Raw genomic sequence first — 61,238 nt, 5'->3', positions numbered from 1 at the left:
CTCCTCGACTCCTCGGTCCTCCGGTAGTGACCCGGAAATGAATTTCAGCGCGCCATTTTGAAGGACGTCTCATTTCTCTAAATGCACACCGAGGACCGAGGATCGAGCGTCGAGGAGGCTCTCTGGAGGAGCTATAACCGAGGATACACTGATGGTTCCTCCACGGCTCCTCCGCGGATGCATTTCCGGGAACGGTGGAGGCGTGACGCACGGCCGGACTTATCTCAGCCAATGACAGCTCTGCATGCATCCCCTGGATATTATTTTAGAAACTGCTCTCATCACAACGCGATGTTTACAGTGAGACCAGCTGTGAGGTCCGTGCAGAAAGCAGAGCAGTGTGTAAAATATATATCACTCAGTATAACAGACCTACTCTCTTTATTTGCTTTAGTTTAGTAGATATCTACAAACAAAGAGTCGATATTTTTCTAAAACCATTTAGTGCTTCACATAATAAAATACACAACGGCTGAAGCCTGATTATGCTTTAGGAGCTGTAGGTGTGTGTGGTACAGTGTGTAGGTGTGTGTGTGGTAGCAGTGTGTGAACTATACCACGGTCTCCGGGGGAGCCGGGATTTTTTTGTGTGGGGGGGGGGGGTAAATGCTGATCCGTGCATTAATAGCAACAGCCTATTATAAAGAGAAAATCTGTTGTGGTGCCACAGGTCTACATTTACATGAAACGTCCCGATGGATCATGTTCATGTCAACAGATTTCCCGAGCATGTATGGGCTACGCAAACTTCGATCAACTTGATTATAGATAATCCACGGACCACCAATGTAACGTTTGACTGTTTAATTAAATCAACTTAAAATGACTCAAAAACAGGCTACATTGTTTCACATGGGCTATAGCCTATTATGGCTGTAGCGTACACAGAGCCGAACACACGTGATAAGAGCAGCCAGCGGCACCAACCATGAACAATATTAATATTAATAATACAGCTATAGCACAACACAACCCTCTCACTGCCTGGAGAGACGCGACGCCACACACACAACACAACGATGCACATAGCTCTTCAGCCCCCAAGTTAACGTTAGCTGTCAAGTTAGCACTAGCACTGACCTTAGCTCCCTCCTCTCTCGGTTCTGTTGTAGCAGCAGTCACAACGTGCGATGTGCTTCCACCAGCTACATTCGGTTGGTCTTCTTGATCAGGTTGTTTGGCCGTCTTTTTAAAGAAACTGCCCAAAGTAAGTTGTTTTTTTCAGCAGCAGCAACAATGCCTGGTAAACATGCAGCGCTAACTAAACGAGCTTGTGAGTGGGTGGAGCTGCGGGCAGCGTGCAAGCAGGCGACACTTTTTTCATGAATCATAAACTCTAAATATAATTTTTTTATAATTTCACTTATTTTACACCTTTGAAAAGAAAAAACATGCCCAAAATGGAATTTATTTGGTCATCATATCAGTATTTTAGAGAGCTCCCCCCAAATTTCACAAACCATGTTCCCAGGGGAGCTCATGTCACCACTAGGGGAGCTATAGCTCCCCCTGCTCCCCTCCAGTTCGCACCCTGTGTGGTAGGCTATAGTGTGTCGGTGTGTGTTGTACAGTGCGCAGATGCGGCGGATAGACAGGTCTCAGTTGGTTTGGTGTCCTCTGCTTACTTTTAATACTTGCAAATACAACTTTTGGCTTGTAATTTCAATTCCCCATTTCAGCGACCAGAGAGAGGGGGGGATATATCCAGTCTCTGATTGTGTTACGTTATTATGATTGCTCTCATACTTTAAATTGCATATATCTATATAAATATATTTGTGTGTGTGTGTCCGCATCTGTAGCCTGTTATTGTCTGATTATACCGCACTCTCAATGAATTCAAATAAAATATGTGGGGGAACAATGTTCAGCTGATCTAACAGAGATTATAAAATATGACAAAACACTAGACAGCTGATGCAGCTGTTGCCACGTAATAATGAACGGACGTCGCTTTAATATGACCGCTCAGAGGAGAGGAGTTCTCATTTCTTTAAACGTCTGCTGCTTCCCCTCCTCTCTCCTCGGTTCCCCTCCTCGGTCCTCCGCTCGCATCTCCTGTGGGCGGGACTAAGTCTCGAGGAGGGGGATCGAGGAGGGGACATTTAAAGGGGAAAGGAAACACCAATTACAGTTATAATATTCCGGTAGTTTATTCATTTTACAATGGATATTGATCGTAATATTTATTGTATATGATATTACTCGCCAAAAGAAAATTAATTATCCTCCGGCCGGGTGGGGAATTCCGGGACCAGGCCGCCGCCATTAGGGGAGTCCCAAATGGTGACGTCACTGGCTGTGTTTTCGCTCCACCAAAAGTCACTGGATCGGTTCGCAACCGAGTGTGAAGCGGCTGGGATGAGGATCAGCACCTCCAAATCTGAGGCCATGGTTCTCAGCAGGAAACCGATGGACTTTCCACTCCAAGTAGAGAACGAGTCCTTACCCCAAGTGAAGGAGTTCAAGTATCTCGGGGTCTTGTTCTCGAGTGAGGGAACAATGGAGCGTGAGATGGGCCGGAGAATCGGAGCAGCGGGAGCGGTACTGCAGTCGCTTTACCGCACCGTTGTGACGAAAAGGGAGCTGAGCCAGAAGGCAAAGCTCTCTGTCTACCGGGCCATTTTCGTTCCTACCCTCACCTATGGTCATGAAGGATGGGTCATGACCGAAAGAACGAGATCGCGGATATAAGCGGCCGAGATGGGTTTCCTCCGCCGGGTGGCTGGTGTCTCCCTTAGAGATAAGGTGAGAAGTTCGGTCATCAGGGAGGGACTCGGAGTTGAGCCGCTCCTCCTTCGCGTCGAAAGAAGCCAGTTGAGGTGGTTCGGGCACCTAGTTAGGATGCCACCTGGGCGTCTCCCTAGGGAGGTGTTTCAGGCACGTCCAGCTGGGAAGAGACCAAGGGGTAGACCTAGGACCAGGTGGAGGGATTATATCTCTTCGCTGGCCTGGGAGCGCCTTGGGATCCCCCAGTCAGAGCTGGTTGATGTCGCCAGGGAAAAGAAAGTTTGGGGCTCTCTGCTGGAACTGCTACCCCCGCGACCCGACCACGGATAAGCGGGAGAAGATGGATGGATGGATGGATGGATTATCTCATTTAGCTGTAGCTTTTATAAACAACAAAAAAGACGTATTGTTCAGTCGTTGAACCAGGGACCCTGCACGGTCATGAGTAGTGCTGCGTACCGGTACGCCGAACCGGTACTGGACTTGTAAAAAGTTTCGGTTCAAGTCCGGTTAAAACCGGAACGTCGGGAACCGGTACTTGGACTCGCAAACAAACTAGCACTTACGTATATTCTGGTGCCTGTGGTTATTTAAACATTCCCTGATAAACGTTATTCAGTGTGAATAAATGAGTGCTAATCCCAGTGTGCTCAGTGTACAACATCACATGTCATTTCACCTTCGATTCACGGTTTGAAAACCTAGCATTTCGCCACATGCTAATGCTAACCGGAAGGGAAGAATTTTCAGAATAAAAGCATTAAGTTAATAGTGTGAACTTCCGTTTTTTTCAGAATAAAACTGATTTAAATTAAATAGTGTATTTAATTCAAAATTACGCCATATCAACATTGATTTTAATTTCTAACAGTATGTATGTACATCACTATGTATGTAGTATGTACTGTATAATGTACACATGTAGAGTTGTAGAAAATTGGCAAAAAGTGTTTTTTTTACATTTGTACTTTGTAGAGAAATGTAGACACAAGTTGGAAGGGAGCACAATAAACCTGACGAGTTTGAATTTGAGTTGATTATGAGTTAATTTTCAATTGATAATTAGCTCACAATAGGTTCACTTTAGTCACACAACTTGACACAAGCCATGGGTTCAGGTCCGGACTTATAAGTCCGGACCTGAACCTGAACCTCTGGACTTGAGTCCGGACCTGAACCTGAATGTGAGTCCAGTTACGCAGCACTAGTCATGAGTCAACTGCTTTCCAGCTGAGCCACAGCACACACGCTGAATCTCACTGAAAACACTGCAACATATTTATTCATGTTTTTATTCCTACATTTATTTATGCTTGCATCCATTTATAGATGACATGTTCCGACCTCTATATAAGTGAGGGTCTGAGCTCTCTTAATTCCATCGTGTCACCGGGCCCGGGTACAGGAGGGGTAATATGGTTCTTATAAATACATTCATGGCATGGGTAATATCAGCACTGTGGTTCAACCATCCATGGGTTCAACGGTTCAACCGATCTGAATCGCTTCGTGAAGCAGTCACGTGGTATCGACAGGCAGCGAGGCTTCGTTTGTCATCGATGACGTCACTGGCCCAAAACTATACATGCTTCACAAAAAGCTTCGGGGATTACTCGACACACGCTCCGAAGCCTCGGCACAATACGTAACATCACTAAGATAGGAGCGGTCAGGGTTCAGCAGCGAGAGGCTGCTATGGCTGAGGCACACCAGATGGCTATGGAGAAGCCAGGGGTAGTGAAGTTCTTACCTGGCTGGATTTTGGACTTCCTCTCGGTGCGTGATTCCCGGCCTGCTAGCCCCGGGCATGCGAGCACCCTGCCTCCCAACTCCCAACCTGGCGCCGTACGCCTCGCTGTGTTCCGTCTGGAGTCGGCCTCTGCCTCTTCCCCAGTTCCTGCTCCTGTCCTGGAGCCATTCTCTGGAACTCGTCTGGCTTTTGGAGGTCCACGGAGCCTCCAAAAGGTTCTTAAGAGAAGGAGTCGCAGGTCCAGGCTAGCAGCCTTAGCCCCGGAGGCCATGCTTTGGGCTCCAGTACAGCTCCCAGCAGCCATTGTTCCACCACCAGTTCTGGCCCCAGCAGCCATGGTTCCAGCCCCAGTTCTGGCCCCAGCAGCCATGGTTCCAGACCCAGTTCTGGCCCCAGCAGCCTTGGTTCCAGACCCAGTTCTGGCCCCAGCAGCCATGGTCCCGGCCCCAGTTCTGGCCCCAGCAGCCATGGTTCCGGCCCCAGTGCTGGACCCAGCAGCCATGGTTTCGGCCCCAGTTCTGGCCCCAGCAGCTATGGTTCCGGCCCCAGTTCCGGCTCCAGCAGCTATGGTTCCGGCCCAGTTCTGGCCTCAGCAGCCATGGTTCCGGGTTCAATTCCGGCTCCAAAACCGGCCCACACAGCCATGATCCAGGCTTCAGCTCCGGACCTTACAGCCATGTTTCCGGCTCCAGGACTGGATCTTACAGCCATGTTTCCGGCTCCCGAACCGGCCCATGCAGCCATGATTCCGGCTTAAGTACCGGGTCCAGCAGCCATGGTTCCGGCCCCAGTTCCAGCCATGTTTCCGGCTCAAGTACTGGCCCCAGCAGTCATGGTCCCGACTCAGGCTCCTCGTTACCTGTTGACTCATAGGCCGACACCAGATCCCCGAGTCCTGTCGGCGTACCGGCCGACTCCAGCACCTTGTCTCCTGCTGGCTCTCCAGCCGACGCCAGCTCCCCGTGTCCTGTCGGCGTACCGGCCAACTCCAGCACCTCGTCTCATGTTGGCTCTCCAGCCGACGCCAGCTCCCCAAGTCCTGTCGGTGTACCGGCCGACTCCAGCACCTCGTCTCTTGTTGGCTCTCCAGCCAACGCCAGCTCCCCGTGTCCTGTCGGCGTACCGACCGACACAAGTCACCTCTCAAGTCCCCTCTCGATTCTCCTCTCAAGTTCCTACCCGAGTCCCCTCTCAAGTTCCTACCCGAGTCCCCTCTCAAGTTCCTACCCGAGTCTCTTCTCGAGTTCCCTCTCAAGCCCTCTCTCTCGAGTTCCCTCTCGAAATTCCTCTCAAGTCACCTCTCAAGTCTCCTCTCGGGTCACCTCTCAAGTCACCTCTCGAGTCTCCGTTCAAGTTCCCTCTCGAGATCCCTTTCAAGTCACCTCTCAAGTCAACTCTCAAGTTTCCTCTCGAGTTCCCTCTCTCGAGTTTCCACTCAAGTCCCTACCCCTGTACCGTTGGAGGTTCCGCTGGGGGTCCTGCCAACCCTTTGTCCTGTCCCGTTGGGGGTCCCGCCGACTACTCTCCTGCCGGGGGTCCTGCCAACCCTATGTCCTGTCCCGTTGGGGGTACCGCCGACTACTCTCCTGCCGGGGGTCCTGCCAACCCTATGTCCTGTGCCGTTGGAGGCCCCGCCGACTACTCTTCTGCCGGGGGTCCTGCCAACCCTATGTCCTGTACCGTTGGAGGTTCCACTGGGGGTCTTGCCAACCCTTTGTCCTGTCCTGTTGGGGGTCCCGCCGACTACTCTTCTGCCGGGGGTCCTGCCAACCGTATGTCCTGTGCCGTTGGAGGCCCCACCGACTACTCTTCTGCTGGGGGTCCTGCCAACCCTAAGTCCTGTGCCGTTGGGGGCCCCACCGTCTACTCTCCTGCCGGGGGTCCAGCCAATCCTGTGTCCTGTCCCGTTGGAGGCCCCGCCGACTACTCTTCTGCCGGGGGTCCTGCCAACTCTATGTCCCGTGCCTTTGGAGGTTCCGCTGGGGATCCTGCCAGCTCTATGTCCAGTCCAGTTGGATCTCCTGTCCTGCCAGGGGTACTGCCAACCCCTTGTCCAGTTCCGTTGGTCCCGCCGACTACTCTTCTACGGTGGGTCCTGCCAACTCTATGTCCCGTGCTTTTGGAGGTTCCGCTGGGGATCCTGCCAGCTCTATGTCCAGTCCAGTTGGATCTCCTGTCCTGCCAGGGGTACTGCCAACCCCTTGTCCAGTTCCGTTGGAGGCTCCGCCATCATCTGTCCTGCCGAAGCCTGTCCCACAGGCTCCGGTTCCTGTTCGGCCGACACTGGGTCCTGCCCGGCCTCCGGAGCTGTTTGGCCTTCGCCCCACCCTGAACTCTGCCTTGCCCCCGGGCCGTCCACCCGAGTTCCCCTTTTTGAACTCTGCCTTGCCCCCGGGCCGTCCGCCCGAGTCCCCCTTTTTGAACTCTGCCTTGCCCCCGGGCCGTCCCCCGAGACCCCTTCCTTGAACTCTGCCTTGCCCCCGGGCCGTCCGCCCGAGTTCCCCTTTTTGAACTCTGCCTTGCCCCCGGGCCGTCCGCTGTCAGCCCAAGCCCGTCCTCCAGACCCCCTCCACCCACCCTGTTGGGCTTAGTTTTGTGTCCCTCCTCCGGTCCCCCTCCATCCACCCTGCTGGATTTTTTTTTTTGGGACGTCTGGGATCCGTCCCTTGAGGGGGGGGGGGTACTGTCAAGATCTGTCTGTGTTGTGTTTTGTCTTGTCTTTTTCTGTCTTTGGTTTCCTGTTTTGTTTTGAAAAGTGTTCACCTCCTGTTTTGCCTGTTGCCTTCTGTCTGTTTTCCCTCCCTGATTACCCGATTGTGTTCACCTGGTGTCCCTGTGTTTTCTCCTTCCTCCTCACCTGTGTCTTGTTTGCATGATTAGTCTTGTGTGTATTTAAGTTCTGGTCTGTCTGTCTTTGTCGGTTCATCTTGTCTTGTGAGTGTTCTGTTCTGTCTTTGTTTATAGTATAGCCTTGAAATAAAGGAGTTATTTATTTTTGACACTTTAATCTGCATTTGGGCCCTGCTTCCTGCACACACCGTAACACCGAGCCTATATTTATTATGGTAAGTATGATGTTAAAAAAGTTTAATAAGTAATTCAATAGTATGTCATTATGTTATAAATAACCTATAATAATGGATACAAAGTATGTCAAAAAAGTATATCTCATAGAAATGCATAAAACTTCACAGTAAAGTAATCGGTGAAAAAGGGTTTGTGTAAAAAAAGTCCTAAGTCATATTCGAGGTCAAAGTATATTATGTCGTAAAAAAAATTAATGTTTTCTTTCAGTTTAACTAAAGACATTCATTATTAAGGATTCTGTTATTATACAGTATCGTAGTTTCTATTGTTTTCTTTTTTATATATTTTCTAATTTGGTACATTTTGTGCATGACTGTATTTGTCTAATCTGGATATATGGAGTATCATGTGAGCCCTCATGTGAGCCACATCTTTATTTATTCACTTATTGTAACATCTGCAAAAAACGAAACCAGTAACGTCATAGCTCCCTATGCATATATCTCAAGCAAACACTGCTGATTAAACTGTTTGTCAGTAAATGTTTACTCAATGAACATCCTTAATCATGCTTTTGACTATCACCTGATGAATACATCCTCTATTGCCGTAAGCTAAGTGAGGAACAAATACAGGCAGGTTTTACTGAGTGATGGATCAAACTGTAGAGAAGTTAACCACAGCGACAAACACGTGGAGAGGAGGACATCTACACAGTCTAAGATCATCAGTAAAACTACATTTATATTTATATTTATATGTGCAAATTGATATGCACATATGTAGGTTGACTCTCCAACCAGCTTTTACATTCGCTGACGGTGTGCTCATGTGATGTTTGTTAATGTTATAATATGTAATGTATCATTCAAAGCCTAATGAGCCTGTGGACGGGGTTAATTAGTCACGCTATTAAAAACTAAAAAACATTTAAAACTCTTTCCTACTCCACCTGGTAATGACTTGCGGTATAAGAAGAGCCGTTTCCTTGTTTAATCATTAGCTTATAGTGTCTCTTTGAACAGGGAAAATCTCAAGGGTATTTGTTTCAGTCCATTGAGATTAAATTATATTACTGTGTTTCTTGCGTGCTAGGGTTTATCTCTGTTAACTGCTTTCATGTTTGTGCTAAGCTTGAGAAATATCCTAATTAGGATGTATTACATTGATAGTGAGTTTCACTATGTGCACCTTATCACGTATCCAACTGCCAGGAAACAATTCTTATGGGAACCTGAGCAAAAAGGTGCTCTGTGTGTGAGTGACCTTAAAACATCTAGTGCCATCAGGCTCCTCCCTTTCAGTGTTGAAATATGCAACGCAGTCTCTCCTTTTTGTATTTCACTCTGCAGACAGTGATACTCTCTGTATGACTGCAAGCATTAAAGAGGCCCTTTCCTGTAGTGTGCATGTAACCATGGTAAAAAAGGTCTATTTTTTAGCAACACCTGTGATCACATGCTTTAGATTGTCTATGTATAACCTTTGAGAAAACTTGCTAAATGCTCAATGTTCAACATGACATAAAGCTATTGAAAAACACTACTTAGAAATATATTTATATAACATCCAAAAAAACACAAAGATTCAAATATAAGAGGTATACACTCATCCAGTGTAGAATAATAATGCTGCATCAATGTAGAGTCACTTGGTCACATGACTTGGAAGCTACCGAAAATAAAGTTCTTCAAATACAATAAAGTATTCATATACTAAAAAAGGTTTGTTCTTAAGACTTGTTCATACATTATTTTCAATATGTTCACTTTTTGAAAGTGTATTAAAACAAAAATGGTTTCACTCATCAATGGTCTCCTATGGTTGTACTAACTACACCAATAGTTTGTTTGTTTTATTCTGCTGTAAAGCAAACTTGGGTCCCCTGAAAGGCGCTATATAAATCCAAGTTATTATTATTATAATTATCAATTTCCAAAACCTTCAAAGCTCTCTTGCATGTGGCAGCTCCATTGACGAGAGCTTCCTTTGAGCAAGAAAATCCGTAAGCATGTCCACGAAATTGAAGTGAATATAAGTCGCTGATGGATTGTGGTAGCAATACATTGTATACAATAGTAATCTAACATTTTCCACAATAAATATTCAAAAGGAGTTGTTCCTAACTTGTTGGTGTATTATAACCAAAAGGCGACCATTAATGTGTGAAGGGCTTTTTAGAAGCAATTCACTGTGGAGGTATTGAATATTTTCAAAAAGAACCTTTCACAAAACATTTTCTAAACACATTTTTTAAATTAAATGTTGTTGTATAACCTGTAGGAGATTATCAATTTGTTAATTGATTTTGCACTAAACTATATTACAAATCGAGTTACCAACTGTGAATACATGTCTTTGCCTGTTGGAACAATGCAGCAATAGATACTGATTTTTCAAGTTTTTGCAAATGTCTTTAAAATATTTTAATATATATTGAATTGAATGCATCAGTTAAAGTCCAAAACATGACTTTATTAAAAATTAAAGCACATCATATGTAAGCTACTGATCCCCATGTCCTTCATGCCTATGCTAAACAACATGTGTTAAGAAATGAATCAATTGAAAGTTATATTATAGTGATGTCATTGTTTTTATTATTATTTACACAAACAATACACAACTTCAGTCACGATCATTGTTTCCACCGTTAGCTTAGATACATACAGTAACCGGTAATTTTTTTATTCAACAAAACTTATGTGAAGATAATGGATAATTTAAATGTATAAATACATATTACATAATTACCAAAAAAGTACAATGGTAGGTCCATAAATATATTTTGTATTGTGTTATATAGTAAATAAAAAGTTCAGCAGATACAGCAAAGAAACGGTATCTTTCCCAAGGTCTTTGCTGAGAATGTCAAGTATCTATCAAGAGCATTGTGAAAAGGTTATTTTATTCTAACATTTGCACACACACAACATACGCTGTTACTTAGAAAGTCGCCCTGAGATTGTAGAAGGGAAATAGGGGAGCTAAACAAGCCAATCTTATGGGGTATCAGTCATGAAGAGGAGAAATTGAGTGCAAGAGAATCACACCATAGTGCTTTTCACTCGTTCGAAGATCTGATGGACTTTGACTGCAGGGACACAACCTTCCCTCACAATAGTGATGGTTCCTGTGTAAAAGTGTAAAATAAAAAGTAAAACACAGGCTTGGGTTAGATAGTGCCAGTGAAACACACAGAAAAGAGAGAAACATAATGGGATTTCTCTTGCATTTTACCTTCATCAATTTTGAGGCAGTTGACCACAGTAGAAGCAACAACTTCATTTGAGTCCCCGTCACACAGAACCCCTTGGAGCTTGTGTCCCAGTCGACTGTGGCAAAAATAAGATAGGAGAAAGAATGTGAGTCAATGTCCGTCCATTGAGAATATTCAATCATGACACATTTTGTCTCTCGGGATTAAACTGCTTTAAAAGGACATTCAGAGGATAGACACTGACTTGATGACCATGGTGTGGTGGGTGCTGTCTGGCTCTCCGCTGGGATTGGCTGATGTAATAGCAAGGGGTCCGGTGATGTCACATAGGTGGCCGGTCACTGTGTGGTCAGGGACTCGGATCATGATGCTGTCCTTAGTGCCAACACGGTCATAAGCTGGTCCAACTCCTACACAAGATACATTGAGGTGAGCTGACTATTGATGGAAGACTTGTTAAATGGGTCCAGTAAAGCAGCTGTTAAACTGTTTACCTAGTTTGAAGAGCCAGTCTCCTTTGCTGACGATGCAGCTGATGCCTCCTGGATACACGTTCCTCATAAACTCCCAGAGCAGAGGGCTGAAGGGAGGCTTGGCTTCCACCAGCTGCTCCACATTAGAGATGCAAATGCAGATGGGCTTCTCTGCTGGTCTGTCCTTGAGGAAGACACAGACAAAAGGTTGATGAGTTTCACATTAAAGCGAAATGTGGATTTAATGATTTCAGATTACACTTAAAAATGATAGCAACTAGCATTCCTACTTTAATATTGTAGATGTTCTCAATAGCTCGGGGGTTCTTGCAGGAGGCAGCCAGGGCATACACAGTGTCTGTGGGAACACCGCACACTCCTCCTTCCTCCAGAAGGCCAGCGATCTTCATGAGGCTGCTGGTGAGTCGAGAATTAGCAACAGGACAGGGCAGCTCTGGAACAGACTCCCACCTCACTTTCTCCTAAGGAAGGCCAAAGAGTTAGGGATAATTCCATGGAATACATTGGATAGAATATTACAGACTATGTAGAATTAGCAACAAATGCAACAATAGTATCTTAATTGGTTACCTTTATCAAGGGAGGGCCCATAGGCAGAAGTCTATGTGAGAAGATGCAGTTCACCAGTGACGCCAGAGCCCCATATATACAAATTATTGAAAAAAGTGCAAGCATGGCAACTGTAAAGAAGGTTGTCAACATGTTTTAATAACAATATGGATTTGATTTTACAGATTTGATTTTAATTCCGGCCTTTATCTATATTTAAAAATGGGACATTCATCTCAAAATGAAGCTTTGTCTATACTTACTTTCAAATCCATATGGAAGTCGTTGCAGAGTGGAAAGCAGGAAACAGACCAGAACGACCTCCATGACTGATGTTAGAAACAGCAAAACCAGGTTCCTATAGGCAGCTGACATGGACAATATAAACATGAAAAAAAGCTAAAAACCAAACTAATGAAATCGCCAAACTCTCTTAAAATAGAATCCTTGACCTTACCAATGAGCATAAGGAAAGCGTTAATGACCAGGAGAGCAATGGCTCCTGCTGTGAAACCGTATGCTGCCTCTGCGGAGAGCTGAAGCAGGTTGCCTAAAGAAAAACGTGGAATCAGAATGTGTGTAATTCAGTCACAACAAGTTTTCTTTTAAACACATGTTTGTCATGACATACCTGAAAACCTAAACCAGGTCCAGGTTGCCCATACTGCTACGTAGATGGTTGGAATGACTGAACCAAAACGACCCCCTCCTGTGACCTGCAGCCGGCTGACATAGGCCTGGATGATGGCTCCAGAGATCAGGACCCAGGGGACAGTCAGGTGAAGGAAGGCAGGATTCAAACTGGAAGAACGTGCATGAAGAGCTGAGAGAGCTGCAACCCCATTAGAAATGTAGAACAGGGCGTCTGATCCCTGGTCAGTTTGGGGCAGCGCCTCCTGGTCTCCCTGATTGGCCCTGCAGCACATGAGAGCCTTCTTCAACATCTCAGAGGAGATGGGCTGGGGTCCCACAGGGATCAGAGACTTCTCTGCTATGGTGTTGATGAGACGCGAGAAGGTACAATACAGGGAGGCTGCGGTGAACAGGGAGCAAGCTACACCAAAGAAGATGTAGTATACCTGGAGAGCAATCTGGGGGATTGTTGAGAGCGTGAGCAGGACGAACAGCATGTTGTGGATCAGCTCCAGGACGTCTGTGTTGAGGCTTCCCACGCAGAGCATCACGCCTGCCACCACAAAGAACCAATTCCCCACCATTGCTTCCCTCCCTGAGGCCACTTTGCCGTCCTCCAAAACCAGAGCAGAAAGCACAAACTCATCCCAAGCCTTGATCAGCCAATATGTGGCATGAAGACCAAACTTAGTGGTGTGGTAGCAGTCTTGGCGCAGATGGGCGTAATAGCTGGAGAACAGCTGGGAAACTGTGATGATTGAGACCCATGCCACTCCAACACCAAAAGACTTCATGTACCCAAAGCTGTAGAAAGCAAAGATGAAGGGGGCTACAGTGTCACAGAAAAAACCCAAGGCCATTGGCTCGGCATATTTTGTGTTTTTCTTCTTCTCTTGGCCAATTTTCTGGGCGCTACCTGAGTTGGTGGTCCCGAGCAGGAGGACATTAAAGAGAGGGGTACCAAAGCCTTTGAGGACTAGACGTTGAGTCAGACCTTTTCCAAGCAGTGCAGCTGAACCATAGATGGCAAAAATCAGAATAAGCAACTCCAGAACCCCAGAGACCACGAGAGCCCAGGAGCTCGCTACCAGACCCACTGCTTCGAAGACTAAGGTGGCTGTGATGGCCCCGAAAACCAAAGGCATGATGTAGTTGACTGTGGCAGAGCAGAAGGCGAGGAGAAAGGACAGAAGGATGTAGGGGACCAGACCAGCAATGGCTGTCTCTTTTATGGACAGGCATACATGGCAAACTGGGATCACCATGGTGGCGGTCAGAGACATGTTGCTCGTCATATTAGTGGACAAATTGTTCATAATTTGAGCTGGCAAAGGTACTATTGATGGGGTTTGAGTTGAGGCACCAAAGTAGATTCTGGTGGCACCATAACTGCCCCAAAGTGCAGCATAGCCAATAAAGGCAGTGCCGCTCAGATGATCGTATTTTCTAAAGGAAAGCATTCCTGCAACTAGTTGGCATACACCACCAATCAGGATGAGATGGACACCTACAAAGAAATGTAAAATTGAAATTATTAAAACTAGTTTATCAGATTGTGTCAAAGATTGTGAAGAAAAAAATTCAAATAGAAAAGTAAATTACAACAACATCAGTAAATGTACATATATTTAAAACAATTTCAACCTGCTAGGATGTTCTCCACCCCAGCTGGTGCAGTGCCAGTGTGTGCTGTGTAGAAGTTCTGCAGAAGAACGAGGAATGCACTGATCCCATTGGATAACATGCCCAACACTCCTGGTTCTCCATAGAAACTGGCTGGAAATTCATCTGATGACGCCATCAGGTCTTTGTTTTCAAGCTGAGTCAAAGAAACTAATCACACAGACAACACATCCATAAGTGAATGAACAATTTCCATTGACTTAATATGTTGTGCAATACCAAACGCAGGACTTGCCTGAAACATAAACTGAGAATTTTGTTTTAATCTTGATTTACTGTAACAATTGATTTGCTAAAGTAGAGTAGTAAAAACTGAAAAAGACTATAGTTGAACACAAATAACAAACAAACGGTTATGTCTTAAAATGTTACGTAAGTCAAGTACTTACTCACTTTTATCTCCCTAAACATTTACAGAAACATCAGAGTCTTTGCCCCCCCCCGCCCGCCCTGGGATAATAATTTTTTCTGAATTCATTTTTTTTAAATCCAACTTTAGTACTCCAATGGCTCAAAATAAGCATGTCACAATTTAACATTGTATCCATCAATTACACTTTAGATTAGATTTACTGAAATCTACCAAAACACAGATTCTGGTTTCGTTATGTCTTGTATTTTTTCAGTTTCAATTTGAGTAGTCTATGGTAAAATATTTTCAAAAACAATTTGACTTTGTATTATATATTTCATCTAATGGCAGCTTTTCACCCTGTGATCACCATCACTTTATATGTGGCATTGTATTACATGTAATACACTGTTTCTACTAGCTAGTAATACAGCAATTAAAAATAAAGTGTTACCTGGTGAAGATACGCAGACAGAGGAGCTGCTGAGTTGTTCTGAAGCAGGGATTCAATAAATAAGTCCTCCAGTTTGTAGGAGGAGTTCATGAAAATTCCCCAACTTGACGTTTGCAACCAGAGGTGACATCACTGCTCTTCCTCCTAGACAATGAAGTACCACTCCTTCCTCCTCTTCTACCCAGGAAGACCACCCTGGTTATGACGATATTGAGGAGGATGATGATGGTGATGACCACTGTGTACATTCCATTAAACAATAAGGTGTTGTTATAGATTTGCCCTTCCCTGTTTCAGGTCAGCATAAGAAGCCATTGTGAGGCTAGGACTATATAAGGAAGGTACCCTCTGAACCTGAGAAGCATCAGCATCATCTGAACAACCTGTTGACTGCAAAGAGCAATAAGAGAGAAACAGCTGACTGAAGCCATGATCTCCACATTACAGGTACAGATTTAAAGATATAAGTATATTTCTTATTAATAGAACATCTAGATACTCATACATATTGCTAAGGCTTGAGTAACTCAATTAGATTGTTAGGTGTCCTTAAAATATTCATTTTAATCCAGTCAGCTCTAAACTAATAAAGCTTGCACGAGGTGTTTTTGTTCTTGTTAAGGGAGAATTAACCTGAGCAGATTACACACACTGAACGACACCCAGCACAATAGCTTTTACAAAAGAGGCACACAGGCTGAGTTATTTTCATTATAAGGATGCCAATATCCACAAATAGCTGATTTAATTAAACCAGAGTCTGGCAGAAAATCATTGTGCGTGTGCTCACTGACGGTAATGAATCTGAGATAGTAAAACAATTATTGTCACACTTAGTGGTTTACAGGTGTCAGTAAGGATTGTTCCCTTGTTCCTGCAGAAAACCATTCGACCAGTGTGGGCTGTCAGGGGGCTGCATAAGTCTGCAGTCGAAGGTAAACTCAACTACATCTCTTTGTCTGAACACAAAAAGACCTCTTTACTTACTCCTGACCTATAATATCCTTTCTCTTTCTCCCTGCAGTCTTGAAGCGCCCGGACCCTGAAGACACAGTCACAGCCAGCTATGGGAGGTTCATCAGTGAAGTCAAGCCGCAGCACTTGTCATCACTGGTGCTTCACCGCAGCAAAAGAATGGTGCTGGACAGCATCGGAGTTGGTCTCATTGGCAGCACTACAGACGTGTTTGAATTGGCCCTGCAGCACTGCCAGGTGAGGCGAAGTCAATAGAAATAACCTGAAGGTATTATCTGATATGAAACAATAAGACAGATGAAAGCAATTATTGACATTTGGCAAACAGCAGTCGTACGTCAGTGCAAGTGCTGCGTGGACAGATCAGATGGGTTTAAAAAAAACAACCATGTTATTATTAGGCTGGAGTGCGTCATATATCGTGAGAGGGGTTTATTTATGCATGGTGACCCTTTTCTCCAAATGTCTGTGTTTGACTTGAGCACACAACTGTTGTATCAAACATGTCCTTGTGACAACTCCCTGTGTTTACCTGTCTCTGTGTTTCCCGCTCCAGCACATGTATGCTCCAGATGACATCAGCTCTGTTTACGGACGCAGAGGCAGCAGGCTCTCCCCCACACTGGCTGCTTTCGTCAATGGAGTGGCTGTGAGTACAAACAGGAGGAACAGATGGGTTGTCCCCAGTGCACATCAGATGCACTAAAACCATCTGTGCATCCGATCGAAAGATGGGTTGATGAAAATACTGACTTGACCCCGCATTACCCTTCTGTCAAAATGTCCAGCATTTTGTCAGCAAACATTGCTTTCATACTTTAAGCAGCATCAGGATGTCAGTTCATTTCTGCAGCAGTTACTTGTAGTTGTATATTTTCATTAAAAACAGAAGTTAAACAGTCCATTTTCATTTGAATTCAATCCGTTTGTTCTTTCTGTGATGCAGACTCACTCCATGGACTTTGATGATACATGGCACCCTGCCACTCACCCCTCAGGAGCGGTCCTCCCTGCTGTGTTAGCACTCAGTGACATGATGCCTAACAGCAAACCCAGTGGCCCCGACTTCCTGCTGGCATTCAACGTCGGCATTGAGATCCAGGGCAGATTGATGAGGTTCTCTCATGAGGCCCACAACATCCCTAAGAGGTGAGCGCCTCAGGGAGTGGGTCAAATCAGTCAAAGATAATGTTATTCTTAGGGTTATAAACACATTTATGAAGGTTTGTACTTACTGGGTCTTACGGTGATGATTTAAACGATCTAAAGCCAGCTTATTATTGAGTATTTTGAATTGTTACTTTACACGGAGAACAAATATCCACATGAGTCTAAAGAGCCCCATATTTGATTCTGCAGATCCCTGCAGTGTGGTTTACAAGGAGGTGAGTGCAGTGTAATGGGCAGCCTCTTAGTGGTGTCAATGAGCTGTGAAAGGCTGGTTGTCATGTTCATATCAAGGACAGCAGAGCCTCTGTGGGTAGTGTTACCACAATTAGCCATGTGTTCGAGAGCATCGCACAGGAGGACTCCTTTTGGCAAATGTGTACACCAAGTAAAATCACCCAATACACTATTTACTTGTTTGTCAAATACTGAAATGGCTTTGAACAATTTTCCTGAAATAAGCTCTCTCTGAATGTGGAGTCTTTGGAAAGTGTAGCAGATTCTAACAAACGGGCACCTTTACACAAACATAATGCTGAGAAACACACATTTGAGATGTTCTGTCCCAAGTAAAAATGGTCTTAACACATTTTAACACAGTTTCTTTCTCCCTTATCACCAGGTTTCACCCTCCAAGCGTTGTGGGGACCATGGGGAGTGCAGCCGCCTGTGCTCGCCTCTTGTCTTTAGATCACTCCCAGTGCAGTCATGCCTTGGCTATAGCTGCTTCTCTCTCTGGAGCTCCAATGGCCAATGCTGCCACTCAGTCCAAACCCCTTCACATCGGTAATGCCTCACGTTTGGGGCTGGAGGCTGCTTTGCTGGCCTCCCGGGGCCTCGAGGCAAGTCATCTGATCCTCGATGCTGTTGCTGGTGTGGCCGGCTTCGATGCCTTTTATGAAGACTATGTGCCCAAGCCTTTAGAATCCCCCAATGACGGCCATGTGTTCCTGCTAGAGGAGCAGGACATGGGCTTCAAGCGCTTCCCGGCCCATCTGGGGATGCACTGGGTAGCAGATGCTGCCGCCTCGGTCCATACGCTTCTCGTGGGGTTGGGCCCTGGCACTGTGTCCCCATCTCAAGTCCAAGACATCCTGCTCAGAGTCCCCAAATCAAAGTACATCAACAGGCCATTCCCCGAATCTGAGCATGAGGCACGCCACTCCTTCCAATTCAACGCTTGCAGCGCTCTCCTGGATGGCGAAGTGACCGTGCAGTCCTTCACTCCGGCTGCTCTGAGGCGCCCAGACATCCTCGCTCTGCTGAGTCGTGTTCGCGTGGAGCATCCCCATGACAACCCTGCTAATTTCAACAGCATGTATGGGGAGGTCCAGGTTACACTTGTTGAGGGACACATTTTGAAGGGACGCTGTGACACTTTCTACGGTCACTGGCGTAACCCGTTGACCAATGAGAGCCTGAGGAAGAAGTTCAGAAAAAACGCAGGGGCGGTGCTTCGCTCAGAGCAGGTGGAGGGGCTGATTGATGTGGTGGGGGGGCTGGACACACTTGGGGACTGTAGGGACCTTCTCTCACAGCTGCAATGAGACACATGCAATGACATTGAAATATAAATGATTGTGTGCAAAAATATATAAAATACATTTAGCAAAGATCTTTTTTGTAAAATGTATTTGACACATTTGCCCAAATCCAGGCTGGAAAATCTAACTTGTTTCCCTTGTGTAATTGGTGATGGTGAAAAGGCCACTATGTTGTATACTATGATTCTGTAACACCCGTAATGACAAATACTGACATATCTCTTGAGCCACCATGTCAAAACATATTTATGAAATGTACAATTATGTATGCTGAATTATGTAGGACACTTTTAACTTGTAAAATATGATCTAGTAACCTAACAAAGACGAAATTAGGGAAAATGTATGAATTTATATATTAAGTTTTTATTAGTATTCATACTTTCAGATATTAATGTTGTCAAAATACTGCACTTTATGTTTTTTGTGCCCAATAATGTAAGATATTTATTTCTCCACATTGCAATGTTTAATGCTTTAAACATGTAAATATAAAACTGTTTTCTCTTCCACATTTCAGAATTTCAAACGTGTAACATTTCTGTTTGTGTAATGAGCTTCAATAAACTTACCAAAGAAAACACAGTCGAAGAAATTAAATATTTGACATAAGAAAATTATTTGAGAGAACTATAAAGTGTTTTGTTTGGCCAAGGAAGATACTAATCTGTCTTTTGTGAGTCCTTAACACACAAATTAAAGCAAAAGAGTAGGTTATAAAATAAAATTCAACAAGCTGTATTTCCCAAGAAGACACAAAGAAAAGAAATGACTCATGATATCAGACACTACACTATCATTCAGTTGACAACTCGCAGTTAATCATCTGGAACTGAATCCATATGCAGTCTTTTTCTCAACAAGCGGGACAACATTGACACTGAGTCAATAAAGAACTGCCATGCATACAAAAGTCCAATGAAAGTACTTTTCTTTTCCAAGTGTATTTCAAACAAAAACAGAAGGATGTGTTTGTAAAAGTGCAGCAATGCTGCGAAGAGAGGGCTGGTTTCCTCATTCCAGTCTGGATCCTTCAGTTAAGTTGTGTGGCAGTAAGTCTGCAGGAGATGGAGACAAGTGGGGTTTGTTTTATGCACCTGTGTGCAATGGGACATCTGAATGAGAGGGTGTTTTTGCAAAGTAAGGGTAAGTATTAACGCCAGATTAAGTTAATTATTCAAGTGATTTCTAAACAGAGTCTATAGCAGCCCAACTAGGTTCTATTTAACAGTTAATGTATTAATTGTGATCTTATCTTACAAAAAGAGGGACACCCAATGTATTCATGTTTATTCATTTGTTCACACTTTTCTCTGTAATTCTACTTAACATATTCATTAATGTTTTGAAATCTTGTGGATGTAAAACATTTAAGTTATATTTGGGCATACTGCTGCATATCAGCAGATGACATTCAACCTGTATAAAACAGTGCGTGCACAGTGTACGTATACAATCATTTAAGACTAGGACTTTTTCAATGAAATGTCCTATTGTAAAAGCTAGATTTGTGTAAAAGCAAAAACTAACACCTTGTAACGAAACTTTTAAATAAAAAAAAAGGGTCTGCACAATGTTCTCAGCGTCAACAGCAGACACTACACTTCCTAGCGAGAGAACGGAATATAGTATAGATATATATATATATAGAGTTTTCCACAAAGGTCCACAGATCAGGTTACAAACACTATGACTATAAACTATAAAGCACTGGATCAAGGTTATCAATAATCATCTGAACATGGTCTGTTGTGTTTGGCAAAAAAGGAAAGAAAATCTAGGGCACAGTCTTTTGACAGTCTTCCCCCAATACCAGGGGGATAATGGGGTTTCTGACTGATGTCATGTTAACGCATAATAAATAGAATAGGTGGTAAAGACACTTCAGATAAGGTACTGTTGTACTTTGCATGGAAATAAAAGCATTCCCTATGAATACAGCATTGAGGTACGATGGAAATACTAAAACAAAGAAAGAAAAAAACAGTAATGTGATTTCATAATTTGTTTTTTACTTTTATCCAATTGGTTTTTTTTTAAGTCTTTTTTTACTTTAAGGTTGTGTTGTCACGTAAAATAAACAATACAAATTCAAAGAAGGAAATAAGCAATAGATACAATGCAATGGATACCAGTATGTTTATTCAGGTAATTACGAGCATTGGGTAAAAGTACCCACACGTCAAGGATACGTTCTATTGCCAGGAACGTTTTCCGAAGGATACTTCCAGTTCCTGCATATCTCTGAGTTATCGTAAACATTACCATGGTAAAAATAGCACTGAATACAATATCTAAGCTAACAATATCCCCTCAGGTATAAAATGTTGTCATAAAAGACTTCTGTGTGGTGACACATCAATGACAAGGGAATTCAAACACAATAGAGATAAATTACAGGTGTAAAGTTGTACTTTATACTCCGCCCACAGCAAACAAGGCTACACAATATTGGTGCTCAGACTTCTTTATAGATGTAAATCTTTGACAGGGATTAAGTTTCCATACAACAATGGGTAGACAGGTTTTTTTTGATGAGTGCCAGTAAGTCTAATGTTCTGGTTTACATTCAGGAAACAGGGAAAACAAATATTCTTCTCACTATTGATAACATTCATTCAAATGCACAATAAACTTTCCCTTACACGCAGGTTTCAGATAAGGTAGCACCGTTAACTCAGCCTTCAGTTGTTTTCATCCGGTCACTGATAACAGACCACAAACAAAGGTACGATTGTGATTCGATACGTGGGGTGATAGTGGGTGAAAATACAGAGACAGAGTAATGTTTATCGTCTAGCTCTTCAGTGCATATTTTAAGGGAAATATTAAATACAGGGAATTGTGAACTTAAGAAAGGAATATTCAGTACTGACAAAATGAACTATAGCCCTATATTTGTGCTACAGTCTTGTTGATCGATGCCCAGTTGTGTACAGAGTTGAGACTGTCTTGAACTGTCTTTGTACTCTTTTAGTGTTGGACATTAAGTGTTCCAGCTGCAGGATGTTTTAAGAGAAATGCACTACTGAAGAAATAAAAGAGAAGTACACATTTGTCATGGCCCATGCGCCAGTGTGTGTTTATACAGTATACTACAGTTGCAAGAAAAAGTATGTGAACCCTTTGGAATTACCTGGATTTCTGCATAAGTTGGTCATAAAATGTGTTCTGATCTTCATCTAAGTCACAACAATAGACAAACACAGTCTGTTTAAACTAATACCACACAAACTATATGTTTTCATGTTTTTATTGAACACACCATGTAAACATTCACAGTGCAGGGTGGAAAAAGTATGTGAACCCCTCGGCTAAAGACTTCTTCAAGAGCTAATTGGAGTCAGGAGTCAGCCAACCTGGAGTCCAATCAATGAGACGAGATTGGAGGTATTGGTTAAAGTTGCCCTGCCCTATAGAAAATACACACCAGTTTTGAATTTGCTATTCTTAAGAAGCATTGCCAGATGTGAACCATGCCTCGCACAAAAGAGCTCTCAGAAGACGTACCATTAAGAATTGTTGACTTGCATAAAGCTGGAAAGGGTTCCAAAAGTATCTCTGAAAGCCTTGATGTTCATCAGTCCACGGTAAGACAAGTTGTCTATACATGGAGAAAGTTCAGCACTGTTGAAACAAATTATCTAAAGATATACTAACTATGGATGGCATTAATTTGGCCTCCAGTGAGACTGTAAGGAATCTTGGTGTTATATTTGATCAGGATTTATCCTTTAACGCCCACATAAAATCAATTTTAAGGACCGCCTACTTCCATCTACGTAACATTGCAAAAATCAGGCATATCTTGCCTCAAAACGATGCAGAGAAACTAGTCCATGCAGTTGTTACTTCTAGGCTGGATTATTGTAACTCTTTATTATCAGGGTGTACCAAGAAGTCAGTCAAGTCGCTTCAGCTGATTCAAAATGCTGCAGCTCGTGTACTAACCAGAGTTAGGAAAAGGGACCAAATTACTCCTGTTCTGGCTGCCTTACACTGGCTGCCTATAGAACACAGGATAGAATTTAAAATTCTTCTTCTCGCCTACAAAGCCCTTAATGGGCAGGCGCCATCTTACCTTAAAGAACTCATTATACCCTACTGTCCTACTAGGGCATTGCGTTCCAAGAATGCAGGGTTGTTGGTTGTTCCTAGAGTCTCTAAAAGTACAATGGGAGCCAGAGCCTTTTCTTATCAAGCTCCACATTTGTGGAATCAGCTTCCAGTTTGTGTTCGGGCGGCAGACACCCTATCCGTTTTTAAGAGTGCGCTTAAGACCTTCCTTTTTGATAAAGCTTATAGTTAGGGCTGATTAGATTCAGCCCCTAGTTTTGCTGATATAGGCTTAGTCTGTCGGGGGACATCTTACTTCTTCCTTCTCTCTGTCTGTACCTGTGTACTCTCATGTTCCGATTAACCCAGCTTCCCCAAATGTCTTTCTTTTTGGTGTCTATATACGCTGGGATCCGGAGTCATGGATGATCCTGCGGTCCTGGATCTTGAGTCGTGGCTGTGGTCCTGGATCATCGGTCCTGGATGGATATCCTCGTGGATTCATCTTCCTATTATACACACATGCATTTCCAAACATTTAGACTACCTATGTTGCAAATGTATTATCTTTTCAATTTACACACGGCATCTATTGCACGTCTGTCCGTCCTGGGAGAGGGATCCCTCCTCTGTTGCTCTCCCTGAGGTTTCTCCCATTTTTCCCTTTAAACTGGGTTTTCTCTAGAAGTTTTTCCTTGTACGATGTGAGGGTCTAAGGACAGATGGTGTCGTATTGTCATACTGATATTCTGTACACACTGTGAAGACCACTGAGACAAATGTAACATTTGTGATATTGGGCTATATAAATAAACATTGATTGATTGATTGATTGATTGATTGATTGATTGCTACTCTCCCTAGGAGTGGCCGTCCTGTAAAGACGACTGCAAGAGCACAGCGCAGAATGCTCAATGAGGTGAAGAAGAATCCTAGAGTGTCAGCTAGAGACTTAAAGAAATCTCTGGCACATGCTAACATCTCTGTTGACGAATCTACGATACGTAAAACACTGAACAAGAATGGAGTTCATGGGAGGACACCACGGAGGAAGCCACTGCTGTCCAGAAAAAACATTGCTGCACGTTGGAAGTTTGCAAAAGAGCACCTGATGTTCCACAGCACTACTGGCAAAATATTCTGTGGACAGATGAAACCAAAGTTGAGTTGTTTGGAAGGAACACACAACGCTATGTGTGGAGAATCCAAACAGTGTTTGTGAATTAAATGAGGAGTAATGTTGCCTATTTCAAGTGCATCTGACCCACTAGTCAATGTGCTTTACAGTAGTAAAAAACTAAAGTCCCGATATCTCAACGCCACATAAGAAATTGAAAATTAGATTTTTTTTTTCAACTGTCTTTTGTAACATATGTTGAAATATTATATTATTTAAAATAATAAATGTACATTCTATTCAAACAGGCTAAGCACTACTGCAATTAAACTGCGACAATCAAAGGCTGTCTACACAGCCAACTGCTCTCTGAAAATAGTGTTGTGTTGTTTGAGAACAGTAATTGGGGTTCTCACACTTCACAGCTAAACTCTAATGAGTGTGAATGCTGTGCAACAGCTTTCCACTATAGTTCTTCTGTTCTTTAATCTTCTTCTTCTTCTTAGTATTTCAACCAATATTTTGCCGTCAAATAACTTCGGCCTACTTTCAGCTACAGGAACCATTCAAATATCAAAATATTCAGCCTTCTTCAGATTTTAACACTTGTGTATTAGAGCTGGTATAGAGTGCCACAGTGACGCGTCCTAAAACCCAGAAGTAAACTCCTTCCGGTTCCTTCGACAAAAAAGCAATGCAATTTCTCCATAGGATTTGGAAAATAGCTCAAAATAAGGTCTGTGGTCGACACACATTAAGAGACGGATCACATTTTGTTCAGCCAGATAATATCCACATGTCTACCCTACTTTTATCATTTTTGAATAATAAATCTAATTGCCAGAAGCAAAATGCTAACGTTATGCTGTAAACAAACTACAGCAGGGTCGCTGCTTCAACGTCACACCAACTCAAGATCCATATAAAAAAATACAGATTCAAAATTGCACAAGTTGAAGCGTTTGTTTCAACAGTTTGCAGGAGGCAGGTACTTGCTTTCAAGCAGAACACGGGGGAAAACAAACTTAGGTGCACAGAGGTGTTTGATAATGTCTTCACCATGGAAACCTTTGATCTCTGGGCTCACACACAGGTGTTATGATTAGCTGCTCAGCACAGAAACAAACACTGACAAACAGACTGGAGTTTAAAGACTGTCTCAGCCTATTATTTTCTGTCTGATGGAGACTTCATACTGACTTTAACATGTTCCACATATGTTATACATTATTGGTGACGTATGGTTTTAGTTCAAAAGTTTGCAGTTAAAATATTCTGCTGCTTTTCAAAGCGTTTTTACTTTATTTTCTCTGCTTAATACACATTCATTCACTACTACTTAAATGTAATATCTAACTCCTTCAGCCTACTTTCTGCTACAGAAACCATTCAATTATTAACTTATTCAGCTATTTCAGGACATTGAGGCTATACATCTTTTTTAAACCTTTTATTTTTAAATGTTAAGCTTCTTCACTATTTGTCCTACTCTTCCAGTTTAACTGACTTTCAAGTTTTCAACAAAGTCATTGCAATGCATTTGAGCTGTAACAATTTTGATTCAAATCATTTCACTTTTCTGCATTTCTCCGCTAAGTTCAGCAACACACTTACTTTTTTTTTATAGCTAAAAGCAGCTACAGAGACCATTCAACTAAAAAAATATTCAGCTTTTTCAGCTAAATTCAGCAACAAATGTACACAGTTTACAGCATTCACACGCATTTTCAGGAGGAAATGCAATTTTCTAGTTGTACTTAGTGGATCCCTCTGGAGTCGACTGGTTATAGTTTGAAACTTCGATGAGGTTGTGGTCTGGATCTCTGAAGTACAGAGACGTGATGGGCCCCGCAGCTCCACTCCTCTCCACCGGTCCCTCCTCTATCTCCACCCCACAGACCTGCAGAGAAGAAGAGACAACAGCAATTGACGCTGAGCATTTCAGAGACACCCAGAACGGTGAGCAAATGTGATGCACATACAACTAGTCACGTGGCTTTAAAGGTGTAACCATCTTAAAATATTTAAATTGGCGTTATTAATTCAAGAGAGTCTGTAGGAAACCTTCAGATGTGAAGCCACTGTAGCGAGGGGGGTTTTGGTGATGAGGCACAGGTCCGCAGAGCCTGACGTTGGATGCTTGGCTTTGGGCTCAAACTCCTGACCCAACTGGTGAAGGTTAAACTTCTGCTGCCCAAAACCCAGGGCCTTACGATCTCCCTTGAAAACGCAGAGAGAGCAGGTGATGTGGGAAAGCTCAAAGCAGCTCATAGTGGGAGTACATAACAATAGAGACACTTTCAGCTGACATACAGTCAAAGCCTGCCATCTAGTGGATGTTCTCTCAAACCAAAAGCAGACAGTATTTCACCTTAACTAATCACTACATAAACAATGCATGGATAATGATAATACTGACACATTAAATGATTAGAATTATTAACACTAAATTGATCCCCAGGAGGGGAATGGGGTTATGTTATAGTGGTGTCTATTTGAAATGAATAAGAATATAAATTGTACGTTAAAATTGTGAATGAAGATATTGCATAAACTATATTCAATTAATTAGCAATACTTAATCTGACTTACAATGAGTATGCCTACTAAAACCATTACTACTACTAATACCTGCTACTACTGTTACTGATACTACTATAACCATTACTACTACAACAGAAACAACTTTGTTTCTATAGGTAAATACACATCTGAGTTGACAAATATGACATGTGGGGTTCCTCAAGGCTCCATCTTGGGGCCTCTTCTCTTTAACATCTACATGCTACCACTGGCTCAGATAATGAAAAACAACAAAATAAGTTACCATAGCTATGCAGATGACACACAAATTTACGTAACAATTTCACCAGGAGACTATGCTCCAATTCAAACACTGAGTAAGTGCATTGAACAAATCAATGACTGGATGTGTCAGAACTTTCTCCAATTAAACAAAGATAAAACTGAGGTAATGGTTTTTGGAGCCAAGGCAGAACGTATAAAAGTTAACGCTGAGCTTCAGCCTGCAATGTTCAAAACAACAGATAAAGCCAGAAATCTAGGTGTAGTCATGGACTCTGACCTGAGTTTAAACAGTCACATTAAAACAGTTACTAAATCAGCCTACTATCACCTAAAGAACATATCTAGGATTAAAAGACTAATGTCACAGCAGGATTTGGAAAAACTTGTCCATGCCTTTATCTTCAGTCGACTCGACTACTGCAATGGTGTCTTCACAGGTCTCACTAAAACAGCTATGAGAAAGCTGCAGCTGATTCAGAACGCCGCTGCTCGAGTCCTCACTAACACTAAGAAAGTGGATCACATCACTCCTGTTCTGAAGTCTTTACACTGGCTTCCTGTGTGTCAAAGAATAGATTTCAAAATACTGCTGCTGGTTTATAAAGCACTGAATGGTTTAGGCCCAAAATACATTTCTGACCTCCTGCTAAATTATGAACCATCCAGATCTCTCAGGTCTTCAGGGACTGGTAAGCTTTCTGTCCCTAGAGTCAGAACTAAACATGGAGAAGCAGCATTCAGTTATTATGCTCCAAATATCTGGAACAAACTCCCTGAAACCTGCAAGTCCGCTGCAACTCTGACTACTTTTAAATCCAGGCTGAAGACTTTTCTTTTCGTCGCTGCTTTTAATTTAACTATTCATATCTTAGACTGCACTGTAACTTTTATCACTGTAACTTTTATCCATGTATTTTTTCTTTTAATGTTTATTTTATTAGCTTTTCTTTTCAATGACTGATTTTAAATGCCATTTTCTTAATGTCTTTCATTTTTTGTAAAGCACTATGAATTGCCTTGTGTTGAAAAGTGCTATATAAATAAACTTGCCTTGCCTTGCCTTACAACCATTACTACAAACAAAAATAATAATAGTACATCTACATTTAAAAAGCACATTGCAAACCTTGAAAGTGATTACTTCCATGCCCAGAACTGAGGTATAAAAGTTGATGGTGTCTGGCACACTTTTCACAGTCAGAACCAAATGATCCAGGCGGCTCACTTCAACAGGACAACTTGTTTTGAACCTGACAAAGCCAAGTGTTTGGATGGAGACCTGCTGTAAGAGATAACACAAATACATTCTAGGGATTAAACAACAACTTTACTGGTTAATGCTATTCAAGATTAATAAAACATTCTATATTGGCTACATGTAGGCTATAACAAGATAATACAAAAACATATTGTCAAATTAAAAAGCCATACATTAAAAATAAATTATCTGGGCATTTTCATTTGTATGTTTGTGACATGTACCTTTTTGACTGTGCAATAAAAACATTTTAAATCAGAAACAGCGTCGCAGAGTGGTGACAATGTAGCCTACGGCACAGGACCAGAAATGTGGATTTAGCAAAAACGTTGATGTAGACCAGCAACACGTTTAACAATCATATCATCATAATAATTTAACAGTCTATTGTATGAACCTATTTTTCGGTTATTAACATACCGAATTATCTAAAGGGAAGTCTTAACTGCTGGTAGCTACTTCTGCCTTTACAAAGTGAGACGCGAGTGGTAAGTAGTGGGAATACATTTAGCGGTTAAATTAGCAGATAATCTCAATAAAGTACCTTTAAAACGTTCCTCTGAAAGTAAAATAAACGACCTCCAGCTGTCCGCAGCGCCATCCTTGCTGTCGTCTGCGGGTTGGAGCACTTCCTTGTTGTTGCACCTCTGTGTGTGAACCAGCTGGAACTGGCCGACACAGAGGAACCACTGAAGAGAGGCATTTACAAACTCTGATCAAAACTACAACCTTTCACTAACATACTTTTCCGGAGCACGTCTCTATCGAAAAGACACCTATGAACAAATAAAACATGTTTATTAAGTTTTACATTGGATTTTCACAAATCTGCCAGTAGGCGGTGCTAGTACTTACACACTTTCACAGATGCAGACCAAACGCCAGTGGTGGAAAGTAATAAAGTACATCTACTGAAGTACTGTACTTAAGTTCAAATAAGAGTTATTTGTTCTTAACGTCAGGTTTTCTATCTTATGCTACTTTATTCTTCTTTACTAGGCCCACAGCTTTGAGGAAAATATTGAATTTTTAACTCCACTTTTACTTTAATTTGATAAATTAAGTTACTTTGCAAATTCCTATTGTACAAAAATCTAACGGATAGATGAGTCCAGTTAATCCCATACAAAGTATCCTAATTTGTATATTTTGTACATTCTGGGGCACTGTGGCATTAGTACTGAAGTAAAACACGAGTATTTGTTCCACCACTACCAAATGCATCATAAAGAAAGATGTAGTACAAATGTTGTATTGTGTAATATGTTATGGTCTGGACATTAAAGGTAACACAAACCATGCTCTGCTTCCACTCCACACCATCATTCAAAGTCATGATTTTGCCTTGGATTAAAAAATGTTAGAAACCAAATATAAAGCGGTAGGAAAAACATATCAATGAACATCTCAACTCGTCATATCAAAATAAACATGAAAATAAAAGTATATTTAGACTGTTTAATATATAAGGTAAAAGTAATAATATAATTATTGTGTGCACCTGAATGCAGGATAAAATTACCAAGCAGCAAAGTACGTGTACAGAATGCATACCTGCTAATGCATTTTGTAGCATATCAACGTGTTTAATTCAGCGGTTAGTTTCATTTAACACCCAGTTAACATACTGCACTGGGTGACACAGAACAAGGCCAAGACTAAGGAATGGCCTAAGAGGGAACATACATTTCATTTACATGTTTATGGTATATATAACAATGACAACGTCTTGCATTCAAACTTTTCTGTCCCACAGAGGGAAGTAATAATTGTGGCAAAGACATCAAACAGTGGAACAAGACACGTGACAGGATGGCATTCATTGTGATGCCCATTACTCCTTTAGCCAGTGTTCCTGTTCATCGACAGTGCTATTAAAACCTACAGAACTTCTAAATAAAATAACTTCAACACATTTTAAAAGGTAATAAGTCTTCATTTAAGATTTTAGCCATTAACAACAGTTTTAACAATAGCATACATTTATATCATGGTTTGTATTTCCCTACTTTCACTTTAGCATGTATTGCACACTGATATGGAGCATCTGCTCATGGGGTAGAAGGAGGCAAGCATTAGGACTTTCTACTGGAGCCTTATTAAGACAGAAGGAAAATAGTGTGAATGTTTTCAGACTTAGTTGGCATCTGAAACTCAAATCTTTGGGTTAATAACTTAAGTTGGACCTCCGTGTAGAGAGATCTATTCTGGCTGAGTTGACAGTTCAAGTGAATGTGTGGTCATTTCAATCTATGCGAAAAACAACTTAGTTAACTTACTTCATTGGTCAATAATTAAAGACAATCCAATGTGTAAAAATAAAAAGGATCCGATCTGTAGATAATGGATGACAGCACAACAAGATTGTGAAATCATAGTTGTACATTAAAAAGCAAACAATCTTTTACATATGGATGAAGAAAGCAAAAGAAAGTATATCTAAGTATTTCGACATGTCATGCCTGTTAGTAGGCCTATAGTATTTTTAAGTTGGGAAAATTCACATGCCAACAACTTAATATCAACCCAATATCTACTACCAATATTGAGACACCCCTAATTTCTGGTATTACTGCTACTTAATCATTTTTAATAATCAAGAAAATAAAGATACTATATGATTCCAAAATAAAACTCACACTTTGATAAGGTAGCCTAGGTGGATTTATCTTTCCCTTATGTCTGTACAACATTCTTTTTTTAACCTTTCATGGTATATGCCACTCCAAAAGAGTTGCTTCTTTCTGGTAAACAAGAAAATGAGAGTACACGTCACACTGTAAATGGCAAACCAATCAATGTCCTACAACCTTTGGACATCACAATCTTTAAATAATTCTGCTGTTTGCATTGATACCTCCAATTGGTGCAACAGTCAATTTAGGGATGCTCTGATAGAGAGTAATTGCCGCCAACTTGACCGTAATCTTCATGAGATAATTTACAATCCAAAATCAATTCAATAATACAAAGCATGATTCAAAATTATTTTTACAAGCTTATTTACAGCTAATACTTTGAACTGGTGTAACTAAGAAGTGCACCAATACCCAAATTCTGGTATATAAGGCGCCATTTAGGAGGTAATAGAAAAGAGCAGATGTGCCTGAACTACCTGCCGGTGTGCAGCATTTATAACCAGGGGGTCTTTAAGAGATACCGAGCCGCCTGTGTGCATGGCTTTATGCACTGCCACAAACTGCTCGGTCACTACAGGTGGATTCAAACAGCATGCATTGCTTGTGACTAACTTTGGACTGCAATTATAAATGTCTAACTAGAGACTGAATATGTCTCGATGTCACTGTATGGAGCACCCCAAAACAAACCTGTGACTGCATTATGATTTAAACTCACAAATGGTATGAAGGAAATCCATTTCAACAGTGGAGAAACATTTCCTCAAATCCTCTTATGTACTTGGGACAAAAGGCCTGCAGTCTTTTTGAGCTACACAACACTCTCTCTGTTGGCTGACACCAAGACAGCACTGCGGCAGATGGGGCAAGTGGAGTTTTCAGATAGCCAGCGATCAATGCAGTGCACATGGTACTCATGAGAGCAGGGCAACTTACGTAGCTTGTTACCTTCTGCATATTCTGTTATGCAGACACTGCAAGTCTTCAGGGCATCACTCTCACCAAAATTGCGCATTGAGAGGTTGTCAATCTGCTCTATGGTCAGCCCTTGGGGCTGGTCCTCATCGTCATCATTTAGAAGAAAGAAGTGAGCAAGCCGCAAGAAAGGCAATGAGCTGGGCTCCGCTAGGCTGATAGGTGGTAGTGGTCTAACCCTGCCAGCTGAGGCAGGGGGAGCAGTGACAACACCCTCCTCGGTATCAGTCTCAGCTGTCCTTGCTCTGACTCCTGCAGCTACAGGGGGTTCTTCCACATCAGCAACAGGAGCCGCAGCAGGATTGGCTTCTGGGTTGTTGAGGGCCTCAGCCAGATCTGCAGGTGTGGTGGCTCCACGGTTTGAATCTGACGAATCGGAGTCTGAGTCCATGAGGTAGCCGAGTTCACCAAAACCAGTCATTATTTGCCTAATCATAGATTGGAGAGCCATCGAGGTGGCCTCCCCCAAACCGGCATCAGAGATTCTTCGGATAGGGATGCGAATAGTGCTGACGTAGGTCCTCACCCCAGCACGCTCAGAGCGTGAGAAAGTCCTGCGAAATCCACCACGCTCACTCTCATAAAGAAATGTGTTGTTTGAGTTCTGGGAGCGTGAACGGGTGCGGCTAGCAATGCTGTCTCTTTGCCGATATTCGCCTGGACGCACACGACGCACCTGGAGATCAAGCATAATGGTAGGGGGACGGCGCCCTGCTGCGGCCCCTTCCCCTGCAGCGGCCCCTTCCCCTGCAGCAGCTTCTCCTTCCTGAGCTCCTACAGGTTGGGCCTCTGGGACCACTTCTGCACTAGCCCTAGATGGCTGAACATCAACATCAGCAGTGCTTTGCCTAGAAAGAACGTGTTGTCGAGTCCGTGAACTGCCCTCCACTTGAAGCACAGGGGGAGCATTGGTGGCAGGGTTGAGGCCTTGAGTGCTGTGAGCATGACGTGGATTCGGGAGGCCATCCAGGCGATCCAGGTTGAGAGGGGAGCGGCTCCTGGCCGTGCGCGCCCTGGTCCTGCGTGGTTCTGGACTACGGCTGCGGGCTCTCCGCTGTCCTCTGCGTGGAGAAGGAGAGAGTGGGGGTTGTGGTGGTTGTACCGGCAGGGCGGCAGTTGAGAGGAGAGGTTCTCCTAAAATCTCTTGTGAAACAACTTCTTCTAGTTCAGGCTCTGGTTCAGGTTCTGGTTCCTGTTCTGGTTCCTGCTCTGGTTCAGGTTCCTGCTCTGGTTCCTGCTCCGGCTCTGGTTCCTGCTCCGGTTCCTGCTCTGGCTCTGGATCCAGCTCCGGCTCCGGCTCTGGCTCAGGCTCGACTATCAAAGCCACTTCCTCTACAACCGGTTCTTCCACCACGTCAGTCTCCATGGGTACCTGTGGTTCAGCCTCCACCACAAGTGGTTCAACATTAGACACCATTTCTTGACTCTCTGGGGTTTCTTCTGAAGTTGCCTGCGGAGTTTCCTGTGGAGATTCGTGTGGAGATTCCTGCTCCCCTTCAGCAGCTGCCTGCTGTTCAGCCAGGTTGCGGTTCACACTGATTTCCAGACTGAAGCGGAAATCCCCACTGTTTGGGTTGGTCTGGCTCACAGCCCGCCATGACTGGTTTCCACGATGACCAGTTCTGGTTGTGTTGCCTGTGCGCCTCACTGTGTTCAGCCAGTCTAAGAGACTATCCCCATTTGCAGGATCCTCCGAGTTTTCTGGTGGTTCTGTAATAAGAGGAGAAAACAAGCATTAAATTAAGTCTACATTTGACAGTAAATCAAAGAAGAAGAAAGAAATGGCAAACTTACCAACTGGATCCACTCCACTTTCAGTACTGGGGGCACTAGGGGTGCTATTCGGCTGCTCTGGACCATCCTTGATTTGCTGAAGTCTACTTAAAAGTTCGTCCTGTGTTACCTCTCCTGAAAGAGACATTGCAAAACAGAATAAACAGTCTGTTAATAAAAACTCTGAGAATGACATTGTTCATTGTTAAAATGTGTTATTAAGCCAAGTAGGATTGTGTTGAAAACCAGTCGCTAACTGTCAAGATCAAATAGCTATTTTTCTGCAGGTTTAAAAAAGGATTTGTTTATGAGTGTTTAGCATAATGGGACGGCGTTAGTCTTGTTCCCTGACTCTACTACCCGGTAGTACATGTTTTTATAAATTCATAATAAATGGGGATTTATACAACACTAATTAAAACGTCTTGATTTAAGTGTACTTTATCTATATTAACACTTTTGACTAGCATCAGTTTAAAACTGGAACGGAATGGAATTCTATACAGCTTAAAGAAAAACAGAAAATAGTAAGAAGATAAAATCACAAAGAGCTTTAATGTACACAAGTACTTGGTAAGATCCTTTGCTGGCAGGCAATCGGTTTGTTTTGACTAGTTATGATTTGATTTCACTAAGAGTACCTGGAATGTACAAAACACTGATACACAGCCTTATCTTTGAGTTGCTTAGTCAGTGTTTCCCACAGAATTTGATTCTATTTGTGGGGGCACCGCACCACACACCCCCCCCCCCCCCCCCCCCCCCCGGCAAGAAAAGCCAAAGGCGAGTGAGTGAGACACACCGGAGTTGAGAATCTGTGGGGTTTATTCTCCCAAAAATATAATTTAGGCATTTAGCAGACGCCTTATTCCAAAGCGACTTACAATGACCAATTACAGGGCTAAGTGCCTTACTCAAGGGCACACTAATAGTGGTGTTCCAGGCGGGATTTGAACTCGCAACCTTCCGATCATCAACCCACCTTACTATCCATTAGACCACCAAAATAAAAATTATAAATATATAATATTTTTTTATTTTTGTATGAGATCCATTTGTGGCGGACGATATTTCATTGTTGCGGCCCACCACATATAAATCAATGTATGGGAAACACTGTTAGTATTATCTTGTCAACATTTGTTAAAACCTGCTCTAAGGTCATCGAAGTGAAACAGAGAGACTTAAACTCCTTTTGCAACCAACAGATTATGCGGAAAGCAGAGAGCATTCCGGCCTCTCCAGGTCATGTTCTTGCAGATTAATTTCATCTGTTGCCATCGGGCGTAGATATGTTTTACCTGCTCTAAAGACAAATCGCTTTTCAAAATCATTCATCCCCTCTGCAGTCAATTTTTTAATTCTTGAAAGTCTTTTTAACTTGATTATTTATTTATATATTATTGTGATGCTATTAACTATTTATCATGTAAATTGGAATGATCCACGTCTCTGCTCCCGGGTGTATCTGTGTGTTTTCTTCCTGTATGTTCTTGCCTGTGTACGTCATGTACACAGACAAGCTGCTCATAACTAATTGCACCTTGCGGGATTAATAAAGTTGTTGATTGATTGATTTCCACTGTGAACTGTAAAGGTCACAGGGCTACAGGCTGGTGTAATTATATTAGAGGTTCATTACCTGGGGTGCCTAAAAGATTGTTGTCTCTCATGAGCCGATAGTCCTCATCACTGAGATTGTTGACAAACTGGTAGAAGGCCTCCTCCCTGCCCAGGCGGTCCAGCTGCCTCCTGCGCTGAGACTCTGGCTGCTCCCCGCCGCCGCTCTGCTCGGCACTGTCGGACCCCTCCATTGAACCAGAAGGGAGGGAGGTGAGGGATGCTCTCCAATCTTCAGCAGGATCCAGCTGCTGCAGCTAAAAAAAGAAGGAGAAACGTTTACAGATTTATATTTAATAACAATAAGGTTAAGGTTAGTTTATTCATGTAGCACATTTCAGAGACAAAGGCAATTCAAATTGCTTTACATAGGCAATAACAAATAACACATAACAAATACAAACTAAATACATTGAATAAAAGAGATGGAAATCAAGAATACTAGATTATGCAACATTGATTCATAAAAAGGCCAAATGTCTCATCACACTTTAACTTTACACCTTAAAGAATTTCCACTTTGTGTACAACCAGGAACATTGTCCTCAGGGTAAAATCCCTGGTCAAAATACTGCATCACATTGCGACACGCTTAATATTTGTGAATATGGCCCCAGTAGCTAATGTTAGCTTGGTTTACATCCACTGGTTAACAACAGAGTGTAATGCTGATTTACTATAAAAACAACACCAGCTAGCTGAGACGTTACATCCAAACTGACGTATACAGAACGTTTCCTGAGCAACATTGAACAGGTGGCTGTTTAATATCTACATTTCCTTTGAATAATTGAACGGTTTATGTATCTTAAAGTCCTATGCAAAAGCAGAGTGTTGGTCAAAGTCGAGATAAAAACAAAATGGCACCATCTAGCTTAGCCTACGCTAGCGAGCATTGTACACGGTTTCCAACACTGACAACTTCAACTACTATTAGCTATGAAGAATCACCCACCATGTCTGTGGTAAAATGCGAACAAATAATCGACTGCTGACAGTGAGTCTGAAACCATGTGTATCGTCGGTTCAAAACAAGCTTCCCGGGTGACCAAACATCCCGGTTGTGTTGAGCTTTCACTTTGCTAAAGCTAGTACATGTCCAACATTAGCCAGCAACTTCGTGATAAGTGTCCTCAGTTACATTTCTTTGACCTAATTTCGCACAAACTGCTGTTGTAAGGAAACATGGCATTGCCTTGCTTTAAGTCTTTTATATTGTTACTGGGGGGGGGGAAACACGAGGGTTTTATTAAAAAGACATTAACGCTACTGTTAGCATCACCGCAAGCTAACTAAGCTAGCGACGTCAACCAATGACGTTCACAAGCAATTCACAAACAAGCTAAAATTAGCTAGCTAGTGAAAGCAAAGGTAATCACAAGTAATATACAGTCTGTCACCAAATCTCTGTTACATTACCTGTTCAATTATGTTAATAGCAGTGTAATTGTACTTCCAATTTGTTCTATTGATATTCTCTCAAAAACGCTCCACTGTTAAGCTAAGTGCGATTGCAGGATTCCATTTTCTTTCTTTTAGGAAGGCTACAAAGATCTTCCGGAAACCGGGAACAACGCAAAGATATTTCCCTAAATTAGGCCTCACAGGAAGAAACAGGCGCTGCATAACGCGGTTTGATCCAATCGAAGCGCAGGAGGCTGGGTGAGTTGTACGTGGGGCTGCCTGAAAGACTAATTTCAGGGCAGAAAAACAACTGCTGTTCTCAGAAGAGCGTTAGAAAAAGGATGTTTGTGTTGCACAGTGTGGCACTGTTCAGCTGTAGCGTCACGATGCGGCTGAACATGCAAACACTCTTACCTCCTCTTAACATTGTGCATCACTAACACAATTAGAGAATACATCTTAAAATATAACACAACGAACATGTATTACATAACAAACATGCATATTTCAACTTTTCAAGAAGATTGAATACATCTGTTTTATGGTGGCCAATATTGAATTACACGTTGGAAAGACATTTGAGAATTATCGGTGTGCAAAACAACATATTATGCACAAAATAAAAGTCAAATATATGATTGCTTTATTCAAAAGCAAGGATACCAGTGTATTCACTTTTCCCCTTTTATTATTACCATCTTGTGTTGTGTTGACTTTTGTTTGCTTTTTTGTATTAATTTAAAATGGTATGGCTGATCGTTTTTACATTTGCTTTATAACACACGTAAAAGTCTTACCTTGAGCAATTCAAGCTAAAAATCAATGTCATTCAAAGGCTTTAGAAAAATATTCTTTGTCCATAACCATGCTTGACATTCAACCCCAAGTACTTTGCCGTACTTCCCAGCACTTAGACCCCGTTTACACGAGGACGAAACGGGTTGTATCCGCATAGTTTCTCTTGTGTATAACCCTTTTGTTTACACGAGGCGCAGTGGCGGTTCTAGACCAATTTGACTGGGGGGGCCAGGCTGGGGCCAGTTATGTTCTGAGGGGGGCACAAAAAATGCAGGATGAAAACGACAAAGACAATATGAAGTAATTGCGCATAAGAAAACAATGCAATACTGTTATTGGTATTTGTTTCAGTACACATATTTATTTCAGATACTTATAGTTACAGTTTTTACGCTCTAATGCAGGGGTTGGGAACATACTTGCCAACCCTCCCGATTTCATTGCCCTCTCCCGGTTTCCTCCCGGGGTCATATTTCTCCCGCATTTCTGACAAAATCAGATTTACTCAGGACTGTTTCCACTCAGACTTTAATACAGCTACACCATTGTTTGGTTTCCATGGTAGCGCGTCTCTTTAGTAGCGCGCAACTCAAAGTCTGAGAGGGTGAGGAAGATAGTCACAGAAAACAGAACAAGAATCGACAACTCGACCCTCTGCTCACTCCTTTCCTGTAAAATACAGGTCCAGCCCACACATATGCTCAGTGGCGACTGGTCATTAGGGGCAGGTGGGGCACACCCCCACCTAGTGTCAGCAGAAAGTATTAAAAATAATGATTACAAAAAAATGCAACAAAAAAAAAAATATAAAATATATTTTAAGATCATGTTTAATCATCTGATTCGTCTGTACATTTCTGTTTTAGTCTGTGTTCTTCTAATTAGTGTCTACAGTGTGTGCCTATTGAGCTATTTAGAGCCATGTGGGACAAAACCCGATCCTGCCCCTCCCTCCCTCTCCCTGTTTAAGTCAATGGTGACTGTAAAAACTACACTGCGCATGCTCAGAGTATTGTCCTATTTAATGTGTGTGGGAAAAAAATAATGACCATAGGGGCATAGTGCTGCCATCCCCACCATACATCATCTCACATAATTCAGAGCTGATTAGTTGTAAGTACGTGTGCCGCGAAAAGTGTGGTGTGTGAAGAGGAGACGAGAGAGCTGCAGTGACACGTCCTAAAACCTGGAAGTAAACTGCGCATGGCTTCCCTCGACAAAAAGGCAATGATATTTCTCCATAGGATTTTAGAAAATAGCTCAAAATAAGATCTGTGGGATACAAACCTGTTAGATAAATGCACGTTTTGTTCAGCCGGATAATATCCACATGTCTACCCTACTTTTATAATTTTCGAATCATAAATCTATTGATTAGATTAGATTTATGATAGACTTTTGAAACTACAAGAAGATAAGGAGGACTTTTACAAAAAAGTAATAGAGATTTTTGTCCAGAAGGATAGGCAAATGGACTTCATCTTCATGTCAAGGTAAGACTGCAATTTTATTGAAAATGGGATCTTACTAAGAGAGAACAATTAAATATTTAAATGATAAAATTACATGTTTTGGGTATCCTTCTGTTGAACTGTCTGTTTAAAATTAATTGAAGCATCAGACAAAAAAAAGCTTTTGAAAATAATATTATATTTTGATTTAGGTCAAAATATAATATTTGTAAACCTGAAGAGTCAGTGCCAGTGCCTCACCAGCCATGAACCTCACTGCAGAAGCTTATATATAGACATCTAAGTTTTTTGTGCCCCACCACTTTTGTACATATAAAAACGCCACTGCATATGCTCCATCAGAGATCAGCTGCTGGGCTCAGAAGAGGGGGAGGAAAAGAGAGGCTCCGTTTATTATTCTTATATTATTATATAGTCGTTATCAATTTGTTTTTAAAGCTCAATAAATAACAAAGAAGACCTCTGACCGGCACTTTTCTAATTTTGTACGGAACATTTAAACTTTAACGGATATGTTGACCAGCAAAACAAAATGTTAACGGAAACTCTGCCGCATAGTCCCCTCGTCCCTTGGAAGAGGCGGAGAGGTGGGTGTTTTTCATCTGCTGGTGGACTACCGGAGAGATTTAAAGCAGATGCACATGCTGTCCACCGTGGAGAATAAACAGAAGGGCAACCAGGCAACCATGCTCCGGGGTCTTCTTCGCTGCTTTTGGTGTATTTTGTGGCGGCAGCAGCGCCACTTACAGGCCTGGCATATGTACTACAGCGTTTCCAGCGGTCTCGTGTGAACGGACACGTTAAATGAATCGAATGCGTGTGAACGGAAGACTTTTTTAAAAACGCATACGTGTGTAAACGCAAACGTTCCTGTGTAAATGGGGTCTCAGTTCCCCCATGGAACTAAAGAGCAGATCGCGTTCACACCAAGCCCCCAGGAAGTGCGCCGGACTCTGATGAAAAAATTAGTTGTGGCCAAACGGCAGTACTACAATTTCCATATCAGTCCGTGACGTCACTGGGCCCAGAAAGACTTTTCCCCATTGACTAAAAGAGACGTTTGTATCTTTATTTAAACTACCCAGTATGAACTATTTTATAGCCCTTATTAGAATCATTAGGTCCTTAAAGTTGTAAAATGCACTACAAGCCGAATCTAGATTTATTTCCTCTCTCCATTCACTCTACTGAGCCGAGAGTGGGAGCTCCGGGGCGGGGCTTAAGGGGCGCATGTTCTGTGAGCACACATAGAGAGGCGAAGTCCCTCCCTTTCCGGTGGACCTCCATGGGACCTTATTTCGGGAAAATTATGTATTGAGGTAGAGAGAGAGAGAGAGAGAGAGAGAGAGAGAGAGAGAGAGAGAGAGAGAGAGAGAGAGAGAGAGAGAGTGCCAGCAGGGACCGTGTTGTTAGCATCTGGTTAGCTAGCTGCACTAACGGACGTAAGGAGCTGTTTGTTCCACAATAAGCTGTCCTCTCAGACTGAGAGACTCAGGTGAGCTAAAGGACTCTCTGAGTGTTTAGATAGTTAACTTTAGTCTAAATTATCTCAGTGGGTCTCAAACGGTTTGGTCACAAATTATTCAACAGATTATTTCCACGGCACACCTTCATATGATCATTATGGTTATAAAAAAAAACAAGAGAATAAAGGAAAAACAGTTATGAAATACTATATGGCAGTAAAAGAAGAATACAGTTTGAAAGGGGAGATTTGTAAAATATTCATAAAGAAAAAGAACATCTGCTTACAGTTGTGTTTCATCTGGGTGTTGAGAGATGTATCCATAGATCTCTTAATGTTGCTCTCAAAGTGCACCAGATTGATGCTTTTAACTTCAATATTTAAAAAAAATCTTCCCGGGGGAGCATCCACCAGGACCCCCTAGAGGAGGTGAGGTCTGCTCCCCACTCGTAAAAAATAGCACTTTACCCCTGCCTATATGTCGTGAGCTGATTATGGAGCCTTCATTGTTTACAGTCGCGGGTGTACTGTGTGTTTGCGTGTGGGGAGTGTTGCAGTAGAACATTCCACTGTAGCGCCCCTGGTGCTCGCGCTTTTGTGCGTGCTCTATAGTGCCCGTAATAGTGTTCACTGGAGTCCAGCACCTCAGCACCCCCACTCAAAATAGAGACATAGACTTTACTTGGGCGGACCGCCCAGGTATATTAACGGCCGCCAAAGTATAATTCGTTTAATTTTTTTAATCCGTCCGCGAGCACGATGGCATCTCCGATCTCTCGATCTACCACTCGCTATCGCGTGAAGGGTCTGTGTAACGGAGGTGATCTCTGGGCCCATAGATCTCGGCCTCCGTTACGGGTAATATAGTACTAAAAACATTGCACAGAAAGCATGCGAATATATGTAATTGATGTAAGTTTGTCTGTCTCTGTTTCCTGGTTTCATGTTAAAAGTGTTCCCCTTCCCCCATGTCTGTGGCTGTTCATTGTGTGCACCTGGTGCCCTGTGTTGTCTCCTCCCCCCCACCTGTGTTGAATTGCTGATTAGTGTGTGTATTTAGGGTCTGTTGCCCTGTCTGTTTGGAGGCTGCTAGTGTGGGTGAGATCCTTGTGGCTACTGACTGTGTTCAGGGGAACAGCAATTGAGGCTGTGAATCATGTGCTTATGATTTGAATAAATGCCCACACCGGGTTGTATTTTTGGACGTTCTGCCTCTGCCTCCTTGCTTGGTCGGGCCGCTCAATTGTCAGCTTCACAGTCTGCTTTATGCGCTCCGTACAGTAACCCTGCTGCGAGGCATACAGTGAACAGTTCATGAGCGTGCTCACTAGCGCACCCCCCCCCCCGTTCATAAAGTCAAGTACCCCTCAAAAGGTCCGGGTTATTTCATTTTAAAGGGGAAAGGAAACACCATTACAGCTATAATATTCCGGTAGTTTATTCATTTTACAATGGATATTGATCGTAATATTTATTGTATATGATATGGCCAAAAGAAAATTAATTATTCGCCGGCCGGGTGGGGAATTCCGGGACCAGGCCGCTGCCATTAGGGCAGTCCCAAATGGTGACGTCACTGTGTGGGTCCTCGCTCCACTCCGGGTATCCATACCGGAAGTCAACACAACGTTTTGCAATGAGATCGACTTTTTGAAGGATGAATTTGACTATTCGACAGGAGATGACATTGATGTGGAAGCATCTACAGTTACCAGGCATCCCATGGCCTATGCTTATGAACCGATTCGCTCTAATACTAGAGTGGCATACGATCCGGAATCCGCCGAAAGTACAGACGGTTCTGAACTCGCCGAGTGGGATACCACCAGTTCCAGTACATTATTACATAATATATATATATATATACATAAATTAATAAGGTCACACTGTATCAGTAAATACATGTGTGAGCTAGTAATCTGGTAGTGCTGCAATATTTACCTCTCTCTCGGCAGCTGAAGCAGCTCGTTTGGTGGCTCGAACTTCACGTTTGTTGACACTGGTGTCATTGTCTTGCGCGGCCGATGTGCTGGGACGGTCGGTGTTCCCGACTGCATACGATGAGAAATTGAATATTGTGGGAACAGATCCTGGCTTCAAATCCAATGTTTTGTATTGAACCAGGCATCCAGACTCATCAAACCTCATTTTGTGGACATAATCGTCATTTGTAAAGTGTTCGCTGCACACACGTGCGTACTGATTCAGCGGCGGATCCGACCGTTTCATGGAAATAACCCATGCTTTGAACAGCTTCTCATCCTTTAGTGGCAGCCTATGGAAATGTACTTCTTCCTTCTTTGTATAAAAACCATTTATGCAGCCTGGGGCAATACAATACGCTCCTGACGACGACCGTTTTCTTTTGTTGGAAACCACTGGTGCATTGCACGCCATGTTGTTTGCAGCTGTATTGAGCTTTGGCCCAGGAAGCCGTACCCACACAGTGATGAAAGTCCCGGATCGATGGAAGCGCCAAAGGTCATTAGGCGCGTATTTCAAAAAATAAATGTGCGTATCTCGATCGTTTACATTGGAAATAGACTAGATAAATACCTTTCCTAATGGGAATATTGTCGCATGGAAAGCAGTTTGAAAAGTGTTTCCATTTCCCAACCGTCTGGAGTTGGTGGACGCGCCGGCACGTCCAGGTGCGCATAATTTCACGTAATTAATCATATATTTTCGATTATAAGGAGTAGAAATATGATTCAGATATCCGCGGAATCGCTGGAAGAGTAGATTTCCAGTGGTATCTCCTGTGAGACTGTAACCAGAGCACAGCAGCCAATATGGCCGCTCAAAGCAGCTTGACTTTACACTGTGTGGGATTGGTGGATTCGTGTGTCCGTCAAGGAAATCTCGGCCGGCAGCCATCATGGTCTGAAATGATCAATGGACATCGAGAAATCACTAAGGACCTACCCACCAAGTAAACAAAACATAAACCACGTGTCTCCCATCAGTTTACGTCTGTGAGGGGAGAGAGAGAGACAGAGAAAATGGCTAAAAAAAACTTTACAGTTGCCGACTTCGCTAGAGATTTTTTTTCGCTAGCAGCAGTGAAGATAGAGCCTCAGAACCTGAAGTTTTCAACTCTTCTGAAGAAGAAGAATACAAAGACAACAACAAGGATCCATTTGGACATGGGTAGGTGTCAATATTAGAGTAATAGTGTACTGGCAATGTGTGGGGACTACCGCGAAAATGAACAATAGGTTTATTGATATATATTTTTTATCGAGAGTCATGAACTTTTTATTGGGACAAAATAGACTCTCCATTAGAAAACGTTTTACTCTGTGTTAACGTTATTTTGGTGTGTAAAAGTGAGATTACATGTGTAGATGATTTAAATTAATCATTTATTCATCCCACAACGGAGACATTTACAGTGACATGTTTTTGCCATCGATTATTTGATCATACTGTTCTGTACAGATGAGACTTTGTCATAGATTTAGTTATATGTGTGCCTGATATTATTTTACCGTCCTGTACAGATGAGACTTTGTAATCAGATGTAGCCTATGTATATGTGTGTCTGTGATTTTATACTGAATGTAAAGTTAACTGGAAATACCTGTGTGTGTGTGTGTGTGTGGTGTGTGTGTGTGTGTGTGTGTGTGTGTGTGTGTGTGTGTGTGTGTGTGTGTGTGTGTGTGTGTGTGTGTGTGTGTGTGTGTGTGTGGTGTGTGTGTGTGTGTGTGTGTGTGTGTGTGTTTGTGTGGTGTGTGTGTTGTGTGTGTGTGTGTGTGTGTTGTGTGTGTGTGTGTTGTGTGTTGGTGTGTAGTGTGTGTGTGTGTGTTGTGTGTGTGTGTGTGTGTGTGTGTGTGTGTGTGTGACGCGCGCGCGCGAGAGCGATCGCAGCGAGACCTCCTTCTCCACCTCCCCACCTTTCTTTTTATGTGTGGCATTGTTCTTTGTGGCTTGCGCCCCCTTTTACTTGAACTTTCATTTCCATGAATTAGTTAGTTTTAATGTTGTTTTACAGAGATGTTTCACAGCTGTCTGGGCCTAGTGGCCCACAGGTGGCGGCATTTATCCAGCAGCCAGAACATCCATCTGTGCCGGCCCCCAGGTCAAGATCTACTGTGGCTCAAGGGCCTTCACCAGAGCCATCACCACCAAGGACCAGCAGACCAGCATCACTACAGCTGCCTCCACCTCCATCTGCGGCTGCCACCAGGTCAAGATACACCTCAGCACAAAGGCTCCATCACAGCCATCATCTTCAACCCAGCCAGCAAGGAGGTCTCATGGAGATCTCGTATAGCACTTGTACACCCCACCTACACAGCAGCCCATGCACCATCACCCCCACCTACACAGCAGCCAGACCCACTGTCTTGGAAGACAGACAAAGACCTTGACACTGTCTTGACATTTATAATGAATAGTTGGTTGAAAGTTCTGATGTTAAATTTTGTAAATAGTTATATTTTCCAGTGTCTAATATTTATATAAATAGTTGGTTGAAAAAAACATATTTATAATAAATTGTTGGTTGAAAAAAAAGGTTGAATGCTCAATTTGTATTTGTACACATCACATGAACCTTGGTATGTAATATGAAGTCATTATTCAGTCCTGATGTATCTCAGTCCCTGCTGTGGTGAAAGTAGAGTGATAAAAACCTTACTCAAAATTCGAATTGAATTTTTTTCATTTTAGACATGAATAACACATTTATATACAGTGTAATTCAAATATGTCACTGCTTTTGTGATCCTAAGACTTTGGTAACCAAATCTAAAACACCAAAACAATTCGATCACATGAGTACATTTGTGTTTTCACAAGAGTTTTGAAGATTTTCCGAAAATCAGATGTCAAATTTTAAGATTTGAGCTACTTATCTCATCAATCAGTGCTCTAAGGTGAGTAATTTGCATATATAGCAATACCAGAGATTGTCCTGAGCATTTTGATATGTAACACATGGGGTGCCATGTTAGAAGAAATACATTTAAAAGGTGATTTAAGAAAACATCTAAAAATCGAGAAAATACCCTTAGACTCCAGAGGGTTAAGGATGCGCACCAAGCAACATCTCCAGGTGCTCCTTTGAGAACCAGGGCAAAAAAGTCATTTGCACCCCTGGCTATATCGTTGTATTTACTGCTCCTAGTAGCCTACTAGACTAAGAGGATTTCATCCTCCCAATATTATATTATCTAGTGTGCAGCCGTTTGGCTGACACTTTTAAGCACCGGCCACGGTTACTTTTGTAACTACGGTTCTAAGCCGTGTAAGCAGAGTTGGGTGTAACGCGTTACAAAGTAAGTAGGCTTGTAGCATCCTTCAGCAACACACTCTCACTCCATAATCGTCCAGGAGCGACGTATGGTCAGTGTCCGTGGCGTGCAGTTGTGACCATGGGCGTCGCAGCCATTATATGAGGGTGGGACAAGTCCCCCCCACTTTTTGAAATGATTAGTTTAGACCCCCCCACTTTTACCATGTGGAAAGTCCGTGAATCGGTCTATCCACTCGCCGCACATTGTAGAGGGCTGTGTCAGTGCTTCACTATCTAATCCATTCCACTTGCTTATTGAGAGAATACCCAAATCAATGAAACTATGTCATGGTAGAGAGATACAAATACTGAATAGTTTAGATGAGAAAAGGCATCGAAATGCCAGGTTACTAGTATTTATCATGTAAACAGGGAACATGAATAACCCGATCTCTCTGTGCTCATGTAAACACCATGATGTCCATGTAGAGACGCAGTCAGTGTGTTTTACTGGAGCCTCAGTTCGATAAGAGATTATTTTCTGAGTTCTTTAACTTCGGTACTCTCTCTCAAAATGGTAATGTGCATTATGTTTTAATTATACTTCTTATCATTCAGAAGCTTTTTGTGTGTGTTTATGTTTTACTGAGTGCTTATAGGCAATTTCCATCCCAGTATTCAGTTAACTATTTGTTTTCTGTGCACATTACATAGACTATATTCAACCTACTGCTTGGGACTTTGAGTCTTCAAAATGTCCAATATCACAGACTGGGACTTACTTTAGAGTCAGTTGTATTTACATTCAGTATGACTTGTTATGATTCAATGTGAAAGCGTATACTGCTCAATACATAATGATCACTTCACCACCTCTCTTGACATCTAGGCGCTTGAGAGTGAGTCAGAGGCAGACCACAGGGACAGTGGAGAGAGGTCTGTTGCTGAGGTGAGTGATGAAAGGGAAATGACAGTTTAGAGTAAATTGTGATGTGGACTCTCATCCCAGAATGTTAAGGAAATCAGTGGGGAAATTGAACAGGAAACAATATTAATAAATGCTCACAGAAGGATTCACAAATGTTTTTTGCGATTTATATATAAATGACTCTCCACAACAATATCTCTCAATGCACTCACACATATTTATTGTTGTATATAAATGTCAGGGTTCGTACGGTCATTGAAAACCTGGAAAAGTTATGGAAAACAATATTTTTCCCAAAGTTTTGGAAAAGTCATGGAAATGTAACTAAAGTTGTGTCAAATATAATTACATTTTATCTTGTCGCCGAAATAATCTGCGGTCGCGAGCTGTTATGTGCCATCATGACGCGCATGGTGTTAATTTTTAATATATGAAGCGCGAGCTGTGTGCTCGAGTCTTCCTGCCTGTCGGGTCGGCTGAACTCTGCTGCTCCGGGATGAGGGTCAGCTACATTATCTACGGTGCGTTCGTTAACTGTGCGGAGTCACTGTGGCACAGACTGCATTGCTGGTGAACAGCTGTTAGAACGGGCAGTTCAGGTATTCAGAGCAGAGCGGCAGAGCGTGATGTGAACTGAAAAGTTTTTCTGTCGCAATATCATTTAAGGAATCGTTGAGCTAGCTAGCTAGCATACATTGTCACTATCTGCTAACGTTAGCTTTAGCCTTCGTTTTCTAATAGTTTTGTTCATAGGCTATAAACAGAGGTGGTATAAGTATAGATATTGTGCTAGAGTAAAAGTAGAAGTACTCAGATCTTGTACTTTAGTAGAAGTACTCAGATCTTGTACTTAATTAAAGTATAGTACTCAGATCTTGTACTTGAGTAAAAGTAGAAGTACTCAGATCTTGTACTTGAGTAAAAGTAGAAGTACCAGAGTGTCTGTTACAGTAAAAGTCCTGCATTCAAAATGTTCCTCAAGTAAAAGTAGAAAAGTATTCTCATCAAAATATAGTGAAAGTAGCGACAGTAAAAGTAGTCGTTGTGCAGATTGGTCCATTTCAGAATAATATATATGATGTGTTTTATAATGATTGATCATGAAAGTGTTCTCAAAGGTACAGCTAGTTTGAATGACTTTGTATACTGCAGGATAGCTTGTGGATTTACTCCAGGTGGAACTAAAGTCTGATTCAACACTTGATTATATTTCACATCCTTCATCCAGATCTGTGAAGTAACTAAAGGTATTAAATACCATTTACCTCTGAACTATAGAGGAGTAGAAGTACACCATTTACCTCTGAACTGTAGTGGAGTATAAGTACACAGTAGCAAAACATTGAAATCCTTAAATAAAGTACAAGTATCTCAAAATGTTACCCACGTACAGAGTTGGGTGTGTATAATATACTTTTGTCGGTAACGGTGTAGTGGTAACGCTCTACTTTTATAATTCAGTAATCACACTACAGTTACTAACATTGCCCCGACAACCGTTACTTCGTTCTTACTTACTAAAATCAGTCATAATCAAACCTCAACAAACACTGCAAAGAACACATGCTAAGGTGAAGCAAACGCACAGCTATTTGTGTTTGTTTATGTATCTTTCTTCTGCTCTGTTTTCTGTTGGCTATACAGATAGAAAGACTAAGCCTTGCACAGAGGCATGAAAATACATTTTCAAAATGCTCAACAGTGCTGCCAAAATTATAAACTGACTGCTACACAATTAAAATAATGCTTTATATATTTCTATTAGTGTGACTCTTTAGCGTTCTTGTTATTACTGACACTGACCTTTTTTCATCCCTGATGAATTTGCCTCCCTAACTACAGTTGCTTTAGCGTGTAGAAGCTAGTAAGCCTACTATTTGATTTGTTTTAGATAGGCACTACATGTTTAATATGCAGACCTTATTTTCCTGTTCCATGTTCAAATAAACCATTTTCAGTGGTAATTTTTTTTTTTTGGTCATGGACAATTAGGTAAAGGTCATTGAGAAGTCTTGGAAAAGTCATTGAAAATCATTGGTGAAAAGTGTATGAACCCTGAAATGTACAACAAAATCGGCATTTAAACTGCTTTTTATTAATTCAAAGACGGCTCTGAATTAATAATCAAATATGTTTCCTTTCTTTACTACTGGAGGAAATTTGGATGAAATTGTTCGTGGGGGAGGACCCCCACACCCCCCGTTAAAATGTCCCCCCCACATTCAGGATGCTTCCTACGCCCATGGTTGTGACGCTCCTAGGCTCCTTCAGCTTCATAAAGGGACGGAAATAGCTTTCAACTGATTGCAATGTATTCCCATCTGCGGCGGGATTTGACGCTCATGGAAGCACGGCATTCGTTTGTGTCGGCTGCCCTTAAAGGCAATGCGAGCATCCATTCTCATTGGATAACGGAGAATTGTACACCTGGAAGTAAGTATTCCCCTTACTGTCGATTGATTTTACAGTGATATCTGCACTACTCATCGACTAAAAAACACCAGATTATCCTTGTTAATTACACAACATTGATTGGTTTAAATTGTGTGCAATGCTTTTGTATTTTTCCCCTTCGATTCGGAGAAACAAATATTTTTTCGGAGTAAAGGATGGCAGAAGACACTACACTACCCAGAATCCCCAGCTATCGTTTGGACTACACCATGTGCTCTGTTTGACAAACCCGGTGATAGTCCTCAAACTCTGTGATTGGAGAGCGCTCCGAGGGTTACGCCGATTCTCAAACAGCACTTGAAATGGGATGGAACCCCTGTTGTTAATTGATAACATTACATTACATTAATTGATAAGCCTGAAACGTGCACTTGTCAAGGTTCAGAGGCAAATTTTGCAAATATGGCAGTAGCCATCGATCAGCTTAAGATAAGATATACTTTATTGATCCCAAGTTGGAACATTTGCGTTACATCAGCATGTGTAACAGTTAAAGATGCAGTGGTGTTTATTTGTAAATCATTTAGTATAATCACACAAATTCTGTGTTTTATATTTAACAATTCTGTGTTCTTTATTTATTGATTGTTCAATACCTGACAAGGCCGGAGATTAAATATCTACATACATCTTATAAGAGTATAATACATTATGTATAATATCAGTTAAAATAAGTGCTTCAACATAGTTAACATTGCTGGAGTTATGCACAAATATTGCTAGATGTCTTGTAATGCACTATTGAGGAACCTGCGACCCAAGTTTTTCATTCAATGCATAACTACACCATAGTTGTGTAGGCTTATATGATATGTCAATAAACCTTAGAAAATCTTGAAATCTTGAAAGGGATGTGCAAAATAGTCATTATATACAGTCTTTAATTAACTATTAGTAGAGAATAACGAGTAATGAATATACTTTATAGGGATCCTATTAATATCTAATAATACAAATAATGAAATTCAATAACATGCTTTAACCACTAGGTGTCCCTTTATATCAGCTGTGCACCTTTATGGTGTAAATACAGCCTATCTACCAATTGGATCAAATATACAAGTCAGCCGAATTAGTGTTGATACTGCAAGGAGACGTATTGTGTGAACAGAAATGTAAGATGTTGTTTAATGGCTGATATATTTATGATCCACGTCACGTTTTCAGTTCCTCATGTTTGTCTAGAAGTCTTCTCATTAGGGCTCTATAAATACAGAACTACGGCAGATATGTCATATTTAATGCAGCCGAACCGTGTATTACAATGCCGTTATGTGATGACTTTCAAAGAGAAAAGCAATAACACTCGGAATAAAGTATTATTTTATTTAAAAAAAATGTTTTCGGTCTGTTTCTGTTATTTGTTAATGACAATGTGCTGTGAGATGTGAGACTGGAATTGCACAGGGGGAAATAACGTAGGCTATCTTTAGATGCGGATTTTGTTAAACTAATATGTTTGCACTGTGGACCAACACTATACATTGACGGGGAAGGGGGTAGCAATAAAGATAACACCATTAAACAGTTACACAACATAACAGAAATAATATCGATAGCAGCGTCCCTAGCAACCACCTTGGTAACAATGAAAACGTTGAACGCAATTTCCTGAAGTAATCTTCGTAATAACTAGCAAACTAAAGATCATGTACATCCACTGCACACATAATCTGAAATAACAACTCGTGTTTCTCGCATCAAATGACATGAAAACGCATTTTAATGGCCAAACTAACTTTAAAATAGGCATTTTCCACCGAGAATAAAACGAAGTTCGGCCATGTTTATTTTTCTGCAGGGAGAAATTTGAAGATCACGTGACATAGACGCCAGCCATTGGAATGAATGGTGAAAAAAAACAGGGTTTGTCAAACAGAGCACATGGTGTAGTCCAAACGATAGCTGGGGATTCTGGGTAGTGTAGTGTCTTCTGCCATCCTTTACTCCGAAAAAATATTTGTTTCTCCGAATCGAAGGGGAAAAATACAAAAGCATTGCACACAATTTAAACCAATCAATGTTGTGTAATTAACAAGGATAATCTGGTGTTTTTTAGTCGATGAGTAGTGCAGATATCACTGTAAAATCAATCGACAGTAAGGGGAATACTTACTTCCGGGTGTACAATTCTCCGTTATCCAATGAGAATGGACGCTCACATTGCCTTTAAGGCAGGGGTGCCCAACCTTTTTTGAACCGAGAGATACTTTTAAAGTTGCCAGTCTGCCGAGATCTACCAGTCCAAATAGAGAGGCGTAGCCATTACTGACAGCCTACTACCAGGTAAATACACACTTCTACTTGTATAAAACTGACCTTTGTACGATTAATACCTCATAAAATACTGCAGATCCTTTATCTTACCTCGGCTCTTTCTAATCTAAACACATACAAGTATTTAACTGAAGTTACACAACAGTGTTGATACAGAGTTGGAGTTTATTCACACGTCACATACTACAGTGGGTAATGTTTTCAAGAAACATTTAACAGTGCTGCCACATATGACACAGGAAAAAAGAAAAGACACTGAACCCTTTCTTTGCCATCATATAAAAATAGTGTTGCTCCAAAAGTATAAATTAGGCTTACTAATAAGACAACTCAGATCTGAAGCTACACAGGAATCTGCTGACAAAGTGCAATAAATAAGACAAAATTAATAGAATCAAACCCTTTTTTGTTGCATTTTAGTAGAGTATAAAAATAAATGCCTTTTAATAGGATGCAAGCAACAGTTTCTTAACCTGAATTGATAATAGACTATAATCAATTTAAGTTTGCATTCTTATACCATTTTGTACAATAATTATAATGACTAAGTTCAAACAAACTAAAACTCACAGCTGATTAATAACGGTATCCAACTTGAGTTTTTATTATATCAAAAACCTGTTGAAATGCTACTGTTATTGTTGTTGTTTAGTGTGCCCAAAAGCGTGTCGGCAGCCTCCAGGAATGCTTCTTTCACAATTTCGCCATCTTTGAAAGACTTCATGTGTTTCGCAAGAACGTGACTGACACGATAAGATGCTATGGTAGCAGCCTTGCTCTTGTTGTTGGGCCTGGTGAAAATGGACTGCTGTGCATTTAGCTGTCCTTTCAGGCCCCTCCCCTTTTGGAGCTAGGGCAGAATTAGGGAGTAGCATGAAGCTGCAGCGTCGGAGACAGCACTTGTAGAACCGCACTTGTAGAACCGCACACACAGGTCCCGCGTCACGGCGGCACGTGACGGAGCACGTTCATATGAATGAAACGTCAATGAAACGTCAATGCAGAGAATGTGAGTAATGTGAAGTGCTTTTACAGTTTTATTTGTTTAACATTAATAACAATTCCGGTGTCTTGAAATGAAGTGTGATTAGCTAACATTAACTATGATAGTGTTAAGGCAATACAAACATCTGTTTGCTTATGATAGCTTCTAACCGTATTAAAGTCTCTAAAAACAACTATTCGTTAGCTATAGCTTTCGGCAAATGCATTAGCAAAAGCATTAGCTTCGTTAGCATATTTGATCATTTGTTTAATGAAACTAGCGTGATTTTGGCAAGCCCAACTAGGTGTAATAGTTGAGTAATTGAATCACTAATTAGAGTAAGAGTGTGAGTAATGTGAATCATGTTTTTTTTTAAAGTTAACAACTATTCTGTTGTATTGAACAGCCATACAAGGAACAAGTGCTAAATGTAAAACCATCCACGTGCATGTTAGACCCAATTCCAACTAAGCTGTTGAAGGAAGTTTTTCCATTAATTAGCACTTCTTTATTAAATATTATGAATATGTCTTTATTATCAGGCTATGTTCCACAATCATTCAAAGTAGCAGTGATACAACCGCTTCTTAAAAAGCACAACCTCGATCCAGAGGTTTTAGCCAACTATAGACCTATTTCTAATCTTCCGTTCCTCTCAAAAATTCTTGAGAAAGCGGTCGCAAAACAGTTGTGTGATTACTTAAAAAACAATGATTTATTTGAAGATTTTCAGTCTGGCTTTAGAACACATCATAGCACAGAGACAGCTCTGGTTAAAGTCACAAATGATATTCTAATAGCCTCAGACAAGGGACTTGTCTCTATTCTTGTTTTGCTCGATCTCAGTGCTGCATTTGATACTATCGACCATGATATCCTATTGCAAAGACTAGAGCACTTAGTTGGCATACAGGGAACTGCTTTAGGCTGGTTTAGGTCCTATCTATCTGAACGCTCTCAGTTTGTACGTGTTAACGATGAATCTTCCACGCAAACCAAAGTTAGCCATGGAGTGCCACAGGGCTCAGTGCTCGGACCTATTTTGTTCACATTATATATGCTTCCGTTAGGCAATATTATAAGGAATCATTCTGTAAACTTTCATTGTTATGCGGATGATACTCAACTATATTTATCAATCAAGCCTGATGAAATTAATCATCTAAATAAAATTCAAGACTGCCTTAAGGACTTAAAAACGTGGATGACCTTAAACTTTTTGATGTTAAACACGACCAAAACTGAAGTTATTGTACTTGGCCCGAAGAATCTACGAAACAAATTATCTAAAGACATACTAACTATGGATGGCATTAATTTGGCCTCCAGTGAGACTGTAAGGAATCTTGGTGTTATATTTGATCAGGATTTATCCTTTAACGCCCACATAAAATCAATTTCAAGGACCGCCTACTTCCATCTACGTAACATTGCAAAAATCAGGCATATCTTGCCTCAAAACGATGCAGAGAAACTAGTCCATGCATTTGTTACTTCTAGGCTGGATTATTGTAACTCTCTATTATCAGGGAGTACTAAGAAGTCAATCAAGTCGCTTCAGCTGATTCAAAATGCTGCGGCTCGTGTACTAACCAGAGTTAGGAAAAGGGACCACATTACTCCTATTCTGGCTGCCTTACACTGGCTCCCTATAGAACACAGGATAGAATTTAAAATTCTTCTTCTCGCCTACAAAGCCCTTAATGGGCAGGCGCCATCTTACCTTAAAGAACTCATTATACCCTACTGTCCTACTAGGGCATTGCGTTCCAAGAATGCAGGGTTGTTGGTTGTTCCTAGAATCTTTAAAAGTACAATGGGAGCCAGAGCCTTTTCTTATCAAGCTCCACATTTGTGGAATCAGCTTCCAGTTTGTGTTCGGGCGGCAGACACCCTATCCGTTTTTAAGAGTGCGCTTAAGACCTTCCTTTTTGATAAAGCTTATAGTTAGGGCTGATTAGATTCAGCCCCTAGTTTTGCTGATATAGGCTTAGTTTGTCGGGGGACATCTTACTTCTTCCTTCTCTCTGTCTATACCCGTGTACACTCATGTTCCGATTAACCCAGCTTCCCCAAATGTCTTTCTTTTTGGTGTCTATATACGCTGGGATCCGGAGTCATGGATGATCCTGCGGTCCTGTGTCCTGGATCGCGAGCGCTGGATCTTGAGTCGTGGCTGTGGTCCTGGATCATAGGTCCTGGATGGATATCCTCGTGGATTCATCTTCCTATTATACACACATGCATTTCCAAACATTTGGACTACCTATGTTGCAAATGTATTATCTTTTCAATTTACACACGGCATCTATTGCACGTCTGTCCGTCCTGGGAGAGGGATCCCTCCTCTGTTGCTCTCCCTGAGGTTTCTCCCATTTTTCCCTTTAAACTGGGTTTTCTTTGGAAGTTTTTCCTTGTGCGATGTGAGGGTCTAAGGACAGAGGGTGTCGTATTGTCATACTGATATTCTGTACACACTGTGAAGACCACTGAGACAAATGTAACATTTGTGATATTGGGCTATATAAATAAACATTGATTGATGATTGATTGATTGTTAGCCTATGATGACTCGCTGCAAAACCAACTGTTAACCATTTTGTTTATTTGTTTAATGAAACTGTATGTTATGGTTATGTTATTTGACAGAGGCTTTTATCCAAAGTGACTCACAAAAAACATAAAATAACCATAATTAACATTAGAATTTCAATACAAATAGTTACATAGTCAAGTTACATTACCTATTACATTTTTAACAGGGTAATTACTCATCTGTAACCTACTACATTTAAAAAAAGTAAACTTCCCAACCCTAATGATTAATTATAGTCAGCTAATTAATTAAACTTCAACGGATGACAAAAGCATGTCAATATGGCCACTACATTAAATCAGCAGTAGCCTAAGTTCTGTCTTCAGTGTAAATGCTTCTTTAATAGTCATTGTATTACAATTTGAATTCATTGTAAATAATCTTTACTGTGCTGACTGCCTGTTTACCGTTTATCAGACAGTGTCATCATTTTGACATGTTTTGTAATATTGCATGATGTGTTTTAGTCAGTTATTGTTGAGATTATTAATGCATATCAATTGTGCACCAATGCCTTAGCCTTTCCCTATGCAATACTTTAGATCAGCGCCATATAATAGAAGAGTTACGACACCGGAAGTCCAAAAACGGTTATCGTCACGTGGTTCATGTAGACGAGGATCGTTCCCCGGAAGTTCATGGCGGGCAATGTGAATGCATTGATAACAGGAGATAGAACTACGATTTTTGTTAATTATTAGTGAATAAAGGTTTTGATTTGCAATATGTATACAACAAATCGATATGTGTATGTATTTACATCAATATGTTTTAAAAAATAAAATCGAATTTGCTAATATTAAGTGATAATATTCGGATTAGTGTGAACAACTAGTTTACATGTTACTAACAGTGCCTTGGTTAAAGAGCCTGTTGCTGTTTATTTATAGCTTTGAATTCTTTCAAACCAATATTATCTTCTTAAACTTGTATGGTAGTCAGGAGCATCACTTTCTAATGTTTATTGATACATTTAGAGGGAGGGGATCTAAAGTAATGCTTTAAAATTCAGATTGGATTCATTTCTACCATTTTCTTAAATTCATGGTAGTTTCCGTAATCCCCTGGTAATTGAGGACACAAGTTATCTAAATGACTAATGTCATCTTTATGGCTTTCAGAAAGGACAGGAGACCGACAGGTGACTATCAAAGGACTAGCAGCAGCAGCAGGACTAGCAGCATATGATGATAATGATGATGTTAAATGTGTTGTTTTAGGAACATCCATTGCAAATACATGGAATTCAATAAACATTGAATAGCATATCATGCAGTTTGTCGGTGCCTTTTCCTCCGTGTTGTCCTGGTTTGCTGTGCTGTCTCCTAGTAGCCACCATGGTTTGCTGTGCTGCCTGGGGATGCTCAAATCGCTCAGAGAAAGGAGTACGAATGTACGGCTTCCCCACTGACACAGAGCGGAGGAAAAAATGGCTGGCTCAAGTCAGCAGGAGCAATTTCACGACCAACAGCAACAAAATATGTGATGTAATTATATACAAACACTGTATTTGCACTTTTTCACACAACGAAAACCACACCATTGGGAAAGCTTAATGTTTTGTTTAATACAAAAAAACAGGGAAAGGCTTGAAAAACACTGAGAGTTGAGAGTGAGGGTGAGGGTCTCAGTGCAGGTATTCAGGCTCCATTGAATCCCCCTCTGGTTCTTGTGCTGAAAGAGGGAGTAACAGACAGGAGAAAGGGTTATACACACACAGCACACCTATTGGATGGGAAATGCCTTGGGGAGATAAGGTGTTTACTTATATAAAACAGTAGTATTAAACGTACCTTGTGTTTTCACTCTCACTTAAGTCCCTCTCCCTTTGCCATCAATCCAGAATCAGCTGAGCTGCAACATTATACAGACAGGTAATAATCAACAGAATCACAAGGACACAATATGGCTCTGCTAAAAACACTCACTCTTACACGCACCAAAGTTATATTTATCTAATATTTAACTCCCTCCACCCCCCCGCATACAATCCCGTTTAGAAGCCCCTCTTCTCTAATTCAACATGTTGGACGAAATGACATTAAGAGAACGGAATTTACAATTAAAAGGCTGTTCAACGTGTGTTGCTAACTTGTTTCGGTATGCTAGCTTAATCTGTTATCTGTAAACGTTCCCTAAATCTACTAATTTAGGGATAATCCACTGACATCCTTTAATACACATGTTCATTTGAATCAGATGTACTGATAATATCCGCAATATAAATCTTTAAACTTCTTCTTACCTTTAAAAGTCCGTCACGAACGGTCTATTATGCTGCAACTCCACAGCTCTGCCAGCCTTGGCGCTAACTTCCGGGGAACGATTGAGAGGCTCCACGATCCGCCATTGCTGTAAAAAGTGGTCCATTGGAGTGAACGGAGATGTCGTAACTCTTCTATTAAATAGCTCTGCTTTAGATGACGTCTTGTTCTTATTGTTTCAAAGGCATGGCCAAAGGTTTGCCTTCTGGACTCTGGAGGCCAGAAGCTTGCTGGAGGGAACCCTTCAGCCAATATTCAGAGTGCCACGACAGGTTATCTCCCTCGAGAGGGAACAGCAGACCCCGCCTCACCCCCAGTGAAGAAACAGCAGACCCCGCAATACAAATAAATAAAAATGTATTCTGAACTGAAATGCCTCTCGGTCAAACTGCTTGTTTATCTTTTGCAGGCTGGTGCATGAACACACTAACAGTTGTTTTTCAGTAATCTAGCACCTCTTCGAAGACACCTTTGATTTATTAATAATAATAATGAAACGACAATTATGATACTGTAGAACAGGGATGGGCAAATGGCGGCCAGCGGCCCGCGGGCCGCATGCGGCCCCCACCTCCTCTTTTTGCGGCCCTCAGATTCATTTATAAACAACGTAATTAATAAAAAATCAATATATATATTTTTTATTTGTTATACTTGTAGTACTGATACCGTCCACTATACTCCTAGTTACGTCGCGAGCTGCGTAGATGATTTCAAATACCGCAAAATAATCTGTGACGCATTTGTGTGTATTATGTTTGTTTCTCGGGGAAACCCTCACAAGAAACACCGGCTGTTGTTATGCCTGCTGTGACGTTAAGTTGCCTCTTGTAATTACAAGCTTACAAGTTGTATTTATCATCTGAATTTGGTGAAACAAGTTTAATATTCTAAAAACCAAGACTTTGTTTATTTGAAATCAGATGAAAACAAACTTTCACGGACCCTGCCGTGTTATCTATGATTACTATACTCTTTTCATTCATAATTTCAGCGGGAGGGAGGGGGAGCGGCGCTGAGGAACAGCAGAGTGCGGGCTGACAGGTGTCTGTGTTGACATTCCCCTTATTGTGGAATAAGGGGAATGCAGAGACAGGCTACAAGTGTTTTAGGTTCAAGTTAGACAACTAATGTCTGGGTTAGTGTTCATTACTTCATGTTTAAAGTCATCTTAATGGTTAATCTCAATACACACACATTTTCCGTGCTTTCCAATAATTTAAAATAGTTTTATTCCACTGTTTAATAACCTGTTCAATACAAACATGCCACTTGTAAAAATGAAATAACATTTCTGTGAACTGATATTTGTTTAGTGAGTTTATTAGAGGATGTTCCCATTTTTTGGGGATGTTCCCTTTGATTGTAAAATGTCAATGAAGATGTCAGACTTAGTATATTTGTTAATAATTACATACAACACATGGAATTTTTGTGTGTGTGTGTTCCAAGTGAATCTGCGGCCCCCTGGTGGCCAGTACATCAATGATGTGGCCCCCACCACCATCAACGTTGCCCATCCCTGCTGTAGAAGGAACAGTGTTTAACAGTGTTGTTTTATTTTGAATAATAATTCAACGAGAATTATGATACTGTAGAAGGAACAGTGTTTAACAGTGTTGTTTTCTTTTGAATAATAATGAAACGAGAATTATAAACATACCCAAAACTAAATTAAAAGTGTTGTTTAATATACATATAAAAGACTATATTTTTGAAATTCTCAACTAAATTAAGAGAATATATATATAAACATTCATGTGAACGTGCGTTGACCGTCACGTGCTCCGTCACCGTCACGTGCTCCGTCACGCGGGACCCCGTCACGTGACGCGGGACCTGTGTGTGCGGCCGTGACGCGGGACCTGTGTGTGCGGTTCTGTAACTGCTGTCTGAATGTTAGCAGCGGCTGCTTGGCTAAAATCGGGCGTGTTCTGTTGTGCTTCATTGTTTAAAGGGAAATGGAAACACTTTTCAAACTGCTTTCCATGCGACAATATTACCATTAGGAAATGTATTTATCTAGTCTATTTCCAATGTAAACGATCGAGATACGCGAATTTACTTTTTGAAATACGTGCCTACTGACCATGGGCGCTTCCATTGCTCCGGGACTTTTCCAGTGACGTCACTGAGTGGGTACGGCTTCCTGGGCCAAAGCTCAATAACAAACAACATGGCGTGCAATGCACCAGTAGTTTACATTACAAGAAAACGGTCGTCGTTAGGAGTTTATTGTATTGCCCCAGACTGCACAAATGGATTTTATACAAAGAAGGAAGAAGTACATTTCCATAGGCTGCCACTAAAGGATGAGAAGCTGCTCAAAGTCCAGTCTGGATGCCTGGTTCAATACAAAACATTGGATTTGAAGCCAGGATCTGTTCCCACAATATTCGATTTCTCAACGTATGCAGTCGGGAACACCGACCGTCCCAGCACGTCGGCCGCGCAAGACAATGACAGTGTCAACAAACGTGAAGTTCGAGCCACCAAACGAGTTGCTTCAGCTGCCGAGAGAGACGTAAATATTGCAGCACTACCAGATTACTAGCTCACACATGTATTTACTGACACAGTGTGACCTTATTAATTAACGCAATCGCGTCCAAACTAAATGGTAGCTATTATTATGACGCACAATAGAGAATTGGGGGTGTTCTATAGCTCAACTAATTAAACTGGCATACACACGCTCATCTGTCAAAAACAGCCCTAAAAAGGCTAGTATTGCTATTGATGGATGGTATTGCAGGACCCAGAGCGCACGGAGCACAGAGCGGACAGCAGATAACGGAATTGCAGTTGTATTGCTTATAGATTATCAGAACATTTCAAAGGGGACACAGCCCCATTGGATATTAACCTATGGATTAACTACATCATCGTTTTTATCGTTGTAATGCCATTGAAGACCAGTTTAGACCAGACAATGAGGAAGGTAAGCCGTTAGCCTGGCGTATGTTAGTACCTAGCGCCACTTGTTTTGATGTACGTTTTTGTGGATAACCTCGCGAGTTTGTATCTTTCAGTGTTGAGGTGGGCACCGTTAGATTCTGTGTCTCCTTGCGATCATAAACGATGTGTTGGATGTGCGGCTAGGATAAGTAATAAGGGAGCTAGGAGTGATTTTCGGTGCAGTAATAGGTTAGCATTTTCGCTCGGGGCTAATTCAGAGGCTCACTGTTAGCATTGTGTTTTTTTAATTTTTTTATTCCGGATCGTATGCCACTCTATTCGACCGAATCGGTTCATAAGCATAGGCCATGGGATGCCTGGTAACTGTAGATGCTTCCACATCAATGTCATCTCCTGACGAATAGTCAAATTCATCGTTCAAAACGTCGATCTCATTGCAAAATTCCTCCATCGCTGCCATATCTGCTACGTTGTGTTGACTTCCGGTGGAGAGAAAACACAGCCAGTGACGTCACCATTTGGGACTCCCCTAATGGCGGCTGCCTGGTCCCGGAATTCCCCACCCGGCCAGCGGATAATTAATTTTCTTTTGGCGAGTAATATCATATACAATAAATATTACGATCAATATCCATTGTAAAATGAATAAACTACCGGAATATTATAACTGTAATTGGTGTTTCCTTTCCCCTTTAACTCATCCAGTGAAGGCAGTTTTTTTCGCCCCGGCTCCTGGTAGACGTGTTGCTTGATTCTGAGCAGCAGCCAGAAGCATTGCTCTACTCTTTCAGTTCAGCAGGTAGCCAGTGAAGGCTGTGTTCTCGCACCTGCTCCCGGGTACGCTGCAAATGGCATTCGTTATGAACTCAACCAGTGAAGGCAGTGTTCTCGCCCCCGCTCTTGGTAGATGTGTTGCTTGATTCTAGCAGCAGCCGTCTGGCTAAGCTGCCCCGTTAAACTTCTTTATTTAATCCAGCTAGGTGAAGGCAGTGCTCTCGCTCCCTCTGCCGGTAACGTGGGTGTAGTTACATACCTCTTTGTGTTAGGCGAGTAGGAGCATTGCTCTACTCTTTCCTTTCAGCAGGTAGCTGGGGAAGGCTGTGTTCTCGCACCCGCTCCCGGCTACGTTGCATCCGGCTACCGACATAATGGCTAATTCATGTAGCGCCTGTATGGCTTCTCTTGAGCCCGAGGACGGCCATGACCGCTGCCCCCCTCTGCCTTGGCCTCGAGCATTTGAGGGATGGTCTCACGCAAAAGTGCCTGCATGAGCTGTAGCTTCATGCCTCGGGCGCTCAGAGTGGCTAGAGTCGCAGAGGTGGCACCTCTCCTCGTCACAACTTCCAGGCAGCAGCTCTCGGGTCTTCATAGGCCTGTGCCCACTCCCAGCAGGCCCAGGGGCCCCTCTAGCAGCCGCACTCAGCCACCAGCTTACAGTGGTGGTCTGCGCAGGTCCCAGTGGCCCACTCATCCGCCTCCCGGGGGCTTTCGTGCCCTCGACCGCCGGCCTTCTAGGTGGCCTCGTGCCTCAGGGCCTGGGGAGGCCGGGGGGCTAGGCCCTGAAACTCTCGGGGCCGGTCGTCGGCTGCTTTCCCAGCAGTAGCTCAGTTACT

At 41.9% G+C, this 61,238-nt stretch overlaps 4 protein-coding genes and 1 long non-coding RNA gene across 7 annotated transcripts; 1 reads left to right on the top strand and 4 right to left on the bottom strand.

Annotated features, from left to right (window-relative positions):
- The first annotated feature begins 7,426 nt into the window (after nt 1-7,426).
- On the top strand, nt 7,427-19,135 carry irg1l (immunoresponsive gene 1, like). 2 transcript variants are annotated; one of them, XM_034092404.2, is made up of 7 exons: nt 7,427-7,545; nt 15,190-15,339; nt 15,773-15,827; nt 15,917-16,104; nt 16,424-16,516; nt 16,814-17,016; nt 17,657-19,135. In XM_034092404.2, the coding sequence occupies exons 2-7, from the start codon at nt 15,322-15,324 to the stop codon at nt 18,579-18,581; spliced, it is 1,482 nt and encodes a 493-aa protein (XP_033948295.1). In that variant the 5' UTR covers nt 7,427-7,545; nt 15,190-15,321; the 3' UTR covers nt 18,582-19,135. The 2 variants fall into 2 exon arrangements, with proteins under 2 accessions (XP_033948295.1, XP_033948296.1); XM_034092405.2 differs by lacking the exon at nt 7,427-7,545 and adding an exon at nt 15,029-15,120.
- On the bottom strand, nt 10,290-13,548 carry LOC117453443 (uncharacterized). Its single transcript, XM_034092261.2, has 9 exons — nt 12,402-13,548; nt 12,228-12,320; nt 12,034-12,138; nt 11,792-11,901; nt 11,491-11,682; nt 11,222-11,384; nt 10,972-11,137; nt 10,748-10,842; nt 10,290-10,640 (listed from the first exon to the last, which is right to left on the bottom strand). Exons 1-9 carry the CDS (start codon nt 13,546-13,548, stop codon nt 10,555-10,557), a joined length of 2,157 nt encoding a protein of 718 aa, XP_033948152.2. The 3' UTR covers nt 10,290-10,554.
- Nucleotides 19,136-24,892: 5,757 nt separating the features above from the next.
- Nucleotides 24,893-28,608, bottom strand: glod5 (glyoxalase domain containing 5). Of its 2 annotated transcripts, none has more exons than XM_034092535.2 (4): nt 28,362-28,608; nt 27,686-27,841; nt 25,816-25,971; nt 24,893-25,651 (listed from the first exon to the last, which is right to left on the bottom strand). In XM_034092535.2, the coding sequence occupies exons 1-4, from the start codon at nt 28,518-28,520 to the stop codon at nt 25,499-25,501; spliced, it is 624 nt and encodes a 207-aa protein (XP_033948426.1). In that variant the 5' UTR covers nt 28,521-28,608; the 3' UTR covers nt 24,893-25,498. The 2 variants fall into 2 exon arrangements, with proteins under 2 accessions (XP_033948426.1, XP_033948428.1); XM_034092537.2 differs by having other exon boundaries at nt 27,686-27,838.
- Nucleotides 28,609-29,732: 1,124 nt separating this feature from the next.
- Nucleotides 29,733-36,400, bottom strand: rlim (ring finger protein, LIM domain interacting). The gene is made up of 4 exons (XM_034092534.2): nt 36,244-36,400; nt 34,847-35,081; nt 33,226-33,339; nt 29,733-33,141 (listed from the first exon to the last, which is right to left on the bottom strand). The coding sequence occupies exons 2-4, from the start codon at nt 35,016-35,018 to the stop codon at nt 31,268-31,270; spliced, it is 2,160 nt and encodes a 719-aa protein (XP_033948425.1). The 5' UTR covers nt 35,019-35,081; nt 36,244-36,400; the 3' UTR covers nt 29,733-31,267.
- A 19,658-nt stretch (nt 36,401-56,058) lies between these two features.
- Nucleotides 56,059-56,797, bottom strand: LOC139434602 (uncharacterized). Its single transcript, XR_011643927.1, has 3 exons — nt 56,688-56,797; nt 56,236-56,296; nt 56,059-56,116 (listed from the first exon to the last, which is right to left on the bottom strand). It is a non-coding gene; the product is annotated as an uncharacterized lncRNA (long non-coding RNA).
- Between the last annotated feature and the right edge of the window lie 4,441 nt (nt 56,798-61,238).

Source organism: Pseudochaenichthys georgianus, chromosome 10, assembly GCF_902827115.2.
Source record: "Pseudochaenichthys georgianus chromosome 10, fPseGeo1.2, whole genome shotgun sequence".
NCBI classification, from domain to species: domain Eukaryota; kingdom Metazoa; phylum Chordata; class Actinopteri; order Perciformes; family Channichthyidae; genus Pseudochaenichthys; species Pseudochaenichthys georgianus.
The sequence above is the reverse complement of the archived record's forward strand: the minus strand, read 5'-3'. Positions and strand labels throughout refer to the sequence as shown.

What these genes read in the sequence shown, in the direction of transcription:
- LOC117453443 (XM_034092261.2), bottom strand. Translation starts at nt 13,548, where the DNA reads ATGCCTTTGGTTTTCGGGGCCATCACAGCCACCTTAGTCTTCGAAGCA. An exon ending in CGCTTTCCTTATGCTCATTG is followed by an intron (nt 12,139 to 12,227) that starts GTAAGGTCAAGG and finishes TGTCCATGTCAG; the next exon opens with CTGCCTATAGGAACCTGGTT. An exon ending in AGACTGGCTCTTCAAACTAG is followed by an intron (nt 11,138 to 11,221) that starts GTAAACAGTTTA and finishes TATCTTGTGTAG; the next exon opens with GAGTTGGACCAGCTTATGAC.
- irg1l (XM_034092404.2), top strand. An exon ending in CTTTCGTCAATGGAGTGGCT is followed by an intron (nt 16,517 to 16,813) that starts GTGAGTACAAAC and finishes TCTGTGATGCAG; the next exon opens with ACTCACTCCATGGACTTTGA. An exon ending in GCCCACAACATCCCTAAGAG is followed by an intron (nt 17,017 to 17,656) that starts GTGAGCGCCTCA and finishes CCTTATCACCAG; the next exon opens with GTTTCACCCTCCAAGCGTTG.
- glod5 (XM_034092535.2), bottom strand. Translation starts at nt 28,520, where the DNA reads ATGCCTCTCTTCAGTGGTTCCTCTGTGTCGGCCAGTTCCAGCTGGTTC. An exon ending in TTCAGAGGAACGTTTTAAAG is followed by an intron (nt 27,842 to 28,361) that starts GTACTTTATTGA and finishes TATCTCTTACAG; the next exon opens with CAGGTCTCCATCCAAACACT. An exon ending in CAGTGGCTTCACATCTGAAG is followed by an intron (nt 25,652 to 25,815) that starts GTTTCCTACAGA and finishes TCTTCTCTGCAG; the next exon opens with GTCTGTGGGGTGGAGATAGA.
- rlim (XM_034092534.2), bottom strand. Translation starts at nt 35,018, where the DNA reads ATGGAGGGGTCCGACAGTGCCGAGCAGAGCGGCGGCGGGGAGCAGCCA. An exon ending in CAATCTTTTAGGCACCCCAG is followed by an intron (nt 33,340 to 34,846) that starts GTAATGAACCTC and finishes TGTCTCTTTCAG; the next exon opens with GAGAGGTAACACAGGACGAA. An exon ending in AAGTGGAGTGGATCCAGTTG is followed by an intron (nt 33,142 to 33,225) that starts GTAAGTTTGCCA and finishes CTCTTATTACAG; the next exon opens with AACCACCAGAAAACTCGGAG.